The 72,089-nt window shown below is 27.2% G+C and overlaps 1 protein-coding gene across 2 annotated transcripts; it reads left to right on the forward strand.

Annotated features, from left to right (window-relative positions):
• The first annotated feature begins 7,900 nt into the window (after nt 1-7,900).
• Nucleotides 7,901-50,364, forward strand: LOC119687763 (sialin). Of its 2 annotated transcripts, none has more exons than XM_038102226.1 (8): nt 7,901-7,941; nt 28,012-28,053; nt 30,293-30,793; nt 43,324-43,410; nt 45,231-45,514; nt 45,587-45,719; nt 48,502-48,743; nt 50,018-50,364. In XM_038102226.1, the coding sequence occupies exons 2-8, from the start codon at nt 28,014-28,016 to the stop codon at nt 50,231-50,233; spliced, it is 1,503 nt and encodes a 500-aa protein (XP_037958154.1). In that variant the 5' UTR covers nt 7,901-7,941; nt 28,012-28,013; the 3' UTR covers nt 50,234-50,364. The 2 variants fall into 2 exon arrangements, with proteins under 2 accessions (XP_037958154.1, XP_037958155.1); XM_038102227.1 differs by lacking the exon at nt 7,901-7,941 and adding an exon at nt 21,187-21,312.
• Nucleotides 50,365-72,089: the final 21,725 nt, after the last annotated feature.

Raw genomic sequence — 72,089 nt, forward strand, 5'->3', positions numbered from 1 at the left:
GTGTTATATTTATTTAATTAAATTATAAATAAGTGTAAATTTCATAAATGTACCTTCATAAATTTGTAAAGGAATTTTTTGTTTTATACGGTCTCTACTTTATTTTCTTCTCTTTTTAACTTTAATTTTATATCACAATTTTAATGGGTTCTGTGAAGTGAGTGTTTGTAACTAAACATAAATAAATTGTAATATGTAAATAAATTTAATTAAATTAATTATAATTCCACACATCCACGGAATTGCTGGTGAGTTTGACTATCTTCAATATAAAATGCTAGTAGTGATGGTATTTTTATACAGATGAAAATTTAATGTAAATTTCCATACTTACAAACATTAACAAATGGACACGTGCACTTCTATTAATATTGCTGCGGTTGAAGACTTTTTCAAACGAAAATCTTGGTTTCGTTGAAATGCTTTCGTTTCAACATTGCGTACAACATTTTGTCAGCTGAAAACAAAAACGATAGTAGACATGGGCAACATCCAGTATATGCTCCCAACGACTTAGCAACTGGTAAGTTCGTGCTCGTGCACGTTGATCGAGTAAAGAAGAAGAAGAAGAAGAAGTATACCAGAAGAAAGTTCCTAAGCCACCAGCTGGTTCTTTAAAGGCTACACGTTCAGGTCGATCACTGCGTTTTCCTATGAAATTGTGCTATTAGCGCAAGTAGATTCATCCTGTATTCAACTTTCGTATAACACTGTCGTTCAAACCCCACCCCTATTTGAAAGGAATTCTTAAGGGGTGCACACAGTACATTTAGTTTTCATCGCGGTGCTGCAACGTTAACACGGTGGTCTCCACGGAATCAATAGTTATCAGTTGTTTAAATAAAATAATAAAGTTATAAAAGTCATTATTACTAAAACAATGCATACATATTAAATTGAAAAACTAATAAAATATTATATTTACTAAATGGCCTTCTGGTGATTCACCATCTAGGTGGGTGCGTTATGAACGAGTAAAAAAATAATTGGGGGTTTCAAATGCTTTATATTAAATTGAAAATCTAATAAAATATTATATTTACTAAATGGCCTTCTGGTGATTCACCATCTATGTGGGTGCGTTATGAACGAGTAAAAAAATAATTGGGGGTTTCAAATGCTAAAATATCAAACAACTTCAAATTTCCAAATTTCAGAAGGGTTCGAATTGAAATAAAAAGACAGCAACAAAAATTTTAGTTATATTATTGAAATTTAACTGACCATTCAATGCTTTTCAAGGATTTCCAAGAACTTATCATCAGTGGCTTTAGGAAGGAGGTCATAGGATAAAGTGTGACTTGATCTGATCCAGTAGTGACAGTTGATAGCGTATGGATAGAATTGTATAATTCCACTACAATATACGAAACGGAAACATTAGCATAATTTTTTAAATTTTTAAAAAATATTACTTTGATCATATTGATATCGATCATATATTCTTTGCATTCAAAACATGTATTAAAAATTTTAGAAAAGAAATTTATTATACCAAATCCGTAATATAAAATTCATATAGTATACAAATTTTCATAAAAAAATATTAACCTGTGGTGTAAAAGGCTTACTTACATTTGATTTATTTTGATATACATTGAAGATGGATAACATTTCACCATTTACATTTTATTTAGCCGAGTATAAAATGGAAAATTCTGATTTAAGTCCCGATGAACTCATGGAAGGAGCTATTCAATCATGGACATTTCTTTCCCAAAAAGAAAAAGATAGATATCATTTTGAAGTTGGGGATATGGAACCCCGCTGCAAGATGGATACTCAGACAGTTAATGATACATTACAGAGAGGAAGAAAGCGTAAATATGACGAAATGAATCAATAAGGTTTCAATTTGTTTTCGTTACTGAATTACATAAGTTTAATTTTCATTTACAAATATTGTCCCTTTGCTGCGTCGGTTTATAATTTAGTATTTAGAGTTTATTTCTAATGGAATTATATGCTATCTCATTTGGAAAATACTACGGATTTTATTTGAAAATACTGAAATGCCGAACCTGTTACTTTACGTTAAAATTTCCAGTTTAATCCGATATACTTCACCACGATTGAAGACAATAACAAATTAATCAAAATTGTTATTTGCCATGATGGACGCATACAACGTAAGTACCATGGAATTCTAGTATAATATTCATAATAAGGATACTCATAGTAGTCTTAAATGGTATTTTGTAAACTTTGAACTTCGTGAACTTTCCATACATGTTTGACAAGTGAGTTAATTAAATACGCTTCACGCATCGAATTTGGTGCGTATCTCAGTCGTAAATATTGTATGTACTCAAAGTATTTTTCACTTAGTTTATTTCTTCAAATGTCTTGGTTGTATAGCAAGACTCTGTACTCTAAACATAAGGGAGACTGATGCTCGATTAACCAGCGAAGATTTATAGTCTTGAGCTTCATTTGTTATTGTCACTGTTTGCGGAACTACTATTTCATTGAGAGTGATAGTCGGTGAGAAAGATATGTGAAGAGAGAATGTTATATGACGACATTTTGGACTTGATTTTTTTTCGTTCTGTATTGATTTGTACTTGACAATTAAATGGAGTATTTTTTTTTTAAAACTATAAATGGCAGATAGTATGAATAATAGCAGACAAAATGGCCAAAAAGCTTTCTTATGAGGCTGACACCTCAATATAAAGCCCAATGTGTGTACTTCTTAGCAGCGTAGTGAGTTTAAAAATTGAAGTGATAAATATCTTTTTACTTATCGCAAAACTGTGAGGTTACTAGAATCTTATGATCTAGATTAATTGGACCATTTATATCATTTGACTATGGTGTTCCTTTTTAAAATACCCTGACCGGAAAATAACCTGTTTTTCGGTGAAGAAAACTATGTGAAATAATTTTATATATTTTAATATTATATTTCATCTTATCTTCAAACCGAACAAAACTTAAACCATAAGCTTTTTTTTACATTATGTTTTTTTTTTATAATTAAGTTTTCACATCATAATTTTATTAAATTATATATAGCTGATTTTTTTTTTAACTAAATATATGTATTTATATTTAAATATAAATATAAAAATACAAATCGGACAATAAATAAACAAATAAAAAAATTTTTTATTCTAGTAATAAAAACAATCGTTTCAAACATTTTATCAGTGGGCTCACAACAGCCGCGTGAAATATTCTATAAACTATTTTAAATAGTAATAATTTTTTAAAATATTAAACATTTGTACATATATGTAATTATATGTACTCCTAAAAGTATACTGTGAAAAAGACGTATGTGAAGTCAGTGTTGAATAAAATCAGCATCAGATAATAAATTGCTGGGCTTTCGAGGACTTTCTGTTGAGGTTTGCAAAAATATTTGTTTCACTTTATCTTAAAAAAATTATACAATTTTTGAAATAATTTTGTACTTATTTATTTAGTTATAAATCTTTGGATTTTTATATTTTGCTATACATTATTAATGAATTAAAGCAATCATTAACAAATTTTGTTTATTTTATTAAATTTTATTTTATTTATATATTTTAGGTGTAAAGTGAATCCATCACGTGAATGAAACATGGTAAATAACGCAACTTTGGTGAATAATAGCAGGATATCTATCATTCATTGCTCAAAAATAAATTTATATAATGTTGCATAATTTTTCGTTAACAAAATCATAATTTAAAGTAGTATAACTATTAAGTATATTTTAAAAGAAATCAATTTTGTGAAATAAATAAATATATTTTTTTAAACAGAAGATATATCTTTAAAAATATAATTTTATAAATAATTACATATTTTAATTTATATCTTAAAATATTATATTGCACTATATACTAAAACTATTATTATCGCTTTAATACCACATCCAATTCAATGATGGCCTACAAGCTACCTCACATCTTGAGCTCGCTTGAATAACTATAACTAAAGAAGATAAAGAAAAGAAACTGAGAGTTATACTAAAGATTGGGTATAAAATTTTCTGGATTATTCAAATAATATACAAAACATTGTGTAATGAGGTGAAAATATCACATAGTACAAAAACAAAAAGCCTAATGCTACACAATGACGCATGCACATTTTCCCCACCCGGTTTTGCTATTTTGCCCACGCGGTACCTATTCACCACGATATTTGCTAAAATAAGAGCAAGTGTTTTGGTTTTTTGACATTAAAAATCCGTTTCAAGAAAATGTGTCAAAGTTGTAATTAGGTGCAAGAGGCGGAATTAAATTTTAATTACAAAAGCATCACAAGAGGTAAATATGTTACAAAAATACGCAAATTATTACTTAAATAACATTTCTTTGGAGATGAAATGGAAGTGCGTACTCTAATGTTTAAATTTCAAACGTCTCTATATTTTTCCGAAGAATTATCAAAGGGAAACCAATTAATTTTTAATTAATTCAATATTTGTGCATTTTAGTTATTAATTTCGTGCTTTGAGAATAATATAATAAGGTCATTAGAATATTTGCTGAATTTTTTTTCCCTGATATAATAATAATTATGAAGATGAATAAATCCTAAAACAGAATTAATAATTTTAATTGTACTTCGGCTGAGTGTTGTTATTATATATAGAAATATATGATTATGTTACATTTTAACAAATTTCACATTTGTAAAAAATTATTTATGTGCTTTAAGAATATATTGTAAAATTATATTAATTACAAATATATAATAATATTTATCGTTTTATATCAAAATATTAAAACAATGTCACCTAAAACTCGAATTATTTGTACATATAATAACTTCTCTATTAGATACTAACTTTTCTTATAAATATATTTTTTTAATAGCATATATATAAGTATAGTACGTATATGTGCAATATGACAAGATATAACTTTCATTTTAACAAATACTATACAATTTTTTCTCGTTGACAAAACACTTTCATGACTAATTATATATATTTACTTACATCAATAATAATTATAGCATTGTCGATTTTAGTTTACCTTGTAGTTTAACTACAAAGCTGGTAGTAGTTTAGATTATTTATTATTTAATTTTAAATAAATTTTGAATTATACTTTCTTCATGTACACCCATAAATTTTTATGTATTTATTATGTATCTATTTTTTAAATACTTATTTTCCATAATTTTCCAAATTATTAATATATTTTATTTTCACAATTATCAAATTTGCGAGATTTTAATTCTACTTGCATTTTTGCTTACAAACTTTTGACATATGACTGGAATATTCATTAAAATTTCCAATCAAGGCTTACAATACTTCACTTATTGTTTTGGTAACACTTTTTTCTTTACTTACCAAAATGTAAGTATATGCATATATATTTACATAAACATACTATTGAGGAAAAATTAATTTTTTTTGACTTTAATTGCTAATTTCAGCTTTTTTTATTATTTTGCACATTTTTTTTATATATTTTTATATGCTTTTCATTTTATGTTACATATACTTATATATTTTTATTATTTTTTTTAGTAAATTTTATAACAATGCACATTTTTTATATATATTTTTATATGCTTTTGTTTTTATGTTACATACATTTATACATTTTTATTATTTTTTTTAATAAATTTTATAACAATAGTCTCATTTAATGCAACAACAAAGCAAATAAATAATAAAATATATGTGCAAATAAAGTATGCTCAAAAATATTAATGCAAATAATAGGTCTGTTTCAAGAGTTACTCTTTGTAACTTTGAGTTACACTGTGTATACACAAATGCGTTCCACCAGCAAATTTTCGAGTAAATGAAAGCATCTGAGGGAGCATAACAACCCTGTCGAAACTTGAAAATGCTACACAGACCTTACTCGTACGTTTTATCTCAAGTACAATTTGTGTTGATGTGTGAAATCAGCTGTTTTGGTTTGAATTTAAATTCTTTTATTATTTATTTGCATGGCACTGATGTTTCTACCAGACTTTACACAAAGCTGTTCCATCAAAATCTGTGTAAAGTGGCCTTTAGACATCAACGCGCGTTGACAAACACACGAAGTCTTCTCTCTCCATTATACATTAAATTTACCAACAATTTTTTAAACACGCCTCCAGCAAACAATGCAAAATTTGTTCACTCATCAGTATTAAAGCAATCGCTGAAGTGTCGACAGCGGCTGCTATGCGTAATTTCCTTACGAAAAATGATGTTTTACATTTAATTTATAATTTTAATTTATATATTTTTATATATATTTTTATGATTTCAATTTATATATTTATTTTTATATATATTATATTTTATTTAATTTAATTTTTTTTTTTGGTATTTTTTAATAACAAATTTTCCGTAGGTGCACAATGCAATTAATATTTAAAACAAAATTTTTATTGTAATTTAATGTTTGGTTATTTTTTTTTAGCCCAAGGTTATTAATATTTTAATTCTTCTTAATAAAATGTTTTGGAAATTAAAAAATTTTACCTAGGTAGAAAATACAAATATTTAAAATTAAATTCATTCATATTTGCAAAGCATCGCATCCTAACGACAAATCATGCGTGCATTTAAACGATGTTTACGCTTCCATTTCTCAAAATAAATAAAATTTTGCATGCCGACCAAATCCGACTGTATATGCAAAAACACGAGCATGTTTGAAGAAATATCAAAATGTTTTGATTTTCGTCAACACATTTCTTAAAATTTCAAATGTTACTATTACACAAACAAATTTCGCATTTCACAAAGTAGGAGAAAAGTAGGAGAAAAAAATTCTCTTGTGAGAGCGATTTTTTAGTATATTTGTTGTTTTATCTGGGGCGTGTTTAAAAAATTTTTAAAAAATTGTTTGTGTAATGGCAAGCGCGCGTTGACAACGAACGTTGCTGTCTAATGGGCCCTTAAAGAGCTAAATTCGGCACTTTATTTGTGTTACGCTCTCAGTTTGTACTTCACTTGACTTTTACTACGAATAGCTAGTGGAATAGACCTAATGTGTATGTGCAAAACAATAAAGTACTGATATTTTGGATTGTTTTATATTAACATATTTTAGCAAATAAAGTTAAAACACGCGAGTTTTTTACTTTATCAAAACACATTTTTGGAAATTGTTCGTACATACAAATATTTATTTATTTACAATTCAGTATATTGGTTATATTATACTTTATTAATATTCGCAATTGTTGCTTATTTTAAAAATTATTTTCATATTTTATATATATAATATCAACGAAAGTATTATTACGTTAAACGCTCTTTTAATTTTCAAAGATAAACAAATTAGAGCATTAAGGATATTTCATATTCTTAATTATTAATTTCGTGCCAGCTTGTGGTGTAGTTATGTATGCATGTACACAATTCAAATATTGCGCGAATTTTTCAAAGGGGCATTTTATTGCATTTTCTGTTTTTGTAGTCTCTGGCAGCATCAGTTGTCATGACACAATTTATTTTTAACACTCAGCTTCTCCGAGTCTGTTTAATGCACTCTATCTACAATACTTCGGTATCGGTGTGAAGAGTTTTGTGTTAAGAGTAGCGAAATTACCGCGATTGGTGCTACAATATTTCTTTAGAATATTAAAAAATATCGTGATTTTGTATAAAATAACTAATTTGTAATTAAGTGTATTGATATTAGTTTATATTTGTTTTAAATTAAGAGAATCTACAAACAAATTATTGTGCTGATCGAGTAGTTATGATCAATGGTCTTTCTCATATGAACTTAGGAATATAAAACTAAAAAAAGTTAAGAAAATCATATAGTCTGCAATTTTTACCGAATTTAATAAAAATATATTATCAATAAAATACTTAGTTTAAATAACTGTAATAACTTATATGTATAGCTAATAAACTTATTCAATAAGTGTTTTTAAATATTGTTAATAATTTTTTTAGTCAAGTGCCGATTTGTTAAATTTAAGTTAACCGTTATTAACAACCGTTAAAATATAAAAGCGCATTGAAAGGTAAGTACTTATGTTAGAACTGCTTTTTTTAACCTATAAAGTTTTATAACAAACTAGTGAATTTAAGTTAAATTAAGCATATACATATATTTGCGTATATTTACATTCATACAAGTAGGTATGTTTACGATAGCTACAAACAAAAATAAAACAAGTGATCTCAATTGGCCAATTAAAATTAATAAACGTATATATGTAGCTTTATATATATTCCCGCAAAAATACTGATTTATGGATATGGTTTAATATATTAAAGGAAATTCATAAATATATTCGCGTATACATCTGTTCTAGTGTTTATTTATATTATTGTCTATGTCAATATTTAAATAAAGTTATACAACACAATATGTAAAATATTAATTTATATATATGTATATTAAAAAATTGATATATGTCAATCATATATGTTTATAAAATATGTTATACAAATATATAAAAATTATATATCATTTTAATGTATATATTAATTTTAGTTTACATATCAATATGTGTAATATATATACATTTGTGTCTTCATATATATTTATGTATTAATATATGCATTATTATGTATGTATATATATATAAAAATATATATATATATATATATATTTATATTCAAATGTGTTAGTATAAATTATGTGCCAACAGTAAAATCTATCAATCTCTTCCCAACAATCTGTAGCTTTTAGCGAATAATAAACATATTGATTAATTGGTCTGTTAGTAAGTTATGTATGGTATGGTTTTTGTTATTGTTTTGGAGACTTATGCTTGTTTTGAATATCATGCTAAATCGTAATATTTCTACATAACAAAAAAAAAAAATCCAAAAGAAAAAAATAATGATTAAAATAAAAACAATGAGTAATAAAAACAAATATTTTAAAAATGTATAAATTTGAAACAAACAACCTAACTAATAAATAAAGTACAGTTAAATTAATTAACTAATAAAACTTAAAAGAAAATTAAGCACAGCAAATTAATATTTTTTTAATTGATCTGTTTTGTTTTTAGTATTCCTTAAACAAACTAACGTCAATGATTTGCAAAAATATAAATAAAGTGGAAATATATGCACTTCTTCTGTATATTTGTATGTTTATATATACTTATTTACGTTGCAATACGTTAATGGCATAATAAACCTAATATTGTAATATTGTTGCATTTACATCATACCAGTATATCAAGCTCATTATATTATATACTAGTTATACAATTTATTTTTGTTTTCTTGAGTGTGTTTTTAAATTTATGTTTTTGTGCTAATGTTTTTACAACTAAGCTCTGACGAACATCGTCAATCATATACTCGTACATACATATAATAACGTAAATATAATTATCAAATATAAAACAGAATAAAGAATTGAAAACAATCTTTCTACTAATAAAATGATTTATAATCTTTATTTTTAATAGTCATTAAAGTGAAATTCTGCGCATGCTGCGATAACCGAAATCAATGCTCAACGTTGCTTTTACAAATTCCGGTTTGTACGTAAAAAAACCTATCTATAGGTTTTTCCAATATGTAATAAAACAAATTGTTTTATAATTAAACAATTTTCATTACATTAAATGTAATGAATATCAATATAATTTAACAATGGCTTAGCATAAGCAACCAAATGAAGAAGAGAATTAGTTTTCGCTTTGCCAAAGCTTTACTACCTACCATTACTATACTATCTACCACTTTACTATACCACCAGGATATATACAAATTATTTATACAGTACTTATTTACTTAAAAATATTTTTCACTTCTATGGAATTTCGAATACATATCTACATATATCCTATATAAAAAAACGACTTTATTCCCGGCATTTATTTTATGCAAGCGCTCCGCTAAGCTAAACTTTATTCGACTGATTCACAAAAATTGCAAGTACAAAGTTTCAATGAATTAATTCAAAGACTAATTGAGAGATCAATTGAAGATAACTGAGAGATTAATTTGCATTTTAACAATAGACAGATAGGCATATATATGTATATAGATATATATTTATATTTATATAAGTAAATAGACAAATATAGATGCGTCCGGCAGACGGCTAAAATGCAATGAGCTATATATATAACACATTATATATATTATTATAATATAATATAATTGTTATAAATTTCTGTGTAATACAAGAAATAAGAAATTCAGTAAAATAAAGCCAAATACTACTACTATAAATGCTTAACTAGAACTTTTATGCATTATCCGACATTTCTTTCACCGTGTTGTGAACATTTTGACAAAGTTATTATCCTGTTCAAAGTTCGACTAGTCTAAAACCAGTTGTTAACGCACAACAGTTCGGAGTACTGGTGAGACCTTTTTTAATGCTCATCGTTACATTGATCATCAGGTAATCTTGTTTCTTGAAAGCAAGCATAAACTGCAAAAAGGTATTTAGTTGTTTAAATTAATGATAATAACATTTTTTTCAAAACAAATTGTCCACCCAAGAAGGATATTTATTTAGCAGAGGGTGGTGTACGTTTGGTAAGTTTTCTTCGTATATTTTTTTTTATTTCAGTATTTCAATTTATTAAAAAAAAAAATTTTAAAAGTAAACTAAATTTGACATAAGTCTAGTACAGTGATAACTCTAAGGTGGGCATTTATCGTCAATCAACTTTTATCTGTTTATGAGCGGTGTCCGATTCTATAATCTGGGTTTAACAAACAACAAACAAAAATAATTAAAGGAACTTCCTAATTTTTGCTCAACTCTTCAACCTTAAATTCTAACAATTATTTAATTTTGTTTTTGTATTTTAATGGTCCAAATAACAATTAGTGGAAACAAAAGAAAGAGAACATGTTAATGGGAAATGTTAACACAAAGATTTTGCATGCAACTCTTTTATCTGATCGACTATGCTCTCGTTGAGAGAGTGTGATTAAAGCACTTCGTTAAAGATTAGCCTTTAACTAGACTCTTTTAGACAATTCTTCGTCTTCTTCTGTAACATTATTTATAGTAGACGCGTTCTTCTGCATTGGAGTAGCAAAAAAAAATCAGCTTGGCTTGACTGTCATGAAGAATTATGTTCAGAGTTATGGTTTCACATTTGTGTTTTAAAAAATTTTAAAATATTTGTTATTAAATTAAATTTTAATTTAATGAAAATAAAATAAAACTATTTTTAATTTTTCTGCCGAGAAAAGTTGGGCGGATTCGAATAGCAAAGAAAAGCAAAGACAAAAATTTTAGTTAATATTTCGAAATTTGGCTGAACATAAACGCTGTTTCAAGTATTGCAAAGTACTCATCATCAATTATCTTAGAAAATATTCGAATTTCTTTTTAATTAGTTTATAGTCCATATATAATTTGTTTGGACTGCAAGTGTCCACTTTGAATGTTAAATTAATAAACACTTTATTGAGGAACGTTATTTAATCTTCTCTTGTAATTAGAAACTAACGTTTACCCGTATATCTTACATCGCATTTAAATAATTATAAATGAATTGCAATTCTTATTCAAAGCAATTTATAGGAATACCTCTTTATAGGTTAACATATTTTCTAAAATTTTTTCAAATTTTATGTGAAAAATTACAATTGGAATTTTATACAATTAGAGAGTTGGAGAACTTAATAAAATACGAAATTTGGTCGATTGTTGACTAAACACTTCAATATCACTCCAAACTGAACACTCATATTTATGAATATTAAAACGAAACTTTTTTTTTCTTATTTTGCTGGTATATTTTTGGCATATGTTTTATAAAGTGCGTTTCCTGTGTATATCCCGTAAGGTGGCCAAAGATGACAGCTTAATTTAAAAAACGAAAAAAAAAACAAAATCAGATGCGATTATTAATATTTTCTGAAATAAAGAGTTTTAACGAAAATTTTATTCGAAAAAAAAAAATCTTTAGTCAAAAAACCCTCAATATCTCCAAAAAATGGAATTGTACAAATCTTTTACTTTATTTGATTTCCTTTAATTTGATGCCTAATCTGGTATGATTTGGTACTCAAATAGGTTTAAAAATTTGATGGCTTGATAATTTTTGACCATTTTCTCGTTGCGGAAAATTTGATTTTCCCATAATTTTTGGACATTTCTTCTGTCTATTTTTCTCTTATTATCTTCGAATATTTTTTGTTACAGCATTTTTCTTCCACATCCACCGTATTCCTACGGTTCAGTTTTCAACTTTTTATTTTTTTGTTTCAAAATTTGAAAAAGGAATGACATTTTCCACAAAAATGATCAGAAATTTTGTACAAAAAAATTTTAATGTTAAGCAGTGAAATTTCGGAGCCCATTTAATTATAATGATATATTAAGGATTAAATTAAGTAATTAAAAAAATTTAAGTTAATCAGGTATTGTGGGTTTTTTTTAACTACACCTTTTAATTTTCAGTTAGGCTTTACTTTAAGACTGTTACCCAACCCAGTAATTATTGAAAATGGTTTGGGCCCTCCATAAATTATATTCTAACCTATACGACTTCCAGAAGACACAGGGTGCGATCGTAGTGTTTGATGCACGTGTGCAGTAGATTACCTAATTATTATGTTTTGAAGTTTGTATCTATCATTCAAGCTTAGCTAAACAAATAAATAAGTAAAATTATGTATTTAGATATACGAACAGATATTAGAAATACTTCCGTACTTATGTATGTATATTTCAAATATTTCTAATTGTATAGATGTTTACTTTTTAAAATTCAAACTGTCCTTGACGACTTTCTTCATGGCATTTGCGTTATTGCAAAACATGTTATGTAAATAAATTAAAAAGAAAATAAAATTAAAAAAAAAAAAATGAAATCAATGTCAAAACGCTTCAAAAATAATTAATTTGTTTATGCTAGATTAATCATTATGTAAAAAAATTGATGGTTGGGATGATATATTATTTTTTTCTATTGCAACGTTTTTCTATGTAGGCACGTTCTATTGATTCACATTTATTATAATTGATCCAAGTGCATGGTTATTCTAAAAATAATAATCGTGTATAAATTTTTTATAAGTGAAAATTGACTATAAAATATGTCAATAGGTATGTAGATTACTTTCAATTTCATTGTGTACTCAAAGTATTAACTTCTATAAGACGAGTCTTCCAGTTTATACTAGTTTAAATAGATCATGTTATATATTTTTTGTATTTGATCATTTCTTTGTTTGATCTTTTTGAGTATTAGTTATAGAATTAATTTGAAAGGGGGTGAAGTGAATGAAATGTGAGTGGGTTTATATATCACTTTTTTTATCATTTTTTTTATTATACCATAATTTGGCCATACGTCATTTCAGATTAAAGCACTGTACCATCATATTAATTCAACATCATTCCTTTAATGTGCTGTTTTGTGTGTTATTTTTAGAAAACACTACAAAAAATTAGAAAATATTCAAAAATACTATTAAAAAATATGATTTCCTATGTAAAGTACTTGACATCAGTCGAATATATGGAAAAATTGTATTGTCGCACATTTCATATCTAAAATTCCCATTTAGTATTATCTGAATAAAATACTTTTTATTTGATTTCGGTTTTCTCTTCCATTTGGACATTTGTAAAAGTATATCAATTTTTTAAAATTTGATTGTTAAGAAATTTTTTGAACATCTTTGTCATTAAGATACGTTGCTAAAGTAAACATAGTGCAGTCACAACTTAGAATCTACTGGAAACTTTCAGTGCAGTTCTCTAAAAAATCATAATATAATAAAAAAATTTGTGATCACAGTTTTTTCAAGAATAAAAAATAAACAAATTTGAAGTAAAAAAAAAACCAATATCAGCTCCATTGGTTAAACGTTTTGTATTTTGTCAGGGTTTTTGTAAAAATTGTCTATTAAGTGAGTATTTGTTGTTGCTTTTATGTACATACATATATTTTTAGACAAATTTATGTCTTGTGTTATATATTTGTACTTATAATTTGTATATTTATAAATTCATACAAATGTATAAAAGGAGATGATGTGTTGTTAAATGTGGGTAATGGTGAAGTTAAGGTTCAATAGGAGATCACTAACAGAATAACATATTTAAAAAACATACTTATATAGACTTTACTATAATTTCTATTCTTTTAATTTCCACTACCGCTTATAATGACTAACAATTAGCACGACCAGATTAAGCCGGTTCATTCAATGTCATTATAAATGGTTTCAAATGTAATGTGATATTGTTAGCTGGTAAGACTTACTTAGACTGTTAAAATGTTATTAAAGTTTTTCAATTTTTTATTTGCAATTATTTTTTTTCAAAGATATTAAGATAATTTATTTAAAGTTAGAATGTTTAACAATACTTTTTAAGCATTAAAATTTAAATATATAAACACGCGGTTTTTTGTGTTCTATAAGGTAGCTCTAAAGCGTGATCTTTTAATTTTATCAATTTTCTCGTCATTACTAAGTCTTTGATGATGTATTGTGAAGTGTCTCTTCTAACTTCCTCGAGTACCGTCAATATATTAATATATTTATATAAGTGTCTTTGTTCCCTTAATGCCTTGGATTGATGCGATATACATATTTTTTCAGTTGTTCACTAATTAAAATCAATGAAGATTTAATAGTCTACATATTCTTTTTTTTTTTTTTTGTAAAACAAATAGTGTGATCTTTTAATTGTAAGAATTAGCAGATTTCATTTATTTATTTTTTTAATGAATGAAAAAAAATTTCATGTTCAATTTATAACTAATGTTAAGGATGAGATTCACAATTCCCGACTTTGTGATGCAACGATAACAAAATCATGACATCATTATCATATTACCAATAAAAATTGTTTTCCAATTTAGTTTTTAGTTTTATTTTTTTAAAGACTAGACATTTGTCATATAAACATATTTGTTTACAAGTTTATAATTTTGTTTACATTAAGAGAATATGATCAAATTACGTCTTTAAGTAATAAAAATTATTATTAAATTATGTGATCGGTTCAGATTTTAGTAAACAATTCTGAATTATTTAACTTTTAGTTGGAATATTCCAAAAGTTTGCAATTTTCATTCTAAAATATAGTTTATAATTCCCACAGTCTAGACAATGGCGACTCTTCAATGCAATGTATATTAAACAAAAAACAAAGTAATATTTATTTACTGCACCCATTAGTGCAGTCGATGTTCAGCATAACTTTTGTACATATGTAAGAATAAGCAAAAGTCAAAGTAATGAGATGGAAAAACCTAAATATAAGAAAAATATTAGTGGAAATTTATAAAATTAATTGTGATACCACAGGAATGGCATTAGTATGTACATAGATTTAAATCAGTATACAGCCAACACCGAAAAAGGTAACGACTCCCCTATTAACATAGGTAAAGTAAAACCAACCTGACAGTTCTATAAACTCGGCCAGGTCCTTAACATTGCAGCATGATCTTGTGCATTTTTGATCTTGTTCTAGCTAAAGAAGGGCACTGACACATGAGATCGAGCATGGTCTCCTCCTTATCCTTAGAGCCACAACCTTGACAAAAGTCATTGTAAGGTAGACCCAGTCTCATGCCTTCCTGTTGCGCAGTGGCCCGTCAGCACAGATACCGCGGTGCTGAGCAGGTGCCATCTTAGTTAAAGTAGCTGACTAGTGCGAACGTAAAAAATGTCTAACAAAATTTAGCGAAAAAGTTCTGTGATGTTAGAAAATATTGTAGAAAACTTTTGTATAAATATATACAAAAGTATATATTTACAAATTATAAATAAATTTAATTTATAATTTATTTAGCATATTAATAAAGGATTTTATATATATTTGAATATTAAATATATTTATAATGTGTAAATTATAATATATTTTAATATTTTAACCCAATTTTTAAATGTGGTAGGAGTTAGTACACACTTAATCGTTATTTTTAATTAACTACTAGAAGCTTCTTAATTCTTTTTAATTCGAACCACACTTAATAAAGTGGCTTTTTATGAGTCTTTTTTTTGAGAATGCTTCAAAGTTCCAATTAATTAATATTTATCGGCAAAACATATCCATATGGGTATAAAGAAATTTTAAATTTTAGTTCTTAAAGATCCCTAAAGTCCATACATTTCTTACTAAATTATTTATGCATCTGCCAGTTTTAATAGTTTTAGGAGTGTTTTTCATCCAAATAAGAGAGCATTACACTTAGAAAAGATTTTTTTCCTTTTGATTATTAGGGAACATATTACAAATATTACCAGTACATATATATGTATACATTCTGTTTAGAAAGTACTGGGAATCGATCATTGAAAAGTTCCTTTTCATCCAAAAAACAGAGCATTACGCTTAGAAGAGACTTTTTTTCGATTATTAGGGAACATATTACAAATATTACCAGTACATATATATGTATACATTCTGTTTAGAAAGTACTGGGAATCGATCATTGAAAAGTTCCTTTTCATCCAAAAAACAGAGCATTACGCTTAGAAGAGACTTTTTTTCGATTTTGATTATTAGGGAACATATTACAAATATTACCAGTACATATATATGTATACATTCTGTTTAGAAAGTACTGGGAATCGATCATTGAAAAGTTCCTTTGTGTTTTGCGATTTTTACAATAATTTAAAGCGCTTAAAATATTACAAAAGATTTACGGTGAATTTACTTTATTACAAACACCTGCTTATGAGTGATATAGTGCATTTGAAAGCAGGCAGTCGAGATGTGATTGAAGATTTGCTTTGCCCTGATAGGCCAGCAACGTTTTCAACGTTCAATTTCAAATCCTTGTTGAAGTCAAAGAGAGATAGCCTTTGAAATTTTTGTGTCTCAAGTATCATGCAGTTCGTGTCATTTTTTATGATTGTTTGGACATGGAACGTTGTAAAACTGAATCATGTGCTAGAATGAATCACATTTTAAAAAAAGTTCTGATAACGATTTGCAAGAACTTACTTTACATCATTTAATAAATGATGCAATAAATTTTGATAAATAATACATATTTAATTTTTCATTAACTTATTCCTGGTACTTTCTTGATACAGTAGTATATTCTTTTGAATATAATATACAGTCAAACTTCCATAATTCGAAGTACCATTTTGCAAAGAAAAGGTTCGTCTTTCTGATAGTTCAATTTAAAGATTTTTTTTTGTAATTGTATGTAATTTGTTCTTGAAACCTTGTTCTACTCTATTTAGTTCGAGTTATAAAAATGTCGAGTTATATATAGAAGTTCGAGTTATGGAAGTTTGATTGTAACATATAAAATTCTTTATTCCAAATACACACTTTGGTCATTAGCAGATTGCCTGCCTTACGACGTTTTATATTTGATTTATTTTACTTTATTTTTTAGTGTCTTCGATTTTATGTTGCATCATAAAATCCCTACCAGGTTTTTGTAACACGTTTTATTTCAGATAAGTTGTTTAAAATGCATTCTTAAAAGTCTTAGGCCTCTTTTAGAACCTGGCTTATATTGTTATTTTTTTTTGTATCAATCTTAAATGTTTGCATATTCCGAAGTGTTTTATTTTTGCCTTAAAGTTCCTTTGTATCCATGAAGTAACGACATCTGACATAAATTTTTGTGATGTAAAATAAGAGACACTCGTGCTTTTTCACGCATTGCTTCCCCATTCCCCATTCCCCGTTTGTGTTAAAAAATTTAAATTGAAGTTTTTTTTAGTACGCAAATATCTCTGTTTGAGTATGTATACTGCATGCTGAGGCATTTGCATGAAATTCATAAATTAAAGATTTTTGCTTACGAGTATCCCTGATTATTTTTATAAAAAATTTCTTGTACAGCTAAGTTCAGGCAGTTCATACCACATACCACTTGGTGTTTTTTGTTTTGTTTGGGTATTAATTTATGAATTTGATATAACGCCAGCGTAATACGATCATTTAGGTAGGTGAGTGAGTCAGAGTGCTCATGGTTGATCGTATAAATGATCAACTATTTTTTATGCTCATACTCGTAGTAATTAGAAATGTGATTCACTTAATTATAGCCATCACATGTAGGCAGTTTGAGAATCATTTCCCCCCTATATTTAATGCAATCATGCCAATGAAATTCACGATTAAAATCGCTTCAGCATTGTTTTCTTTGCCATCACACCTCTAATTTGCATAAAACGGGAGTATAATTCGCTCTTCAATACTGTTCTGCTTATTGCAATGCACTTGTGTGCTGTAATATGTTATCAACAATGAACAATGACATGTCTCGTTTATATAATGTATGTATAATATTTTTTTTTACACTTGCCTTTGATTTTTTTTTTTAAATTTTATTGTTTTATATTCATTTTATTAGGAAAACTGAATTTATTTTAGCAATTAATTGTAGAATTAAATTTTGAAGCATTAATTTGTATCACTATATCTATCTACAGTACTCAGTACTTGCATAGTACAAAAAAATTCATTTTTCTCATGGTCGACAATATACAATTTTAAGTAAATTTTTTACAATGAAATGTATATCGTGTTTTCCGAATATTTTTGTTATGTTACTGTTAATAATTTGTGTAGGAGCTTCAATAGTTAATCAGTTGTGCAAATACAGAAAAGTGATGACATTTGCCTTATACGTAGGGTGGGTAAAAAGTTTTGCTTTTAAACATGAAGGTTCAGTTAGTCGGTACGTACCGTAAGAACTAAAGCGAACTTAAGCTAAAGCAAAATGCACAACCAACCATAACTGTGTATTTAATAGAAACAAAATAAATAAAGTTCGCCGCCTTTGTTGCAAGCGGTGTGTGATGGATTGTGGATTTCGCTTTGACTTGAATTCTTACTGTACGTACCGACTAACTGTGCCATAAAGCAAAAGCTTCATAGCGAAAATATTGCTTTAATTTTATGAGCAATGCTTTCTTTCATTAGTCGTCTTGAATATGTGCGGGAAACGAGTATCCCTCCATTTTTGATTTTTCATGTTTAAAAAAAATGCCTTGTCGTACTGATCTGTACTATATTAAACTTTGCATGAGTACCTGACTAAGTTAATAGAGTCGTATCAGCTTAGTTAATAGAAATCTTAAAAATATTCAGTTTGTAAAGACTGTAGGCGTTTCACTTAACGAAAATTTTTGCCAAAAATTTAAGAATTCCATTCGTGCATAAGGTGCCGTGTTTGTTAATATACGAAACGCAAGACTGTCTGTCTGTTTATCGATCTGAAATAAGAAAGTGCAGAGCAAGTAAATTATGTTGCTAATGAGTTATATTTAATGAAAACACATGTTTTTAGAAATTTTCACTACTTCTGAAATGTACTTTCTCACATGCATCACTACTAGATATTTATAAAATTATTGTAATATTTGCAAACTTCTTTATAAAAATTGAGAAAAAATTTTTTTTAAAGACATTATTACATTAATACCTTCAGTATTACTTACCAATGTAATTAAGTTATACATTAAAAACGACACACTGCAAATGAATTTCCCTACCAAAATAAATTCATATCATTTACGATGTAAATGCCTTAACTTCATTCACGCAAGCAGTCAATGCTCAATTTAGCTCATACATATGAAAGTTGAAGTGTTAAGCAATAACACCAAAAAGGAGCACATGATGGAAACGAGCATTTCAAGAAAGAAAATCAATATATTTGGTAAACAAAAGTTCCGTGATGTCTAAATAAATAAATAATTTCTAAAGAAAACCTCTGTATAAACATTTTCAACCACATTTTCAAGATTTTTACCACCACTGATCCACTGTGCGCAGTGTTGATAAATGATAAAAACACCTCATCTACCAACTATTTTCCTTTTTTTTTGTATCTGATTGTTCCGATGTGTTACTTCTATATCGTTACTTAATTTTGAAATGAACTCTCTACTGCTTGTAAATTATTATGAGTCTAATTATTTATAAAGAAATTCGCATAGTTTTACTTAAAATAATAAATGTTCAAAGATTTTGTTAAATTCAACAATATTTAAATCAATTTAATTAATCTCGTAAAAAATATATTATACTTACATATATTAATGTAAAGGTATCAATGATTTTTGTGTATTTGAATTTTTTTTTTTAATTAATGATTCTGCTTATCGTATGACTAAGCTCGTGTCATACAAAAATTATGAGAATAATTAAATCTGTTGTTTAAAAATGTTCAAAATTAATAAAATAATTTATAATTATGTACTTAATTTCTGACGATTGGAGCTCATCGGGCCATAGTTCACGAACGCAACCGGACAAAACCGCATGCACGTTTTTGAAATATTTTATTTTCTCGACGTTTAGAATAAATTGGAATTTTTAGAAAAAAAAAGAAGGAATTATCATGTTATTTAATAAAAAAAATATTTTCAAATCCATAGTTTATTTTGAGAATAATTTTTCCATTTTTTTTATTGTAGTCTTATATGTATGATCAGAGGAGATGACTAGCGCATTGGTTTTTAATGTTTTGTAATCCGTAATTAAATTTCATAAATATTTTTTTATTGAAATCGAAAAATTTCTGTGTAAAGAAGTATTCGAAGTAATATTTCCGATTATGTCAAAGAAAATGATTAAGAATACAGTTTGTTTGATTTTAAGAAAGTATAACAATAAGTTTGGAAGAATGAAATATAAAATTTTTACGTTTATTTTAATGGATAATATTCTTTATATATACATATATCTCAATTATCTATCAAATCACTGTTTAAAGGTTCATATCTGAAGTTATATCTGTTATTGAATTTTCATATTCTCTTTTATTAGTAAAGGACGCAATCGTTTTTTTAATTTCTGAACTTTTTTATTATTTAAAATTTTATCTCTTTTAAGATATTTTGTCAATTTAATCAAATTGCTGTTTGTATGTGAGTTAAATTTGAGATGAATTTTTATTTACGATCACTGGATGTCTATAAGAGGAGAGCAGAAAATTGTAAACTTTACCGTTTAAGCTTGTATTCGCTTGTATTCGCTTGCTCTCTTGCCCCTGCGCTTGCGTAAACGATTTAATTCTCGAATATCCGAATTCAAAATCGTATTTCCAATCGTATGCCGCGTCTCGTATCTTTTTGCGCTCGTATCTTTCTACGCTCTAACAAATTAGGTTTAAATTAAAAAATTCAATCTAAGCAGTATCATTTATACGTCCACAACAAACGGTTTCGGAAGCTTTTTGTTTTACGCTGAACGTGAATAATAAAAGTATATTTAAAGTGTGATAATAAAAGTATTTTAATTAAAAGTAATTATTTATTAAACATTCGATTAATAAAAAAAAAAATAAGAAGTACAAAGTACAATATATACAAGTATTTTGCAAGTCATTAGCTAATCAATTTATAATCAATCTATATACCGCAATAGAAACAGTTAACAAGGAGATTTAAGGAAGCAATTTCATTTTAAATTAGTGAACAAATAAATTGAAATAAATTCTAAAAAGGTATGTGAATATAGAGATACTTCTACGTACGGTCATATATAAATTCATTTAAACAGAATTTTAAATGAATTAGAAAAAATATATATTGTAAAGAATTTGATATATATCAAATTAATAATATCTTCTTAAATATAACTGATTTTATTATTCAAAAAATGTTTCAAAATAAATTTAAAGTTTTAAAATACATAAACTTGATTTGTTATATATATATATATAAATAAATTAAATCTTTTATAGATATTTGTACATAATTTTTTTTATTTGTGCGCCTCAAATTTTCCCGCTTTTTTTGTACTTATAAAGTATCTTAACATATATTTTTATTTACTATAATTAACTGCGCAACCAAGATGGATACAACTAAATAATTAAAAAAATTAAGCTCTATCGATCATAAAAAAGTGATTTTTTGCACTGCTTTGCTATTTTGAAGTTCGTTAAGTACTCTTAAATATACTCTAAAATTTTTAAACTGGGTTAAGTGAAATATTTTTCATCTACGATTTCGTATGTTTACAAATCTTTTATGTATACATTTTCGATGAGCTTGAGATAACGTCTTCTTTATCTTATATTAATAATTCAGTTTTTTAACTATTTAAAACTCAACCGATTTTTATTTGTCTTATTTAAAATAAACTTCACTTATAATTATTTTTCAGAATTTTCAAAATTAGAACTTAAAATGGCAGGGTAAATACAGAAAGTAACCAGTGAAACTATAAAATATCATCGGATTTAATTCATAAATCTATTAAGATTTTTAAAACTCTCTTAAGTGGATACTCAATGTAGGCGAACTTTTAGGCGTTCAATAAACTTTTATTATACCTAAACGGTTGTTCCAAATAAAGATATAAAAAAAAATTGTTTTAGAAAAAGTCTGCTCTCAATACGGCTGGTCTCTTAACTTTGGTGTCATGCGGAGAGTTTTCATTGTACTTTATCATTAGATTAATGTTTTTAATTTCATACGAGTATAATGTATAGTTCGTATAGTAATATATAGTTTACATTAGCACAACTTACAACTCGTACGAGGAGCTATATTAATAATTCATGTTTTCTAGTGCCAAATTTAGTTTTTATTACATAAATTAAGAGTCGGTTATATATATTATTATTTTATTTTATTATTCAGAAATATAAGATGTAAAATCAATAACTAAATAAAATAAAATAAAAGAAAAGAAAAATTATATGTTCACACTTGTGATAAGAATTAACATAAAAGATATTATTTAAAATTAACAAATAATGTGTATTATTAACAATCTAATTTAGATTTACTATATTCTTCATACAAAAAGCAATACACTAACAAATTTCATGAAATCATTTAAATCATTAGATTGATAATACAGTCAACCTAAAAGGTTCATTCTTATATGAATTGTGATAAGAGCAATTAAAAAAAAAAAATTTAACTGTGGTTTCTACAGAAGTAGGTAAATAAAACTAGTTGGATAAACTCACACATATACCAGATAGATTTAAAGCGACATCAGATTATAGTACTTAAACCGACTAGTAAGTGCACGGTTGCCACTTGAAAATTTTTTCCTGTACCAAAATTGGTTTAAAAAGGTACCATTTCTGTAAAAAAAGGTCCAACATTTTTTTGGACCTTTTTGTTTTTTCGTTCTGTGTTTTTCATAGTGTTATAAATGAACAAAATATAAAATAGTGCAAAGTTGCATTTATAAAAAAAATTAATTGGAAATATCCACAATAAAGTTGGGTCGTCAAAAATGAACCATTTTTTGAACATGAGTACCAAACGAAAAAAAAGTACCAATTTTGGTACTAAAGTACCATAAGTGGCAACAGTGAGTAAGTGCACTTCACTTGAGAGAGAGAGAGAGAGAGGGAGAGAGAGAGAGAAAGAGAAAGACAGGATTAGGGAATAAAGCTTTTTTAAAAGTGGCATAGCCGGGGTCTGGAGAAAATTGAGCAGAAACGGAGTAGATGCACTTTTCCATTATCTCAATCATTTTAGATAGCAATTATGTAACCTATAAGCGGGTATCGCAGAATTTTATATTTTTTATTGGCTTTAAAAGAAGTAATTAGGTATTTAATCTCAACTAAACAGCATTATTTTCCCCATATTAAGAATTTTTATAAATGTGGTACAAGACGATGTTGCGTTTCGGTTTGGTTGTTTTATTTTAGTAATAATCTATCGGATGTATGGGTGTTATCTGTGTTTTTTTTAACTGAACTGCACTAATGTTTGGTCCTAAAATAATTGATTTCACAATAACTTAATCTCATCATTAGTCAGATAATGATCCAAATTCACGAAAAATAATTTTTAATTAATTTTTCATATAACAAATATATTATGTCAACGGTTAAAGTGTTTTTATCTGCATTGTTGTTTTTTTTGACAACAACAACATTGTTTTTTTTTTGATAGTAGGTCGATATCAGAAGCATTCAAAATCGTTAAAAGCCGACACCAAAAAATTTTATATCTTTTTAAAAAGACATTGAAATCATTAAACTTGCTAAATTGATCAATGATCTGATCTGATGATTGATCTTGTTTATGTTTATGTTTTAACAGAATACTTATTTATAATAAAAAATATTTAAAGAATATTAATTTTAAATAAACAACAGCTGATGATTAATGGTTTTTTCATGAAACGCGATGATTTTAATGTTTATTAAAGAATTTATTAGTTGATTAATTAATCGAATTAAAGTATCGAAATTTTATAAGATCAAATTGCAGATATGTTTTATATATAAATTTTATTAGCGTTATTTCAGAAAATACTAAAAATTGTGAATCATTTCACTACTTCAACGATTATTCACAAAACAGTTAAAGGAACAATATCGAGTTAACTCTATTTCGTGCTCGGAACTCATTAGTCTTATTCTAATGAAAAAACATGAACAAAAAACTCAACTTTCATATACAATAGTGGGTACTGCGAGAAGATAGAGATTGAAAACTGTGCCGATACACGTCACTCGAGTTGTAATATATACTCGATATAATTGTTTATGAAACCATTAGTACTTTTATTGTTTAATACTTTAATCGTTTTTTTTTTAACTCTGCGTTTATAATTTTTTATTTTTAATTTAATATGGATATGTTCTGAACTTATTTTCTCTATACTTAACGGTCTTAACGGTGTGTAGAGAAGTCTATGTTTATATAATTTCGTTAAATCAGTAATAAAATGCATAGTAATTTTAAATAGTAATAATAAAAAACTTTAACTACAATAAATTTGTAGACATTTTAATGTACGTTATATATATAAGATAGTGTGTCTTAATTTACTTCGTTTAATGTGAAATATGAAAATGTTTATTGCCGGGGTATCACAATCTGTTGACACGTGTTTCATGTGTAAGTTTAAAAAGGCACAATTTTTATGTCTAGACAGATATGAAAACATTTGTTTAGTTATCAATGCTCAGTAGAAAGTCAGCACAAAGTGTTTTAAGTCTCACCTGATTATAAGATGCTTTTATCAATATATACTCCCCTATTCACCCTCTCCATACATTTTAGCTTTGCTGCTTGAAGACTCTGGTTACTAATTCTCTCATTATCTGCTAGATTAGATTAAAAATAGATGACAATGAAATAAGGACATATGTTCGCATGGGAATCCTGTAATCCACATATGTATGGTATATATCTGTAAGTTCTAAAATACTAGTAATGTGTTTGGTTAGTTTCCAGCAGCCTTAAAAAAGTATTTATTCCATAAAAATATATTTAATATATTAAAATTTTAAAATGTATGTATATGTTGTTCTCTTATCATATTAAATCTGTTGTATAGAGCAACAGGTCATCTTTATATGTCTAGAATATTCTCGTTTGTCTTGATCAGCGCACCACTTAGTGCATGTATATGTATCATGTTGTTTGTTTTAACAATTTTTTTTTGCTCTATTAAATAGTGAACGTGTGAATTGTCTAAATGTTCGGTCGTCAATATTCTTTTAATTTCCCTTTTTAAAATATTTATAGCCAATTTTATTACAAGCATTTAACAAGTATAGTCCTATGCGTTAGACTGCAGGTTTCAGTTTCACCTTCAGAGTGAAACTTCAGTTTTTTTATATCTAAGTTTTTCTTCTACCACTTTTTTCTAGGATTACAAAAAACTCATTGCTCTGTAATATTGAATTGTTTATTTCCATGATTACATATTAAATAAATAACATACATATATATATACCTTATATATGCATACTATTAAATAAATATATATATACTATATTAATGTTTCTTATTTGTGTTAGTTTTTGAACTATCCAAAGCTTCTGTTACAAAAACATTATTGATGATTGTTGAAACTGTAGTAAAAGAAATAGTTACCTTTTTTTAATTTAATATGCATATTAAAAAAAAAATAATTAATATTGAAATTTTATAAAAAATATATACATTGTAATAAAATTAAATTACGTAGCGATGAAAACAATTACCTCATACATTATGTACAAATATTTTCTAAAGTATAGAGATACCATAGAAAAGTTTGCAGCACATATCTATATATCTTTTATGCTTATCTTCTTTATTATTTAAATGAAGTCGAAAATGCTCGGGGCCCAACAATGAGAGAAGCTGGAAAACGTCTCAGAAATGGAACTTTAAGCGCTCTTTAGATTTGCCAAAAGCATTAACATAATTAATACATGTTAACTATTACTAGTGCAACTATTAGTAGAGGTTTTGTTTTATTTGGTACCGCTAGAAATTAATATAGATGTGACTTACATGATGTCAAATCAACATAACCTAACATAATAAGATAAAAAAGTAAATATTTACTTTAATAAAATAATAATTAATTTAACATGAAGTTTTGCCTACGTTTTAATATTTTTTCTACACATACTCTAAAGTTTATTTAATAATTATATATGTATTATGAACTATTAATTAATACTTAATCAACTTCATCTAAAACGATTAATTAATTTTTAGAAAATATACATATATTAAATAAAAAAGCATTTGTATTTTCATAGTTCATGAATAATGATATTTCGTATGAATATGACACATTCATTAAATGATTTAATAAAGTAATATTAACAAATTAAATGTTTATAAAGTTTTTTTAAGTAAGGACCCTATTAAAATTCTCTTTTTTATAAGTTGCGAAAATTGAAATAACAATATTCTCGTTAAATTTCTAAGACGTTGCAGGATAGTTTTTTCAAAATATTTTTATTAAAAAATTGCAACAAATATGTAACAAAAAAAAATTTTTAGTTAAAATAAAAGTATAATAAAAAAAAAGATTTAAAATATAGATATATATAAAAAAATTAAAGAACTAAAAATAAAAAAAACAAAAATGTATAAAAAAAATAATAAAAATAATATAAAAAATATAAATGCATAAATAAATATTAAAAAAATATGTATAAAATTTTTGTAGGTTTATATTTTACTTATATAAGTTAAAAATTAAAATATAAAAAACTTAAAAATAAAAAAGAATTAATTTTTTAGAAACATCAAAATTTATTAGCAAAAAATTCTATATTAAAATTATTGTGCAATTTTGTAAATTAATTAAAAAATAAAAATACAACGAATGATTTCTTTATGTATGATATCACGTTTTAGTCAACCTATTAATTTTAACGACGATGAAGTTTGTATGAGATCTTGTTATTCTCACAATAGTATTTTTTTGTCGCTAGTCTTTGTTATTTAAACCACAGCAAATACTTGTTTTCGATCGTTAACTACTTTCAGAGTTTTTCCCCAAAATCACGTGCTGAGAAATAATGCCACTGACTCTCTTAGGCCTTAGTTTCTGTAGAGTTTGATGAACTTCTTTACATTCGTGGAAAGAGTTTTTTTGAAAAAATATAATAAAACAAAAAAGAAATTAAAAATACAAACTGAGGGAAATTAATGATTTACCAAAACTCAGAAAAAAAATCATATAAAAATTGACTCCATTCAAGTTGTTGACATCTGATTTGCCAAATCATTCTTTTTCTTTTAATTTAATTATATTTTTTTATTTTTCCTCTTACGTGTTTTGAAAAAAGTGAATTTTTAAAAGAATGCTTGTCAAAAATGTTTTGAGAAATGCAAATAATTAACGTCATTTCTTATCGATAGTCAATTGCAATAATATTTTTTATTAAATCAGCCAGTTTGCAAAAAATAAAAAAAAAAATATATTGTTTGTCAAAAAATTTTTTTTGAAATGATTCAATTTATAATATAATTTTAATATTTATTTAATTGTTAGTTAACACTAAAAATAATTTTAAAATTAACTTAGAATAAACCATCCAACATTCACTCTAATAAAATTTAAACCATTGATTCAAGTGAGGTCCGTTTACTTATTTGATTTTATGTTATACATATAATATATATTTTATATTTTTATATTTTATATAAATTATTGTAATTAGTCATAAGATTCTAAAACTTATTTTTAGTCTCATTGCAAGAAAAGATAATAAATAAATGTATAAGTACTTAAAAAAAAGAAAAAAAAGAAAAAAAACTTAGAATAAGGGTCTGGATTACTAGATCTCTTTCGCCCTGTTTTATTTTAATAAAAAATGTAACAATATTATAAAAAAAATTATTACTTACATCTAAATAACAAACTCATTTCCATTTTTTATTTTAACTGAATTTCAATAATTATATTTATTTTTTTTTTTCAGAAATGTCTAACACCGAAAATGAAGGATTTAACAAAATAAGAAGTAAGTAAAATCTATATGGTTATTCTATGGTTATTTATTATTAGCTCAACTTATTCCATGTTTGGTTTTTTTTTATGGATTTTTTTTAAAATTAGCTTATATACATCAATCAATATAAGAAAAGTAAATTAAAAGAATGTATTTTCATTTTTACGATTTTTTGTTTACGGAAATCCCATGTTGGTCCAATTCATTAAGAAATACCACTGGATAATAATAAATTATATACTAAAAAGAAGCTGAAAACGGTTTTTACAACATATTTTGCGTCATTCTCCAATAAAATCCAGTACATCAGTAAATAAAAAAAAAATAATAAATTTTTATAAATCCGACATGAAGGACTGATCAAATCTTATAAGAAAATTGTTGCGAATTGGGAGCAACTGTTAAAGATTTTTTAAAAAATTATAATAATAGAATAAATAAATAGTTTGATTTCAGGACGAAGGACCTAGAAGTCTACATTCTTATTCTTAATTGACTTTAAAATTAATTATAATATTAATTCAGAATAAAATAAATAGTTTGATTTAACCTAGACGAATTTTGAATATACACTGTCCAAATTTATTGAACTTTTTAAGTGAGGCTTGGAATTTAAATTGTGTTACTAACTTATCCTATAAATGATTAATAATCAAAGTTTGTGAAATATGTCACATATCTACATAAATGTACATAAAATTTGTTGTTGCAAGTAATATCAAGATGTATGTAACAAATACTTTAATACTTTTTACCGGCACATGTCAAGTGCTTTGTTGTTTTTTCTTCTTCTTAGTATCCATTTCCGCTAGTGGAGCATAAGACCTCAACGATTCTCTTAAACCGCACTCTGTTAGGTGTTTCTCTGCATATATCGTTTCATGTGTAGTGCGCTTCTGTCATTTCTCTTTCAATTGTCCTTCTCCAAGTTGAAGCCGGTGCACCAGGGCATCTGGTGCAATGTTTACACCTGTAAAATAATGCAGAGGCAAAAGAATCTTAGCAATATAATAATTTTTTAAAGAAAGAAAACTCTTAAGTACTTTAATTTACATTGGAATCGCATTTGTTTTATGTTCAATTGTATAATAAAAATTAAAAGGATTTATTTTTTTTTTAAAACATTTCTCTATTTTATATAAATACATATATATATACTATATTCAACTGCAACAGAACATATATGTATTTACGACGTTGCAAACAAAAAATTAACAAAAATAAAAAGAAAACTTTTAAAATTTTTCACTATTATAACAAATAATAGCATTTTATATTGCGCGAACAAAACTGTACGGATGATACTTAACCCATTTTAGCCTATTGGCGATTTAAATAGACCATTTCTTGGGATACGTAAACCATTCTAGCGCGAACTAAGTGAAAGATAACACAGTAAATTTTTTTTTAAGTAAAGGGGAGAGATGAACCTATAACATAAAAATAGAACAGCATAATTTTTACCTGGTTAACTTTAATTTTTCACAGGTTCAAATCACGATTTTTTTTTGTTGGGAAATGTTTACGAAAGGTGTTACCAAAAATATTGGAATGCAAAAAAAAAAACGAAAACCTTTCACCCTGACTAGACAGTTTAATGTATCCTCGATACAATAAAGATGCAAAATATTTAAAATTGATAAAAAAAATTATCACACTGACGACTGTCGGATATTTAAATATCCATGCTATATCTCAGGAAAATTTCAAGATATTAAGAAAGCATTATGTATATCCTTTCTATGTATACATTCTGTATGTTATACTATAATAATGGCTGAGTTGTCCATTTTTTAAAAAAGATAATCTTTGGTAATGTATCTCTGATCGTTTAGCTTATATGTTTCCAATGGAATAACCGATATGGTCGATAGATATTAATTATTTAGATAAATGTTTAATGTTCTATATAAAAAAGAAAAATATATGTGCATAACTGAATCAAAATTTAATTAAAATTGTATATTCAAACGCATTTTTGATATATAAAATTCTCTATTATTTAAGCTTTTAGAATGCCTCGACTCTTCTCTTCTTGTATGCACAACGTTGCACACTTCATATTTAATATTATTAAAATTAAATATGAAAAAAAAAAAAAATTTTATTTATTTCCGCTAGAAAGGGCAGTTCTTAAAGCAATCTTATGTATTACACAAAAACAAGTTATACCGAATATCGAGTTCCCAAATTAACGAATTCGATCGAAATGTGTTGCTTAACTAATGTAACTTTACTTTTTTGATTCTAGATCTTTTATCATGTCGTCAAGTGCTAAATATACTTACCATGTTAGGATTTATGCTCAACTATGCTTTGCGAGTAAATTTAACAATTGCTATTGTTCAAATGGTTCAACCAGAAACACAGTTAGATAGCAACAGTACTAATACCACAGATTTTTCATCAGAACAAAATGTAGAAGACACAAAGGATGATCGCTTTGCATGGGACTCATATCATAAAAATTTCGTATTAGGCTGCTTCTTCGGCGGGTACATATTAACAGAATTACCGGGAGGACGTTTAGCGGAGCTTATAGGTGGACGTCGAGTTTTCGGTCACTCTATGTTTTGGGCTAGTTTACTTACTTTAATCACACCATTGGCAGCACATATTAGTTATGTAGCATTAATTATAGTACGTGTAGTTTTAGGATTTATGTTAGGTGCTTCTTGGCCCGCAATACATCCAGTAGCAGCAGTTTGGATACCACCTATGGAGCGATCAAGATTTATGTCCAATATGATGGGTAAGTGATAAATACATAACAAAATATTTTAATATTAATAATAATATACATAATAATATAAACAATTCTATTAGTTGAGTGCAATTATAAATATTTATAGACATTTTAAGCTTTTAAACAATATCTAGTTTCAGGTGATCTACGACTAAAACTTTGAATGTTTTTATTCTATGTAACTATTAGTAAATAGATACTAGCATTTTAATCCGTTTATGTATAATATTTCATGTTTTTTTTTTGTATAATAAGAATATAATTTTTAAGTTGTCGTTTCCTGAAGAAACCTGAAGTAATCAATTTACAATATTAAACTTTCAAATGATTATTGATTACCTTAGTTAATATATAAGGTTTTTAAAAAACAGTAAGTATAACGTTATATTTCTGCTGTTATTATATCATGGATTCCTGAATTTTGCTTCTTTGTAATTTAATTAAATTATGTTTTTTTTTGAAATATTGAATTATGAAGAAATTTTTTTTTTTTGAATCTAAACATTTTAGACAACACTTCCTTAAAATTTTAATTTTGCAATTTAACATCTTAATTTATATATCTGTTATTATTTTATTTAATTCTTTATTATTACATATAAAAAGTTATTTTCAAGTGGATACCAGCTGAACCAACAATTGTGTTTGATTAAAAAAACAGTCCGTTTTAAATAAAGTATTTTATGTGAAGAATTAAAACTGAGGTCTAGCAATTTTGCACGTTTAAGAGAAATGTCTGCTCAAGACAGCGTTCATTTAAAAGAGCTTTCACTGTAGCATGTATTTAAATCGAATAGATAACAATTAAAACATTATTTATATTGAAATTTTAATGCTTTTGTTTAACTTATCATATCTAGTCCTTAAACTTTCGCGGTTCCAAATTTTTTTTAGATAACTAAAATGAATTCTTATTAAAATATATTACTTTCTTTTTATTTAAACTATATAAGATATAATATAAGTTATTGGAATTCATTTCGAAACCAAAACCATTAATATTTGTTAGTCAATTTTAAAGTTTTAATTTAGATTTAATTAATTTTTTAATGCAAATTGTATTTAGTGTAAGTTTAAAAAGAAATTTGGAATTTTTTTTATAATTCTTTCCATTTTGTTATTTATTGAAATTAATAAAGCATTATTCTCTCCACTCGAATGGATGCCATTGAAAACTTCGTTTTTAAAAAAACGGTCATGACAGAATTATATAAAATTTGTGGAACTTTTGGAGTCCTTTTGTCAGTTCTTTATAGTATTTTTTTTGTTTATTATACATATATATTTTTTGTATATTAAATATGTAAATTTGTCTAGTTTAAACCTTTTATTTACACTTTTTCACGCAGTTATTGATCACATAACTTTATATTCTTAATAGGTTGAATTTAAATTGTTTATTTCCATTGTCATTATTGTAAAATATACTTCATTTTCGGAAATTCTAATTTTATTTCCATTGTCATTATTGTAAAATATACTTCATTTTCGGAAATTCTAATTTTTCTAAAGAATGCGAATATGACATCATATGACTATGTCAAATATTGTATATATTTGACATAGTTTTCCCTGGAGCAATTTATGATCCTCAAACAGGTAGTAGTTGCTTACAATCGGTAACCTCATATGAAAGTAAATACGAAACCAAGAAAGTACACTTTTTTCTTTCAAAAGCACCAATAATGCAATATAAAATTCGATATACATTATTCTATTTTCTTGAGATACTTGAAACAGTAATGCGGACACAAAAACCTTAGAACCTGACATTCGCTTTTTGGTTTGTCATTGCTCTCCACTCAATTAATTGCTGATTTGACTTGGATCCATATTTTATCCATTGTCATATAACGCATGAATAAAGTTTTTTTTTTGTACTGAAGCTTCTACAAACAACGCTTTGAACCGGTACCATTATTAAATGATACCGATTTTGACTACATTTTTTGCGTTATTAAGTGTTTGTATAAAATAATATTTCCATTGTGTTTTGATATCTTTACGAAATCAGTTATCTCCTCGAACTTTACTTTAAGTCAATCCAAATGCATAAAGTTATAAAGACTATAGGCGTAGGCATCTAGAGATCTTAGCATTATCAGTGCCAATTTTTCTGTTTTTATGTAATTTTATGTTTCTTTATTTTAATCCGCTTTGTAAATTTTATTTTAAACTTAATCAAATTTCTTGTATTGCATTGACTATCTTTAACTATCTTGGATCATATGTTACTTTATAATTTTAAATGTTATTATTTTTAATGTTCATTTTTAAATGTTTTCTTCACAGTTTGGAAAAGAGCCCTATTTCATGTTAAAACTTGCCTCTCTATTCTAATTTACGTATTTAAATTCATTAAAGTATGTATATTTGTTAACTTGTGTTGTAAAAACATCTTTCATATTAGTGTCGATCACTCTATAAAAAATCTATAAAAAAATAAACTCGTGATGTATTTATATATATATTTATATATATATATAATGATGACCGAGTAATGGCCAAGTGTGGATCGTAATGGTTCACACATTTAAAGCACAAACCGTAAACTCGCCTTAAAATAACTCATTATCAATCCATACATCCTTTTTGCTTTAGGTAAACAATATCTATAAATCGATGCGTTTTAATTACTAAATAAGGTATCCTAAATAATCGTTTGTGATATGTAATGCATACTATTAGTTAAGTTGTTGTTACTTACTTACTGTAGTCCACTTCTCCAAAATCTTCTTACTCTATTACTTACTCTATTGGGAGCATCATGCCAAATTTCTTTCCAGGAGTAATTTGCGGTGTTAAGCTCAGCGCTAATGGTTCTGCACTAGGTATGGGCCAGAGCTGCTGGACGTTTAAACTCCCAATTTTTTTTAAAATTATATCTCTGCCTATTGCTTCAGAGGATTTCGTAATGTGGTATGAAACAAGAAATTTGTATGATTTTATAAATTTATATGTATAAAAGTGTATGTTTGTTATCATTCATGGTTTCACAACCCAATAATGACCTATACCTGTTATAGAATCGTGCAGAAGATTTGCACCAGTTTCTTCGAAATTCAGTTGTTGAGAAACATTACCCTTAAAACATTATTATTTAATTCAACATAATTTAGTTTATGCATTTGATTCTTTGAGAAAAGCTATTGTTAATTTATTCGATATACATATGTAAAAGTACATATTATTTTGTATATTTATCAAATAAATTTTTTCTTTAATATTTAATAGAACGAGAGAAAACTAATAGTTTAAATGAAGCTGGTAATAAATATTCTAATTTCGTGCATATAAGTATGCATATTGGACATTTTGATTTATATTATATTGTTATTGTTAATAGGCATTTATTCCATATATGTGTGTAATTTTTTAAAAAAAAATTTTGCATTAATTATTTTATAAATTTAACGAATGTGTGTTTAATAATTTCATGAACTTGTCCTCGTGACCACACAAAAAATATAAAATATTTTATTTTAAGTTTAATTTAAATCTGAAAAGGTTTCAATATATACTCAAGTCTATAATATTTAATGTCTTTTCTTTCGAAAAGTAATTTTCTTTCATTTATTCTAGGAATGGCTTCCTGGGCATATCCTGTGTGACTCCCTTTGTGGTAAGCTCGTAATCTAGTGAACTAGCTGTAAAAAGCAATTATTAATTAATTATTCAAGAAATTGGCATTCAGCCAGTTTATTATATTGTTTGAAAAAAATTAGTGTGTTTATTCTAAAGAATTTCAAACTGTTGCTTGTTTTGTAAAGATTACGAATATATCACATATACATACATAAATCTAAAGAATTCTTCACTTAATAATGTTTCTTACCATAACATTATTAATAGCATTAAGCACTAAAAATAATGGTGTTTTTCACTATTTTGCTATGTAATTGACTAGGTTAATATTTATATATCTAGTATGAAGATATAGACGAAAGTAACTCTGAATGAAAACTTTAAATTCAATAAACATTTTCCATTCCGACTTCATTAAGATTAAAAATATGTTGTTGACTGTATGTAGTGGAATGTGTTGTTCTTGAGTGTTATCAAAAAACTATTTATCTCCGAAAGAAGTTCATTGTCGTCATCATAACTCAATTTGTAATAGAAAATTTACACTTTACATATGTCGTGAATGTAATAGTAAAAAACAGCAATTTTTTATTAAAGATGTTTTAATTGTTTTCAATATAGTTTGTTTTTAGTCTCTAAACTTCTGCACTTATTCAAACCTTTTGCCATAACATTCATTCTATTTCCGCTTGAAACACTTCTAAAGATTGGTTATTAAATGACATATTTTACCAGGCAATTTATGTGAAATGTGCGGATGCGAAAAGAGAGCGCATCCGCACATTTCACATGAAAAGAAATCAACTATATTGCAGTTGATCCATTATTTCTCAGCTTCGAATGGTCGGAAATTCTGTTGTTGTTATTAATGAATTATTCGTCTTTATCGGTTGGTTCTTCTCTTTCTTGGAGCACTTTTGGCAAACAAATGTTACTGTATTATTAAGAGTTACAAACACAATTCAAGCTTTTCGTTATTCTAATAACTGTGTTGTCGAATGACTAGTTTTTCAAAAAAAAAATCTAACGATCATGCAAACAATGTTTGTTTGGTTCATAATAAAACAACTATACAGTCCATCTCTGTTTGGTTCCAAAAGCAGCCGGGTCTAAATTCCGGAGCTACACATCGAGTTTGATTACCAAATGCCATTCAGGACCAATAACAATAATTTAAGTTTAATTTCAGGCTAATACATATAATTACATGGTTTATCACCCTCCATAATTTTATAATGTCATTTGAGATTTTTTGAGATTTTGTCAAATTATATGTGATCTAAAGAGATCTAATTTCTTTCACGGTTAAATAATTATTTCATATTTTTGCATACTGTTGAAAATAATGATTGAATTTTAAAGTAAAGGACATGACAATGAACTTCACAAACCATGTAAATTGATGAAACGAATGTCTAAGGTTGCGTCAACATGACCTTATGTGTTTAATGAAATTCTTTCCTAATTAGTTTTTGTGCAGCATTAAAATTTACTGGCTGGCAGTACAATTTATTTTAGAGTACCATTACGAGTTTCGTATTTGAGGGACTGCCATTCGCGATCCGCAATTAAACACGTTTTCTCGTGATACCTTCGCTTGAAATAGGAATAACTTTATTGATGCATTTTTGTCAACCTATTCTTGTATTTATTTCCTTATTCCTACCTTATGCTCTTTCATTCTTCCTATTTGGTTTCATTGCGTAAAGTTTTTCCTTTCATTTGCTTGCTTTTCAGATCAGAATGAGTTACCTACAACTGCAGCTACATATACTCGTTCCAAATTTTCAATCCACATCGAAAATCGTCCCAAATTTTTACGTGTCATTGTAACAAAAATAATCGTGCTCAAATAGTAAACCATGGTCAAACAAGATCATTTCTCAGTGGAAACGCTTGCTGATATCTAACAATCCTTATAGCTCTAAGCGTCAATCCTTATAGTCCAACGTTTATAATATAAATATTGATCCTCGATTTTTTAAACTTTAGTTGGAAAAGTTAGAGTTTGAAGTTTCAAAAAATGTTATAAGTATTAGATTTCATCAATTGGCAACACTATTTTAGTATTATTAACATCGAGATTCATTTCTTAGCATTATTCTTATATATGGATTAAAAATTTATATTAGTTTATATGAGATTTTATCAATTTGCAACACTATTTTAGTATTATTAACATCGAGATTCTTTTCGTAATATTATTCTTATATATGGATTGAATATTTATATTAGTTTATATATGTTATTTTAAAGTTCCTTTAACTCTTAATAAGAGTCTCTGGAATCTTTCTGCCCGACTGCACGTAGCTGTATTCAACACGAGTAATTATTAATGAACACATAAGTGTTCATTAGCAAAAGTGAAAAAACAAATACAAATACGCAGTTAGACTGGTGTAATAAGAAATACAAATAAATATTAATTAAGACTATAATTCAAAGTTAACATATAAACATTGAAGTGAGACCGGCATTTTGACTTAAATTTAAACAAAATATTTGTATAGTTTGAGCTGATGTATTGTCAATGTTTCACTTGAGATAGCACTGTGTCATAAATGTACTTTTTAATGACAATTAAGTTATTTACTTTACATGAACTTTCATATTGTATTTTACAGTTTTTTTAATTTAATTATATACTACTTTTATTACCTTGAATCCACTAATTCTTTGTACTAAAATACAAACATTTATTTTGTTACTCTATTATCAGCGCTTTAAATTACAATTTACTGTATTATTAAATGGTTTTTTTTGTTTTTATTATGGTATAGCTTATATTTTTAGATTTTACAATTTGACTTAAACAAAGGCCTTGATTTCAATTTAGCAGTTCGCTATTAATTTTTTAATTGACTTTGCAGAGACACTCCCATTTATTGATGTTCTTTTATTTTAGCATACAAAATCAAAACAATTTTATGAACAATAAAGTAAAAAAACTGAAATTAATTAATAGAAAGTCAACAGACAATTCGAACTGCCTTAAGATTCCATACCAGCTATGCGATTTTTTTTTGCACTTCTATTCACAACATGCCTCTCCACATCACTTTTCCACATCACAAAATTTCTACATCGAAGCCAACCCACTGACTAAGTTGTTTGTCTTATCAACTTAATAATAGACATATGAATAATTATAACGAAGGCTTATTTTCTGTTTGATCAATTATTCATTTCATGTGATCTGATCTACTTGCAATTGTTCGGTTGCTCATAACATTTATGGCTTTAAGTTTTACTTCAGTTGATATTCAACAAAATACGCAAATATTTTCTCAATTGGTTTTTATAGTTAAAAACCTCTCCATAGAGCACATTTGATACAGTCGTCTACTGTAAAGCTTTTTCTGAAGCGAATTTTTATACTACATATATATCTAAAATGAACTTAACCATTTACTGCAATGTGCTTAGATAAGTCATTGTTTGACATTTTTCTTCCTAAATTTTTATTAAATCACTTTTAATTATTTTGTGTACCTTGGCTGGTAAACAAATCTGAATTTAAATATGTTAGCTTAGGTTATATAGAGGGTCAAAAGTTTAATTATCCAAGGGTCTTGGTTTGCTTGGTACATTTATACTTCTTTTTTTTTTTACTATTCTTTTTGACATGCATTTTTTTTCTGGTCGAAAGTGTATGATTGGAATAGCACTTCAGAGAGATAAAAAATTTCATGAGATTCTAACATAATCGTAGTAATTTAATCAAAACTATTTGTTTTAAAATAAGTACAGTCAAATCTGTTTTTGTGTGGTGGATAGGGACTGCATAAAAAAACGTGCATTAAAAAATCCTTTAAAACTTCGGCTGTAGCTATAAAAAGTACTTATCGAAACACAATTAAAAAGTATTTTTTTATGTGCTTGATAGGAATCGTATCAAAAAAAGTTACACAAACAGAATAGTATTGAAATTTAACAATTAAAAATAAAAATATAATAAATTAATTCAAATATTCTACAGCTGGTTTATGATTTCATTCTAACATTAACACAGTAAGTGAATTTGTTCATAAAACTTTCACAGCCAATTAACAAAATGTGCGAACATAAAAGTCAAGTACGGCTTGGGGTCAGTTGGTTAAGAAGCGCTGACTCTGAGCTTCAAATTTTACAGGACACAAGTTTGATTCCTGGTACGAATAATTACGATTAATTTAATACAAGAATTATTTTCAAGACCACTGTTAATGGTTATTTGGCAATACTCAAAACAGCTGTATGGTCAGCCAAAAATTCAATTATTATATTAATATAAAAATACAATTTGTTGTTGTAGTTTACTACTTTTCGAAAACCTCTACAAAAAAATTTACTTACATTCTAACTTACTAAGATTATATTGTTTATATTTTATGCCTACTTTTAAGATAAAAATGTGTCATTTATTTAATGGACTGTTACAAATTGTTAATGATCTGTTACAAGAAAAATGTTATTTGAATACCTGCGCACAATTGTAAATGTTTAATTTTTCACAAAATATATATCACATAACACTCACATATGTAGTTGATAACTTTGTCAATTATGTTGCAATTTTATAAACCACACAAAAAAAAATCGCACAACAAAAATCGCACAAAAAAAAAACGCATAAAAAAATCGCACAAATAAAGTCGCAAAACTCAATTATTTTATTAGTTTACGAATTTTTCAATTAGTGAATTTTTCTTATTAGGTTGTACAATCGCAACAAGTCCTTCGTTCTATCAAATATAGTTTTTTCTGGATCATCAAAAAAATGATACCCTTTTTGAAGCTTTGAGGCTGTTTTTTGAGCTCATTTGTCTATATTCGTTGCTTGGTTGTTTTATATTTGATAAAAGCATAGTTTATTTTTTTTGAGAAATTGTATTCGAGGGTTCTGGCAATATCCATTTGTGGTTGTGCTCAAATATAGTGTTAACATAATACTGATCTTTCGAAAAAAATTAAGATTTCTAAATATTATGATAGTTAAACTATCATAATGCGAAATATGGGCCAAGTAATGTCAATAATTTGACAGTTGCAGCAATTTGAAGTTGATTGCAGTTTAATTGGGCTACCCTGTATAATTTGATAAACAACTGAGACCATATATATTCATCAGGACCTTAATATTACTTGGGGTACCTCTGTGTTGCTGTAAAATTTTTAACATATGTGAGAATTTTTATATTGTATATTTTTTACTAGCTTTTTCTACTAATTTCTCAGGAAATGATTAACTATTGTAGCAAGCTACTGTTTACTTTATAACTTCAAATAGTACATCTTGATTTAGATAGTAAAACAATTTGTTACTTGATCACATAAAAATTTAATGTTTAAATAATATGTAACTGATTTTAATCTTGCCTACTGATGTTAGCATAAATAGAGAGATTAAATTCTCTTATCATTTCCAACTGATTTTTTAAACGAACTGATAAATATTTAGATCTTATGGTTTCAACAGTTTTTTATTTCATTTTCTGATACGCTTAATCTGTGAATTCTAATTTATATAGCATTATTCCGGTTAAGATAAATTCTCGTCAAATAACATGTTTTATGATTGATGCAGGGTTAAGTGTCAATGGTATTGGGGAGTTTTGCTTAGGCTAAGTCCCCTATGCACTGTGAATAGCTTGATCTATTGTGCACCCCTTTATATTTAGATATTCGGTATCGCGAGGAATCGAACCAGCTCCTTCGGAGGAAGTTTCCTCTAGGTGGTACGCACTTAAAATTTTGTTTCTTCTGTGGCCTAATGGATCACAGTTGGTGATCAGATTTTTCATAGACACTTCGTTATCACAGCAGAATCTGTTAAGGGTAAAGCTTTTCACTATTGAAAATAAGTGGTACATTGATTAAGTCTGCAACAATAATTGTAACGTAGTGGAGAAAATTTTGCAGATGTGGATCCGGTTATTTCTGAAATTAAATAAACAAAAAACAATTTTAAAATGTATATAAAAAAAAAAATAGGTAGCAACTAATTAATTTTTATTTATTTGATAATATTATAAAAATTATGTTCTTTAAATATGTATTATAAAGTCTATTTACATTTTCTAAATTCAGAAAATAGTCGATTGATAAACTGCAATAGAAATCACATCACTCCAATTAGCAGTGTTTCTCGACATAAAAATTATTTGCAAAAATGTTTAAATAGATTTTAAATAGATTCAAAAATATTAGAATTAATATAGATGAAAAATGATTTGTTGAATCATAAACTAAAGATATAAAAATAATGATATATTTTGATCGTAATAATTTAGAGATCACTTTATTTTATGAACTACCTTTTTATAAATGTTTAGATCAGGGCTGTCCAGACCAGATAATATCGCGGGCCAATACAAATCACTGAATAGGTTAGAGGGTCGCAAAATTTAAAACATATGTTCACATGATATTTGTGGAGAAAATTAAAAATACGCTGATAATGATAAATTTAGTTTTACTAATTCTTTATTAATTTATCTTTTACAATTCTATCACTATCAGCATTATTAATACAAATTGTTGCTATACAAAAAATATTTTATTTGCAATGCAATGATTGAATACTAATTTTTTGAACCAATTGTACAAAGAAATAGGAACTAAGGTCTTTGTTAATTAACGTAATCAATTATTTAAAACATTTTAATTTATTTATTTGGGATACCATAAAAGTAAAATAATGTTACGTTACTAAAATATAACAAAGAATAATTCATCTAAACAGTCAATAACATGGATTTTGAAAACGTCACAGTACCACCTTCGCCCTTTGCGAGATTACATTTCTAATTATTTGATATTTTTGATCCTTATATCCTTATGATATTATTTTGGTCCTTATAAATATTTGTTTCCCTGAAGATGACTAGCGAAAATAGTCGAAATATCGGAAAAATACATTAATAAAATATAAATTGTTTTTAAATATTAATAATTAATTATAGTTTTTTTTCTGCTTAAATGACCAATTTGCTCGCTAATAAATTATTATTTGTAATATGAACAAAGCCAAAAATCTCTGTGTCAATATTTAAAATTAATTTACTTTTTAGTTCATTTCGATATTTACTTTTGGAAATATGATCAACCAAACATTGCAGGAATATATTAGAGACTACTGCCAGCTATTCGTGGTGGAAGCAATCAGTTATTAATTTAATTAAAAAAACAGTAGACATTATTTTTATCCGTTTGCTAAAAAAAATTTACATTAATTGCATAGTATTCAACTTAACTCAAATATATGTATATAAATAAACAAAATTCAAAGTCCAGCTAACTGCACTAAACTGAAAATAAGAATAAGAAATTTAAATATAGCCAAACTTTTAAAACTCTTCTTAAATAATGTAAAAAAAATTATAAAATATACTGTCGTTGTGTAACCCGGTGGGACCTGCTTGTGAAGTCCTTTTGGGAAGTGTCGAACGGTACTGGGTCGTCGCTGCCAACGAGTGGCTCCAAAACGTAGACTCGGCCGTTTGTGGCACCAAATATACTGTAGAAAACCTCTGCTCAATTATTGTCAATGTTAAAATATCCTTAATGTAAGAATGTATAAATAATTGGGATGTTAAAATATCATCAAAATTTTAGACTGGAAAAAGATTCTAACTAGGGATCAAAATTTATGTATATATTGATATATCCTCCTCACATGCTTTGTATTATAATCTAGTCAAGTAGTGTAAGTTCTATAGTCTTGTGTACACGTTAATTGTGCGCACTGGTTTTGACAGCATTTTGTGAGAATTAGTAAATCATATTAATGCAAATATTTAGCAGTTGGGTTCTAATTGTTTTAAATGCGCGATTTTAGCATTTAAATGGTTATTGTTATAATTAAGCACGCAAAGATATGTTATTTATAGAAAACAACTTAGACTATCTTAAGCTACCGTTAAAAAAAGTGTTAAAAATTTTTAGCAGACGTTGCTGATTAATCGCTGAATGTAGTTTGACCTTTGAAATGTTTCAAATTTTCGACTGGTTTTGTGTCTAATAATTGTGATTGAACTGGTTTAACAATTATAAAATTTGCTAATAGTCATTAAGATTTTATGTTCAATTAACAAAACTTTGAAATTAAAAATTTCACCGAATTTATTGGAAAGACATGTGTCACCTTTTTTTTTTCTTAAGTCATTTTTATTGTACTCTTTGCTGATCTCTGCATACTATTCTGCAACGTATGAGTAGCTTTTATGACTGATTTATTATCTTGTCTACAAATCCTAAATTACAAAAATACGTTAAACAAATTTGCATACGTCAAAGATATTTAACTAAGACAAGTTCTTGGAAGTGTTATTTGTCAGATATAATACAAAAAAAAACTTTTAATCTTAAGTGGTAGACAAATTAATAGAATAGTGTTAGCAGCAAAGTTTCCACAAGTCATGTATTATTATAATTTCACGTCATACAATAACACATAGTGTCCTATTAGTAAGTACAATTTCATTATATCGATTCAACAATCTAAAAAGAATAATTGAAAATGTTAATTTGACGAGAAGAAACTAATTAAAATTTAAAAGGGTTCGAATAGAAATGAGAAGATAACAACAAAAATTTTAATTAATTTATTGAAATTTGTCTTAAGTATTGCCAAATACTCATCATCAGTGGTCTTTGGAAATATTTCCTAATATTTGGAATGTTGAAATATGGTAGCTAAATTTTAATTAAATTAACTAAAATTTTTGTTGTTGTCTTATCATTTTTATTCTAACCCTTCTAACTTTTATAGAATAATTGACATTTGATTTTTCACTATCCTCTTCCATGTCGCTTATTTTTAATAAATATTTACAACTTAAAAAAAAACGTACATACTTGAAGATATATACATATATATAAATATATATAAAATTTTTTTTTGTATTAATGTATACAGACCATATTATATGCTAGTTGTCGATATTTGAATTATTTTCTTTATATTTTAGCTTCATCGTTGGGAGCTGCCATTACCATGCCGATATGTGGATTTCTTATGGATGTCGCTGGATGGTCAAGCGTTTTCTATTTAACAGGTATATATTATAGATATGTAATATGTAATTTCAGTTTATTATAACGAAGTACATATATTCATTACGTTGCAATCTTACTTGCTCATTTTATATATAATTTTTTTTAGTACTTAATTTTTTCTTCGTTATTGTATAAGTTCTTTTTAGTTTCACTTTAATATTATAATTCTTGCTTACTGCTATAGTTTTTTGTTTTTTTTTTCCATCGTCATCAAGTCAAACGTGTATATTTTTTGAATAAATCATATAATTTAAATTGTCTTATTAAATTATTATTGTATTTAAAATGTTTAAATAATATTTTTATCAATGATCAAATGTTGTTGTAACCCGCGGGGTATGCTTGTATCATCCCTTTGGGAGGTATTGAACAGCAGTCATCTAGATCAACGAGTAGCTTCGGGATATAGTTCCGGCCGTTCTTAGAACCACATGTAGCACATAGGTTTAGTCTATTTTAAACGGTTTGTTAATGGTAAATGTTTCTTCTCTTTGAAAGACGTGAATACACGTTTAACGAAAAATAAAGATTTAACAGTCAAAATTTTGAACGTCAGATATATTTGAAAATCCTCGTTTTCAAAGACTGTTTCGCATGTGTTAAAAGTTATAAGATTATTACGATATGCGTTAAAAGTTTTTGATGTGTTTTTTGAATGGATAATATTAATATTATTTATTTTCTTCGATTTATATTGATTTAATATTTCAAAGATGTTATGTACATTTATAATATAAACAATAATATTTTCATATTTCGATTAGTGTAAAAGTAGAAATAAATTCAAATCTTTTTACATGATACATGCCACTCTTTTAGAGGAATTGAATTAATTTATTTTTATTTCCACTCGCGGGAAAAATAAAAAGGACCTTCTTTATCTCCAGAGAACAATTATCCACTAAAATACCAGAATATCAGAGGAAAACATTTGCGCACTAAGGTTTGTAACTAGTAAAATTTAGAAATGCATGTAAAGTGAAAATTATTGAAATAAGATTTTGTTGATTTTAGTGTAAATGGTCTATTTTTTTGTAGTTAAGGATTCGAAAATAGTGGATATTTAAAATATTTTTATATAAACAACTTTTTGTCCTGTGCTTTTTCTTGACGTATTCATCTCCAAGATATATTATTTGCAATTATGTTCACAGTTTTTAAGTGAATTCCTTATATATTTTTTGTATTTTTATTTTATTATTTATCAAATAAAAGCATTTCAATTAATAAATTATTTATAGACCCTCCTGTTATAGATCCTCCAGTGGATTTCTGGCTATACCAATGGATCATTATCTTTTTGTTCTATTATTAAAATAGTGTGGTTACAATTTTCTATTATAATAGAACATATTAGATTATGTATAATGTGATCTTATAACCAGTTGTACATATTATTATCTTGTAATTTTTAATAAGCATTGCTGTTTAGTGTGAATTTATTGTTAATGTATTATATTATATTTTTCGTTTCTCAAGTTATTATTTCCTTGTTTCCTTTTGAATGGGCTGTTACTTCTCTTTTTTGTTGCACTCTACACTCCAAATTGGATTATTCAGTAAATATTTTTGACTTCTTAAATGGTTGCCACAATAATATTTCTTCACAAAAGCTTAAGAATGAGCACTGATTGTAAATTACGTTCCAATAATAAAATGTTGCACACATTCTTTGAAAAAATCGTGACAACTTCTGTATATAAATTCTTTATTAATTATAAAGAAGGTCAAATAAAATAAAATATGTATGACATATTTTTTTATGTACTAATTTGTCAATTTTTTAATCTATTAAATTTTATTTTAATTTTTTTTAAAGGTGCTGTTGGTTTGCTATGGTCTTTTGCTTGGTTTACTTTTGTATATGAAACTCCAGCTACACATCCACGTATTTCGCCAGAAGAACGCCGGGAGATTGAAGAAGCTATTGGTACTACAACATCTAAAATCCATGCAAGTCGAGTTCCCTGGGGTCAACTTTTAAGCTCCTCTGCTGTTTGGGCAATTATCGTCACGCATGCGCTATCTGTGTACGGCTTCTTTACTCTCGTGCATCAACTGCCCACCTATATGGAAACCGTTCTTAAATTTGATATTAAAGAGGTAATATTGTTATATGTTACATATTATAGAATTTTAATATACATATATTATTTCATTTATTTGGTTATGTAGAATGGTCTATTTTCATCCTTGCCATATCTTGGAAAATATGTTATGGCGTTCAGTTCATCATGTTATGCAGATTATTTACGCAAGAAAAGAATTCTATCAACAACGGCGACAAGAAAAATATTCACTTCTTTTGGTTTGTTTAAATTTATTTTATTTTATATAAATATTTTTTTTTGTTTAAAAGCTGATGTAAAGTGGATTTTACTGGTTTTTTAATTGCTTGTACCATTAAAGTTTCAACAGCGATAAAACTACACTTGTCTAAACTATTGAAATGGTTGACTATCTTTAATTATTAATTATTATTATACGTAACTATTTCCTAATGACAGAGAATTAGTTTGACAATGAATTACTTTAGGAACACTTGACATTCATTTTGCAATCAATTTACGTTACATATAAAAATGGACATAGATTTATTGCATTGATGAAGCTAATGCAAGTAAATCAATTTTTATGTAGTTTTTGCTAAAAGCTTCAATATTTTATTTTCAAGTTTCACTACATCAATTTAAGTTCAAATTAATTTTAAATTTCTCAAATAGTAGATTCCTGGTTAAATTTTCTCATAAGAATATATGCTCTGCTAGCCAGTAATCTAGGTTCTACATTTGTATAATTTTTCTTTAGGCGATTGCAGATTGAAAAATCTTCTAACATTTGCATGGGTATCCAATATGTAGTGATATTGTGAATTGTCAAGTTTATATTCAGTTGCTTATGAACCAATTTTATTAGTGAACTACTGTAAGTAAGGACTATGGTAATGGTTTGCACTGTGTGTCTGCTTTAGTACAGTGGTTTATTTAATAATTTCTGTTCCTATTAAATTGGATAACTCCATCAATGATGTTTACCTTTTTGTTTTTAGATGAGATCAGAATTTATAAGAAGTATTTATTAGGTTGTTATTTCTATGTATGCGATATAAAGCTACAAACTAACTACATCTCAATATAAGTATGTTAGATCAATTGTTTTGTCTATACATCCACATATTTAACGTTTATATTTAACTTTTTCACCACGATTAATTGATGAATATTGCAAAACCCACGTATTTCACATTGAAGTGGCAATTTCTTAAATGCAAATTTACCGCTTATCAATATTTGGAAAATAGTGCAAGTATTATTGTTGTTGTTGTTTTCAAATCAGATTGGGGAATGGTGTTTGGTTGTTAGAACAACTGTTACCGTGATGTAGATCCGACCTTTCATGGAATCATAGAGCTCATGTAAATTTACTCAGTGAATCGACTTTATTTTCTATTAAATAGTTAATTATTCATCAGTCTGTGTGAAGCCACAGAGGATGTAAAAATATAATCAGCAAAACAAATTATTTGAATATTTTAGTGTCTATAATTCATACACATTGAGTAATTATTTTCAATTAGTTTGTATTTTAGAATGATAAATATATTTATTATTTATTGGGTTTTTCATTTCCTTTTTCGGTTTTTTATAGTATATTTTAAATGGTAAATTGCAGATGAATTTCTGAAAAAAATGCTATATTAAGTTAATGACTTGTGTCTGAAACTATCTGCAGAGTGTTATTACGAATCGTCTGCGTATCTTTCATGAAAGAGATTGCTTTTTGGATTAAATTGTACTTGATAACAATTGTGCCAATATATATAAAAGGGTCTGTTAATAATATCAAATAAATAGGTCAGCAACGGTATTTATTGCTTTACATTTAGTGCCTTCATTCAAGAACATTTTAAGAATTGTTTTGTTCCCAAAGCTTGAATATAAATCTTTTTGATTTTCTTATAATTTATATTTGCTTATCATCATCTAGACTGAAAAATTTGTAAAAATCCCTTGTCTTCAGATTTTTCATAAAGTTACTCAAATTTATTTCATTTATAGTTCATCTGAGTCTTAACGCCAAATGTATTATCTGCCATTTTTCCCTTCTAAACCTCCAGTTTTAATGAGAACGAATTTTACAACGTTGTTGAGAACGCAGAGATGTTTTTTTTTTTTATAATAAAAAGTGTTGATTTATTTATTAAAATGAACTAGTTAAAATGCGTAATATTTATAGGATTTAAAAAAAATAATTGTGATTTAAAAATCTAACGCGTGCTTTTTCAATTATACGAAAACCAATAGTTAAGAAATATTGAATTCTACAAAAAAATATTGTTATGAAATTTTAGAAAAGGCCCAAACTTTTATTTTATAATATATAAAGAAGAGAATTAATTAAGCTTTCATTGTCAATAAGGAACATAATAAATGAGTAATACTATTTTGATAATATCGTAGTTAAGATCAAACTTTTAAATTCGTGAAATTTCAAGTCTTCAAAAATATTTCAAATGTTAATATATAAAAAATATGCTTAAAAAATAAAAAATTATATATAGATCATTTTTATATTTCTAATTTCTATACAAAAATAGAAAAATTTTTATTTTAGCAAATAAATAATTTTTATTACAATTTTTTGCATATAACAACCCTGAGCTTTTCAGCAATGTAGTTAACTGTGCGCCCATTAATTTTCAAAAGCGTCTTCACAGGGGTAGGGATTTATGGGGGTAACTTAGTGGAAGATATATTACAAATGCATATAACTTACATTTATTTATCGCCAGAAAATAAATTTTAATTCCATGGTTAATATATAAATTCGCTGTAATTAACTATATGTGTATTATGCAAAACTTAAATAGCAAATTACAAATATGTATGTACATATGTTATTTGTATATAAAACCTCTATACTTTTTTTATTGGCACTAATCAACATTATTGAAACTTTTAAATATACATTAATGATACCAAACAAGCATCGTAATTTGCCTTATTAATTATTTTTTATACATATATTATGTTATGTAGTGAACTCGTATAATTAGTATATTAATTAAATTTTTATTTAAAATCTTACAGCACTTTTAACGCCAGGATTTCTAATGGTTGCCCAAGTATTTCTCGGGCGGGATGCTGCATGGTCTGTCATTATATTTACATTTGCTCTTTTTACTCATGGCGCTGTTACAGCTGGCTACTTAGGTAATGGCTTGGATATTGCTCCCAATTTTAGTGGAACTATTTTTGGATTAGCAAATACATTTTCTTCACTTGGTGGCTTTCTATCATCAGGAATGGTGGCAATGTTAATGCAAGGAGATGTAAGTAATATGTATTATATATAATTATAAAGTTAATTTCAAATCTTCATGCTTAAATTTTTTTATATTTTTTATTCCAATTTATTTAATATTTCATAATAATAAGTATGTATTTTTATTTTAGTTTAAACTTAATCATTTAAGATCTCATATCAAATTAGCTTACATCATTTATTTGCTGTAAATTTCATTTTTTGGGTTTATAGTAGAAAGACCCCAAAAAGAATTACTAGTACTTTACTGAAATATAATATAATTACTAATGTAAATTATAAATTGGATTCTATAATTTAAATTTCAAATAAATAATAAAATAATAAATAAAATAATAAATAAAATAATAAATAAAATAATAAATAAAATAATAATTTTTCAAGAAATGAAAAAAAATTTCCAATATCTAAAAAACAGTATATTCAAATAGTTTAGTTTGTACATTAGTCCACCAAATATACTTTTATCTGATGCCTCTCAATACTTAAATGGGCTCGAAAGCTATGATGCTTCAAATATTTCAAAAGTTGAATAAATCTATATTATTAATAATATTAATTATTAATAATAAAACAATTATTAATAAAAAATTTTCTATTATTTTGTTATTTACCATTTTTTTGCAATCAGTCTCCGTCGCTCCGAAAAAGACAGCTCTTTGTTTTCTTTGTTCTTTTACAAAATAGATGATATATATGATACTCTTTTGGAAACGTTTGGTTTCGTATGCAATTGTGTATATTATTCATAGAAAAACTTTTATAATACAGTGTTAGAATGCAAAAAAAAATTCTTTCTATTTTAATAAAAAATATTTTATTATTTCAAAATAATATTAGTGTATACCTAAAAGTATACGAGCTTTTATTCAGACAGCAGAAAATTATACTTAGATGCTTTTAAATAAATATAATACCTATTAACTTTATATATAAATTGAAAGTATTGTTAGTGCAACTTTTTAAAAAATAAAAATTGTACATTCTTATTTAATTATGAAAAATCAGTTAATTCTATGATTATTTTTATATAGTTTAATAATAATTAAATTTTCGTAATGTAGAAGCAGTTAGTATGCTTCTATATAGTATATTATTAATTTACGGTTGGTATAGTATACTATAATAATGTGTAGTATATATATAACTATACGTATTATAGTGAATTAATTTTATATATTGGTGATAGGATATATATAATATATATAAGTTGTAGTATTTGTAATTATGATTTTTTCTTTACATAAGCTTATTAAAAATATTTTTTAATCTACTTTAAAGGAATCTAATTATCGTCAGTGGCAAAAAGTGTTTTGGGTATTAGCAGTTACTTACATCTCAGGTGCTCTTGTTTATGTGGTACTTGGATCTGGAGAATTACAGTCATGGAATAATGAATCTAAAATAACGACATTAGATAGCATTAATATTGAAGAAGAAGTGCCACTTAAAAGTACTAAAATAAGAACGAAAATAAATGCCAAAGCTGAAAAATAAATTTAATGGATCAATACTTAAACATTGATTTCGAGCATCTATTAAATTATATTATTTTTTAATAGTACAATAATAAACTTTAATTTTATTGATCCCACCTTAGAATACATTTGCTTATGTTTAGAAATATTTTGTAGAATGTAATAAAACTGCAAACTAAATTTAAAAAAATTGTATTATTTACTTTATGACTTAAAAATATTCATTCTAACGTAAGAATAAAGTTTGTGAAAGTTTGTAAGAATGTGTAAACTGATAACATGCCAAGAAAGATCAAAATTGAATAGAGGGTATTAAGTGATCGTAACATATGTAGTATATATATGTAGTAACATATGAAAAGAAAACATTTATTTATATTATTTATGAGTACGAAAATGATAAATGATATGTTTGTTGCTGTTACTTATAATCAATATGTATATATATATTTAAAATTTTTTTCACTTCAATATCATGATGTGTAGTTATAATATATAGGTAGATGTCAAAGATGTCCCTACTTACACGTTAAGAAGTGGACTGTTTCTGATGCTATGGAAAATATTTAAGGCACTATTTGATTAAAGGAATTTTAAATATGGAGGTCCCTATTAAAAGTTGAGAAAACTTTGTGTCACTTTAATGATGCAGGCAATTAATGCATACATTGTTAGATAGATAATTCAAGAACTGAGAACTTTTATTACCCACATTTTCCAGCGAATATCAGAGGAGATAAGTAGCATTTTTGTTTTTTTTTAAACGAAGCTTGGACTCAAAATTTAAAAAATAATCATTTAAAGACGCTCCGTTCTATTAGTTCAACAACTTTATTGAATGGCGAGATGAGATCTAGACCAATCAATTGCTTTGCTTCTATTTGATTATAGGCAAACTATATCATGTATATCATGTATGTGAGATGAGTGTTAATTCTATACATTTAAACTTAGTATACATTAACACTAAATCTAACGAAAAAAAACAAAAGTAAAATTTAAGAAATCTCGATTAATTAAGCCTGTCCTCAAACAGAAGCTAAGCGTAAGCTCTATATCTTTTAGCGCGTATTTAATTCTGAGAAACCAGACTCCACTATAATTACAAAACCAAAAATTGTTTTGTATACAAATAAAAACATCCTTGGTAGACCGAAAACGCAATGTATTAGAAATAGTTATACTTAACAATGGTTGACAAGTAGCTCGTTCCAAGAACGGCCGGGTCTACGTCCCGGAGCCACTCGTCAAAGACAACCAAGTGCCGTTCGACCACCCCCAAAGGGACTTCACAAGCAGGTCCCGGCGGGTTACAACAACAACAACAGTAGCTCGTTCAGTTAGTTGAAACATATTTACATGTTAACTCGGATTTTACCATTTATCCCACAATTACTGCGGAACATTTTAAATAAGCTCAATATTATTAATCTTATCTAAATATAAGAAGCAACAAACACCACCTCTTATCTTTTCGCAGTAGGTCAAATACCAGGTACTTATATGCGACACTAAATTAAATTGGAAAGTACACATAACTTATATAAATTGATAAGCCTTTAGTTATCTCTACAACTTTAAGAGCTTGAGAGGTTTTAAATAGCCATACACATGATTCTAATACTATTGTAATTTATAAACCAGTTGTTGCCAACAATATCAATTGTGGTATTATATCTCCACAACTTCATCATAATTGTTCTATTTATAAAGGAAGACTGTGAAGTCTACAAAGGAAGACTATATTAATAGTAATGTATTTCAATATTAGTACCTTGATACTTACAAAAGGGGTACAAAACTTGTAAACATGATGGGGCGGTTGTGCATTCTCTGCACACGTCTGCCAAAAATTATTTTTCCAACTAGTAGGTCATTGTAGTATTTTTAGAAACTCATTTCGCGATTAAAAGAGCTAAACCCTATGAAATATTCGGTAAAAATAAACACTTTTATTAACGGTTTAAATGTGTAAAAAAAATTTTGAGGTTCATTTAAAACCATTTTGAATCGTTTATAGGTTGGAAGGAAAAGGTTTTATCATCTGTAAAAGTTATTATTTTGCCATCGCCTTCAACAAATATATCACTTATTGTAGGCCCTAAAATAATGGATTAACAGTGTTTTTGTATGGTACATCTGACTTTATTTCTAGTAATAATGAATAAGCATTGTGATATTTAACACGGAAACGCATTCTTTTAAGATATGATATTAGAGGTCATAATCGAATGCTCCATCTATAGCCTCAGCATTTTTTCAAACTGTTATGAGCTGAAACCATATATAGGTATATCTATAACAATAGACAAAAGTTTAAAATAGCTTTTCATGCAACTTTAATATAAACACTGCAACGAAATGAGTCTATCCAATGCGACATCATTGCTTGGTTTGCCACGATTGAGTATCATAACTATTTGAGACAATTTCCAAAGTATTGGCATATATTTATTGCTTCAAATAATGAAATGCTATATTAAAGTTCAATTCATTCACCATTAGGAGTACGCGTATTTTTAAGGTGATTCCTTTTGATTTTTATTTATTTTATGTTTTTAATTTATTTTATCTAAAAGTTCTTATATTTATACTGTCAGACAGTTAAACTGTTTCAAAATATTTGTGCTTTTTTATCTTTGCTAATGACTTTTTTCCAAAAGGATCTTAGTCAGTAGTAGTCTCTGCACTTAAGACGCATCTAAATGTTTAAAATGGTTTTAAATCCTTTGTGTTTAATACTACAACGCAATGAGCTTAAAAAGCGTATGTGGATTCTTAAGATGTAGAGAATTAACTTACCAGACCTAGCTGGTGTTTGTAGCAAATTTTAGTTTGTATCAAAATATCACACATATTTGAATGAAATTTCTTGATATTTACTGATTCACCTAAAATGACTTATAAGTTACAAGGAGGTCACTAACAACTACAAGACTGATTACTAAGTGTCACACAAGCCTTTATAATATTAATTATACTAGAGGTGGATATTTTTTTAGACTCGGTCACAAGTTGGATAGGAAGAACACTCATCACATAAATAGTTATTTATGTAATTATAAAATATGTAATGATTACAAATTACTGCCTGGACATTATACATTAAGACCGAAAAGTTTTCGGAAATTCTCATTTAAAATTCGCGCGCTGTATATTTTTCGATATTTTAAGTTTATGTAGTTTGGCAGCAATTAAGGACAATTAATATGACAAAAATGAGCGCGATCTGTCAGACAGTTCGTTTACGGCAGCTGTTGAAACCAGTTCACCTCAGTAGTGCGTTGCGAAAAAAACAATGGAAAAAAATATTGGACAAAGAGTTTGCATCAAATTTTGTGTTTCGAACGAAATTTCGTGTGCAGAATCGTTGCGAATGCTACAAAAGGCTTATGGGGAATCAGTTTTATCGAAAACTCAAGTTTATGAGTGGTACAAAGCCTTTCAGGACGGTCGTACGACCGTCGAAGACATTTCGCAACGCACTACTGAGGGGAACTGGTTTCAACAGCTGCCGTAAACGAACTGTCTGACAGATCGCGCTCATTTTTGGCATAGTAATTAAGGACAGTGCTGCCAAACTACATAAACTTAAAATATCGAAAAATATACAGCGCGCGAATTTTAAATGAGAATTTCCGAAAACTTTTCAGTCTTAATGTATATTTAGTACCAGATCCAAGAACAAGAATCTAGCATTTCTCCTAGCCTTTGCATTCTTTGGTTACACAATACTATATTACTCAGTTCAAAGTTTTGGCAATAAAATGGAGATTAAGAATATTGTCATAAAAAATAAGGCTGACAGCCTTATTGCTTGCGAGGGTCAAATTCAGCGTTTCGTCATCATGATTCTTGGTACCAGTACATAGAAGAACGTATTAGCCTGTCGTACAGTTTTATTTTCATAGACCTTTGGCTTCAGGTTTCTGGTTATATACTCTAAATTTTTCTCTATCTGCTCTTACATTGATAAGTCTGTTCTTTTGCGGCTTGTATATTGAGTTTATAATACGATACTTGTATGTCGTGAAATCTTTTTAATCTTCAAGGCATATTTCTATAAATTGGAATGATTGATCCCAGTAAGTAGTTGAGAAAGAGTAATCAAGAGTAATCACAAATCAAATACTTTGGTCGCAACTTAATATAGATATACGAGTATTAAGGAGGGTGTTCTCTCGACATAATATTTTCATTTAAACCTCTATGCAGACTTATGGCCGAATAGCGTTTATAAATTATTAATGTGTGTATCCAAAAAATATTTAGTAAAAATGTTTACAAACTGCACTTCAATCTCAGTAGCTTTGTTAATAAATAATTATCACAATTGGAATAAAGACAATCCTAATGTGATTTATTAGTAACCAACGCAATCTGAAAAATTGGCTGTTCTTCTGAGGTGCTGTGCATGACTATTAGTATGATTAGGACGTATTTATTCAAAAATAAAAAAACTTGGAATGTTACCGTTAACGTTGCCAAGAGCTATGAGTAAAGATTGATTTTTCTATGTGCAATTGAAAATGCCTTGAACGGATTTTATTTTAAGAATACTGTGCTATATAATATACTATAATGTTAGAAAAGTAAATGAGTTATTAGAGGAAGGATTTGATGATTTGATGATCTCTAGAAATAGATCATATAAATAAATAAAACATTATGCCTTTCCAGATCGAATAGCTGTTGTTTTTAATGTAATTAAAGGTATTAATTTATACGGATTAACGTCAATAAATTTAGTGATATAAAGCTCTAACTTTTTGAAAACGTAGTGGAAACGGGAGCTGTGAGATTTGGTTTCAAACATATTTCTCTAGCGGCAAACTGACAGAAACCACATATATTCAAAATATTTGAAAAAAAATAATATTTAAATATTTTTTACCAATGGTGTTTGCTTTGCTTCAACAGTTAGGTCCATTATCCATTGATGCAGCCAGCAACCTGAATTGTGAGAAACCGGTCAGTTTTTTATTTCAATTTTGTTTATTTGAGGATTAAAAAAAAGTCTTTAAACGTAGACTGTTACACAAAAGTGGTTTTTTTTCTTTGATATTTAGAGAAGCCATTATCTCGTGGATCTCGCTTTTAAATTACAATAATGACTCCATTACACAATCAGGGCGTGGAATTATTTCATGATGAACTTCTTAATCACATCTATGAATGTGCCTAGTCTTTTCTTATAGGAAATAAACATATTGTATTTTATATTTACACTCTATAGGATAATATAGTAGTGTTTTTGTCAATGAAATTCTTCACTTATTGATATATCGACATCTTTGTAATATGCCTATCTTTGCTAGATGTTGAAGTGCCTTTTAAAGGGAATGAGTAAATTTATACAAACAACATACAACACCTTTGATGTCTATGACATAATATTTTTTAATTTTTTTTTTACTATTTGTTACATATATAGTACTTTTCAATAGTATGGCCACGATTTCATTAAAAAAGGATGAAATACAGATTTTGAACTATTTTTAAGTTGATTTTAAATGAACATGAAATTTGGTCTAAATTTTGATTTTTTTAAATCACTGTTACCTGAGATACAGAGGGTTGTAAAAGCCTATAGCTGAAAATAATCTTATAAAAGTATCGATGTTTTAAAAATGATTTATTCATTTATTTTGAATACTTTACCAATTCTTTAACCCATAAATACCTGAATTCCATTAGAATTGGAAATTTTTACAACAATATTTATTGGATATATGTATTATGGGACGTTGGGAAAACGCACTGTCCATGAAGTGACTACACTAAAGTAAAGGATTAGCTGTAGAAGACCACGAAATGACTTGGGTCCTTTTTCGTCCTTCGATTCTGGGATGTCATTAAATGGTTTCCGTTCACTAAAATGGCTTCCGTTCGCATAACTACATTTCTTGTTATTGCAAGGAGCTCATTTAGCTTGAGGTTGGCTACAAGTCATTATCAATCTAATGGTGTCCAAAGACAGTCATCCTCGTGCACCGCTATCTTCTTTTTTTCTAGACAGAGTCTGCAAGTGTCTATTTAAAGTTTCAATGTCTAGTAATTAATGAGATCAGCCAACTTAGGGTGGTCCGCGGATAGCTAAGCACTTTTATCGCTTCACTGAGCATCGGCCTTGGCAATATTTATTGAATTATCAGTGCCTTATTATTATAAGAACGCATTATTTGAAGGAATTTTGTTGAATCACATGAGTATTTTTTTACTATAATTCTTTTAAAACATTTATTAAGAATTTATAGAATGCTGTATCAATAATGTGAGCGATAAACAAAATTTGAACGAAGGACTTAAATAGTCCTGGAATAAAATATTTCAAAAATAATAAAATATGATTTTCGTGCCAGGGCACAAGTTCAATTTCTGGCACTTGCAGTCTTAAAAAACTATTTACAAATAATTAAATATAAGAATTATTTCCAAGACCACAGATGATGGGTATTTAGCAATACTAGAAACAGCTGCATGGTCAGCCAAAAATTCAATTACTTAAAATAATATATAAAAGCATTTTTGTTGTTCTAGTTCACTTTTGGACAAAATCTTTTCTATTCTATTCTGATACCTGGTTATAAGTTATTAAAAATACTTTAACTTGTTAAAGTATTAGATTTTCTCCAAACATTTCAAATATTTTTTGCGAAAAACCTTAATGTTCTCAAAATTTTTGCATAACGTTTTCGTTAATTTTTCATATTTTTTTCAAGAAAATTTTTCACCTATCAGGACACGTTTTCCTGCAATTGACCTCTGAATTTAATTTCTTTTTTTATCAAGTAATTAGAATGCATTATCTAATTATATTTAATATATATTATTATTATTATTGCACTTACACTGGCAACTTTAAGATATAATTGTAATAAATAATGCTGACTATATCTTACTTTACCAAATTTGTACAGATATTATCTTAATCGAATATTCCAAATCCTTTAATATGCTAAACACAAAAAAATTCAAAGGTGTGTTATTGATCTCACTGGGTGCTGGATTAGTCTATTTCTTCCTATTGGACGGCGAGGTAAATGATAGTTTATCCATTTTTTTACATCCATACCATACCATAATGACTAGGTTCACCATTGTGTTGATATTGCGAACACTGAAAGTTCACCCACTATGACTCGATTTTTTTCGTTTCTTGAACCAAGGAATCATTTTCCACACTTTTGCCGTTAAGTCGAAACCATTTTGTGAATATTCAGTAGAAACTCTCTTCAGTTAACTTTAGTTTAGAAAGTTTGCCCGGTCAAATGAAGTCAAATTTCTATAAATGACGTTAAAAAGTTTTGTTTTAGAAAAAATGATCATTATGGACGTAGTCAGAAAGAGGGAGAAGAAAATATTTCAAATAATAAACGCTTGTATTTTAATATTTGGAAACAGAAAACAAAATAAATTTTATTCTACAATATTTCATAATATTATTGAGTATAATAAACAAAAAATTATCCGTAGAAAAATGTGATAAATATTCGCAATTTTTATATAACCTTCTTAAGTAACGGTCATTACATTAATATCACCTAAAACTCAGTTCAAAGCATTTCACTTCACACGCGAAATCTCGCATCGGGGAGCTACTTTGCTTTCTTTAAATATTTAGGAAAGGCCTTTTGGACCCAATTTTTCTATTACAATAATATTTTTTTTGTGTATATTTAGGAGAGAGAACATTGTGTCATAGACTCTCTGTCTACGCTCATGTTGTGCACTTATGTTGTGTAGTGTTTTCATACTTTATATATATGCCGAGTGTTTTCACTATATAATAAGTTCGTTGACTCTTATTGAATAGATGTTTTTCTGTTTATTTGACGACACATTAATACAATGAGTTGTAAGTAAGTAAGTTGCTAACCGATTTAACATAGTTTAGTTTTAGGCTTGTTATTTAAACTGTTTTGGTTCCAAAGAGATATTTCGGTTTGCAATTATGCTATATAAAAGGCTCACGACACTTTTGTAGCCAGAAGAAAATATATTTGTTACAACCTTTTTGGAAGCAAAAAGAAAACTGTAATGGGATAATTTACCGGGCTTGTTACATTATAATTCACTTATGAGAACCTATAACCTAATTTGGTATGATGATTTCTTGAATTCAGATTTTTTAAATAAATTTGAACAGGACGTAGTTAGTTACACTATTATTTTTGTAAACTGAAAATCATTTCTAAATCGTGAGACACGTATTTGGAGAATGCCGTAGACTTATGTATAAACGGTAAAAATAATTGATTGAATACTAAACACTCGAAATTCAATTAATACTTAGTAAGATAAGATATATTATTATTTATTTATTGGAATTGACTGTGTCACTCGAGTGACATAGAAAGAACCACAATAGGTCTTAAGGTGCAATAGGTCTCAAGGTACTTTATATCCCTCCTGCATTATTGTAATTATTTTATTATGTAATTCCTTAATTGGAAACGAATGCAGTGGAAGACAAAATATTATGTAGAATGAAATTCATTGAAATTAATTTCAAAACATAGTGCCTAAGACTGTGAATAAAATAATACTGAATCAACTTACGATAAAAGTATGCTAGTTAAATAGTTTTTAATCTGAAGAGTAAAGTTTTCGATTAAATCTACTAGAGTTCGTGCTTCTTGTTTTGATGTGATCAAAACTTGATAAAATAGTCTGTGATACAATAACAAACCTATCACCTCACACACACCCCCCAAAAAACAGTATTTTTGAAAGCTCCACTACAAAAAGTATATTAAAAGTAATGACTTTAAAAACATTCGTCCAGGCATAAGTCTATAAAATATACACACATTGTTATGTTATTAGTACAGACAAAGTAGTTTTATATTTCTAAGTAAATAGTGAATGCTCCGAAATACGATATCTTTTATTTGTTATTTCCACACAAAGAACTTTTGTAGATATTAATTTAAATAAGAAGAACTTTTTATATGAAAAGAATGTATATAGTAAAATATGTAAATATATACTAAAAATTTGTAAAATGCTCTCTAAAAAATTTAAAATTTTTTTTTCATACACAAAAGAACATAATAGAATAGGCTTTCACGTGTTTACACACACGCCTACCGATTAAGTTTGTGACCAATACAAACTAGTACGCAAAATTCCCTCCATTGGTTTTTTTTACTATGAAATAAGTGAGCCCAGGCTGATATGTATATATAAAATTGATATGAATGGACTAGTAATCAAAACCGCCCACTAACGCTCTGAAGGTGAACTTCTTGCATAAAATATGTTTTACGACAGGCGAGTGTAATTTAAAAAACCAACAAAGGAAAAAATATTATTCGCTCCCACACAAACGTTGCAACGCTTGCGCTTAAAATTTTAAGTTCTATAATGTACACATATTAAACCAACCAGTTGACCTGGCAGTGCAAAAAGGAGCGGACTATGAGAGAAAGAATAGACATACACATTAAAAAATCTAAACAAATAAAAAATTGAAATTTTACATTATAAAATGGAGAAAATTATTATTTTATTCATTCATCGAGTTTCTCTTGTTATATGCAAAGCAAATAATACTAAAAAATTAAAAGAGAGAAAAATTATTTTATTCTGAAAACAGTTTGTCCTTTGTGCCCATTCATGTTCGCGTAGCAGTTCAGTCCTGGAACTTTAAAGCTACCTATTTCATGGAATACACTTGAATAACTTGCATATTTAAAGCCACTTTACCAGCACGTCCTTATATGCACAAGCAGTGGGAAAAACATAAAATCACAACAAGCTGCAGGATAGAGTAGTGGTCTAGCAACCCCTAAGCCCTAATAACTATTATAGCAGCAGTGAAAAGTATTAATGTATCACACGAATCAAAATTATGAAATTTGCATAAGAGATATATTGGGGTTGGTTTCCATGTGGCCATAAAAACAATATATAAAAGCACTAAGGTAGGAAGATTTACATAACGTTAACGTATGCATATCTACTTTCGTGTACATTGGCTTTCGTATATAGAAATGCATAGAACCCTCTCAAAAACTGATTAAAATCAACACAACTATGAGTGTTCAAACTGTTCGCATTTTGTAAAGTATATAAGTAAAAGTGGGGAAGAAAATAAGATGCTTATGGTGCACGGAAAGTATGTACAATATACGTATATTAGTCGTTTACTTCAATTTTTATTTCATTTTCACTTCCCACTTTAAGTGACAAAGCTCAAACGCAGCAGAGTATCTAAATATTTCAGACTTTCTTCTTTTGGAATTTGGTGCTGTTAAATGGAAATACACAGTTTTCTCAGGCTTCGGTTCATATTACTATTATGTTTTCCCTACATTTTTATCCATAAATGAAATCTTTTAAATGTAAGACACACATCTATCTATCCAAATACATCTATCTGTTCTTATCTTCATCTAATTCAACATTCATTATCCATTCCATTTTTTATTAACAATACAATTTATATAGAAAAAGCTTAAAGGTGTATCTTTTGTTTACTGTTTTTAAACGCTTTGCTCCCAAAATAAAAAAATACTCTATTTTATAGAGTATATAAATATATATTTTATACCATTGCATGATTTTTAGATTTGTACATTTAAGTTAATTGCATCAGACTCTTTCTATATATCTGTATAATACGATGTTCACACTTACAATTACGAAACCTCATTAGCACATTTTCGTATGAATTTTATACAAATAATAGCACTTATTACTGCATAGCCGGTAAGACATTTTCATGCCATTTTAGTGTCTTAAATTTTTGCCAAACTGAGGCAACTTAAAACTTTAAACATGTTTTTCTTGCTACTATTTTTTTAAGCGGTAAAAATGATACCGCAAGTTCCATTGAACCAATTCTCATAAAAGTGGATTCAAATCATTTGAAATTGATGCCGCCATAGTCCTAACCACTATTATACGTAAAAATAAACTTTTACTATTTTTTCAGAAAAATTTTTTAGTTTCAGACAGTCATCGTTTCGTCAAATAATAATTGTTTTTTTTAACCAATATATATTTTTAGTGCTGTTAGATACAACTTTTGATTGTTTATTAGTGCTGTTTTTATAAAATTGCACTTCTTTGCCGATTGATTTGTTTGTTTCTGATAATGTTAGTGTCATAACATTAAATATTTGTGTGAGTAGAGTAAGGATTTTTAGGCTTTAGCTTTCGAGTGACAACGATTCTAACATATTTATATTTCTTTACAAAAATATAAGAATTAAAGTTTTGAAACCTTATTATTATTACCTTTGTCAAACTAAGGCAGCTTACAACCATTTTTTTTTTAAACTGCTGAAAATGATATCTTAAGTTTTACTGAACAAATTTTCATATAAGTTCTTTAAAATCACTTGAAATCTATGCTGCTATAGTTCTAACCACTATCATTCTTAAAAAAGAATTTTTAAAATATTTGTTTAATAAAATTTTAAAATTTTACAAAACAGTCAGTTTATTATATTCTAATATTTTGCCAAGATTGAGTTCTGATACTTATACTCCCCAATATTTCATTTTTATTTATTACTCTTCTTGATGAACTCGTGTCCATATCCAAGTCGACAACGGTCTTAACTTCCCAAAAAAAAATTGAATATTTTAAGAATGATTTGAAGAATGAAATTCGAATAACTTGAAATATTTTTAAAAGCTATAAACTTTTAAAGAATACCACGAAAAAAAAACGATATCTACACAGGGATACCCTTTCAACTGTTAATCATTCATTTGGCATTGCACCACAACTACTTTTTCGAAGAATGTGTATTTGTAGATGAAAGCATTTAGTGAATTTAGAAGCCAGAACTATCACTTCAGCGAAATAAATGCAGTTACATTTGTCAAAATGTCATGCAACTTAAATGTCATATTTGTAAAAAATTTACCTTATCGATATTTATAATTCTCACTACGTATATACACGCACGCCTATATTATGATGTAAGACATTTAACAGAAATGTTTATGTTTAATATTTAGTTAATATGTAATATTTGGATGCAATCACGAAAAAGAAAGTTAGAATAGGTTTTATAAAATAAAATTACTTTTATTTGGCTTCTATAAAACTGAATTAGTTTTGGGATTTTGAATCAAAAAGCATATATTGCACTATTAAATCTATTTTTGGTACTGTTAAATGCAAATTTTGATTATTTTTGATCCTGTTTTTGTAAAATTGTTATTTGCCGATTGATTTGTTCGTTTCTGATAAATTCGTTTCTATAAATCCGAATTTGTACTGGAAATTTAAATCAAAAAACATATATTGCATTATTAAGTCTATTTTTTGATGCTGTTATGTTAGATGTAATTTTTGATTATTTTTGGTCCTGTTTTTGTAAAATTATTATTTTCCAATTGATTTGTTCGTTTCTGATAATATTAGCATCATAACATTAAACATTGGTAGAATACAGACGATTTATATATATATATATATATATATATATATATATATATACTTTAGCTTTCGAGTAACAACGATTTTAATACATTTGTATTTCCTTACAAAAATGTAATCTTGTTATGTAAAAAATATTTTTCAAGAATGATTTCATTTACTTAACTTACATTATATTAATAAAGTGTTTCAAATAATATAGGTATATGAAAAACAAGGCTTTATAGATCAGTGCTGTCCAAAACACGGCCCACGACTAATATCTGTGTGGCTTGCGACAAGTTTCTTACCTACACAATTAGGTATATTTGTCTTTGGTATATTTTGATAAAATTACACTATTCTATGTTTTCTTATAACTTCTTCGTATCTCTGTGAAAGTGCGTTATTACCATGAACTTTATAAAATCAAAATATAGGTCTTTGATGATTAATAATTCACTTGCAAACACATTGCTCTTAGCAACAATTAATATTAATAATGTTGATATTGATAGAATTCTAAAAGATGAATTAGTTCAAAATTAATAAAACTAAATCAACTCAAACTCTATCAAAACGAAATCATGAGATCTTCCAATCTATGCAGTGATTTGTATTGACCCGTCGTCGTATCTGGTCTAGACAACCGTGTTATAGATAAAATAATTCATATACATATGTATATAAATAACTAAAATAAGAAAAATGGAAAGCAAAAAAAAAAAATATTAGTTGTGTCTTTGCAGAAGGATATATTTATATTATATGACTTGAAAGTAACTTGTACGGTCGATTCATGACTTGAAGAACCAATCTTTTCTAAACAAAATTGAAATGTGGTATAGACAATCTACTATATATGTCGTTACTATAGTTTAATCTATAGTTACTTAGAAAAATACTGATAAATAAATAAATAGAGAGACAAATCATAACATATAATATATATCTTTCCGATATGTTTTCAGTGTGCCTCAGTCATTTTAAAATAGTTGAATTTGTAGAACAAGCTGAAGTGTGTAATAATTACAAGAGTTTTTTTTATAAAAAACAGTTTTAGTTAAATTTTTTTTAACTTCTACTCTATTGCAAATACAATATATATAAACCCAATGACAACATATCAAGTTTTTGGGACGTACAAAAAGATCATTTAGAGAAGAAAGAAACAAGAATTTGAAGTGGATTGAAGACGCTTTAAATAGTTGACTATAAAGTCCTTAATGTTATTCATACAAAATAAATATAAAGTCCTGAAATCCGTATATACATATGGAGATGTGTCTATCGATCTGTTTTTAATAAAAATAATCAGGATAGTGTATAGGTATGTTTAATACGCCCTGGTATGCTTATGCTCCAATTCAGTTTTACAAAACTGTTTAAAATTTTCAACGACATAATCGAATCTATCGCACCAGAATTCAAACAGAAATCTATACTCTCAATTGTAGAGTAGAGAGCAAAATCTGTAAAGCACAACTCAAGCAAGTAGTCTGTTGTATTTAATGATGTGTATAATATAATCCTTATAGATTGTTTTAAGAAAGAAAGAAAATTACTGATGTGTTTAAAATCATAAAAAATGTAAATTGCCAGAATTGACTTCCAGCGATTACTACTAGAATACCTTATGATAATTTTTATTATTAGAAATCAAAATATACATACTGCGATAGATATGCAGAGCATTATCTTGACTCAGTTTAGTTATTTTATTGATTTTAATAACACCACTTAAGTGGTGAAGTTTTAGTATGCCAATAGCAGAGCCTCCACAAAGAATGTGCTTCAAACTTTTGATATCCCTTTCACAAAATTAAAAGTTATGAGTATTGGTAAAATTCCAAGATGATATTATCAGATAACATCGTTAAGTCTACTCTGCTTATCAAGAATAGATTATTTGAAATGTCCTTTGCTGAGTTATTAAAGTGTTTTGACCTGCACTATTTAATTTGTTGTCCGCATATTTTTTCCCTCTTAATTCTTAATAAATTTATTCGAGTGGTTAAATTTTATGGCAAATTATTTACCATTATGAGAGAAACATTAGTGACTGCATACCACTTTATGGCACTTGTCTGTCTGATAGCATGTATGAAGGCTTTCTGGCATACATGTCATGTGTTTCATGTATTTCTAAATCAAAATTTGTTGAGTGAAAATCACAAGAAATCCTAAAAGAATTCTTCAGAGAAGGACATTTTAATTTCAACAATAAAAAGAAGTTCCGAAGCAAACACTTATTGTCTTCGACTCTAACAATAATCTATAGTCTATAGTTTTTACCACGATTAATTCTGCTTGTTCTAACCAAATGATGTACTAAATTTTTTTTTCATCAAGTCTAACTGAACTGGACCACAATAATGATTACAAATATTCAAATTAAAATGCGTTAGAATATGTGGTCTTTTAAACCAAATATTAGGTAAAAGGTCTTTTGAGTCCTTAAACTCGTATAAGTTATAAATAAACCTCGAAAATATGCTAAACAATAATATGTAAAGTTTTATTTTATCTTCGACTCTAACAATAATCTATAGTCTATAGTTTTTACCACGATTAATTCTACTTGTTCTAACCAAATTATATACTAAATTTTTTTTTCATCAAGTGTAACTGAACTGGACCACAATAATGATTACAAATCTTCAAATAAAAATGTGTTGGAATATGTGGTCTTTTAAACCAAATATTAGTTAAAAGGTCTTTTGAGTTCTTAAACTCGTATACGTTATAAATAAACCTCGGAAAGATGCTGAACAATAATATGTAAAGTTTGATTTTATCTCTCTTCGACTCTAACAATAATCTAATTTAGCTTTAACTTTTATAACGCTATAAATAGTGTATATAGGTCATTCTTCTACAAATCGAACGAATTTTGGCAAAAAATTATCATATCACCACCGATTCGGCTAACATTTTTTTTATGAGCTCATTTCATAAAATAAGAAGACCCGTGTCTCGGATAATAGTTTTGTAATTTTTTTCCTAGGAGATATGGACTTATGGACTTTTGAGAATTGACATTGTAGACATATATTCAAATGGTCATATCTCAAGCTGAATATATAATAGAAACTTGAAATATATTGCCGTTCACCATCACCCTATCTCCCTAATTTACGCTTCTGCTTTCCAGTTTAGATGAACCTAGCTCTCTAGATAGTAAGCCTATATGTTCACATCTCGCTTTTCTGATTACTGGAATGAAGTTTCTTTAATGCTGTGGAAATCTTCTCTATTCATTCCTAAGAGGTGGTTTTTAGTGGGTTCAAGTCTCACACTGTGATTTTCGATGCTTTCCACCTATGGCAAAAAAAAAATATGTGTTGCATTTTAAAGATAATAGATTGAATTTTCAGTAAATTGTTCAAACAATTAAGATTGTTTATATTTAAGTAATAAGTACATATATGTACTTGTATTTGAAAGAGCAATCCTTGTATCATCCACTAACTCGCTCATTCGTATGAAAATAGTGAAATTTAAATATAATTAAATGCCTTTCAGCAATCATTACTTAAGTTCGCAATCAGTTCGCAGTTACTGTTTGCCAAATACGAATAAACGAAGGTAAAATAAGTGAAGTACAGACATAGGAAAGGAAAAATTGAAAACTTGTATGCTGCTAGTAACAGAACAGATGAATTATAGAAAAGAGTGTGAGCACAACCAAACCAAACTATGGAATGAAGACGGAAACAATAGCAACAATAATGGATTGCAGCAACGGCAATGACCGCTGTTAAAAAAAATCGATTTTGTGTCATACACAGTGGAGGAATAAAATCATTTCGACTATAAAGAAGCAAAAATGGGGAAAATAATAAAACTTTGCATGCTTGTGCAGTGCAAGTATGAATGCAAAAGATTATTTGAAACGTTCTAAGCCAAATGAAATGGAAGGAATGGTGTGATCAATACATGAATATTTAAGCAGACATTTGTGCTTGTATGTGTGCAACTATTTGTATTTTATATGGAAAGCATAAAGCATGAAAATGTATTGATAGGAAAATACTTTAAGAAACCTAGAATTTAATTAAAAAGAAATTTATCTAATAACTGCATTGAAATTTTCTCAGCATTGAAAGTACTCGTATGAAAGTATGAAAATAAACAAAAAAAAAATAAAAAGAAAAAGAAAAAGAAGACGAGCAAAGAAAAATCTACAAATACAAATCATTTAGAAATGCTATCAGGTGCATGGAAAAGGGAAGTGATATTTAATTTGTTTCTGGAATGAATGAATGAATGAATGAATGAAAGAAAAACGTTTTATTTTACAAAGCCTATTATTGAAAGCTGATGTTTTTTTCAACTTTTTCAATTTTTTCAATTTTTTCAATTTTTTTATATTTTTCAATACAATGGCAAAGAAAAATTGTGGTTGTAATTTTTGGGTATTTAAGATTTTATTATCTGCTTTAATATCAATTAAAAAGATTATTTGTAAGCATGTAACACATTCTTGGTGAAGAACGAATGGTGAATCGTGAATGGAAACGAATATTATTTGCATCTACAATGTTGTAAAATTAATTGGGATTGGATGAGAAATTGGATTGGAAGAGTGGAATAATTGTGCTCTGATGCGTAGTAATTATTTATTATTATAATTACTTACATTAATGTGTACACATATTATAAAATGATATTATATATTAGTCGATGTATACGAGGCGATGGCGTATGCGAGTGAATTGGTTACTTTGAGAAAGGTGATTATGCATCAGAATTGTTTAATTTGGTTGCGTGAGTAATGAAAAAGCGAGGTGTTTAAACAAACTTTAAGAAGTTATTGCCACAAATTTGCATTATGATGTGCATGGCGAGTATACTCCTATACATATGTAAGTATGTACACTCGTCTGATGCCATAAATATGAATGCAATTTTGAATTGCGTGTTGTTACAATTAAAAAAAATTAAATTTAAAAACTGTTCGCTATTTCTGAAAATGCTGATTGAAAAATTATGTTTTTAGATAAAGTTGCGGGTAGGTAGTTGTGTGAACAATACTTCCATAAAAATTAATTATTCAAATGTATATTTGCATAGGGAACTGCTTATCTCACCATAACTTTTGGTATTCGTGTTTATCATTTATTCTGTTTAAAAACCTCACGCTTTTTATGCACCTTAGCAGTAATGATTTATTTACTCTTTCCGATGCTTTACTACAGAAAAAACATAAACTGATATTAATTTTTTTTCTACAGTGGAACTAAAGAAAAATGGATTTCGGGAATTTCCTTCAAAATGAAAACAAGTTAATGTTAAGTTTTTTCTAAGACAATCCAGTTAGGAAAGAAGCAGTCACATCGATGATGGGACCCGAACCTTTCTGTTGATTACAATATAGTACACACCTTTTTCTAATAAAATAAAGGAAAACCAGAATAAAATGGATTACTGGAATAATATACCAGGATAACACAATCCAAATCACTTATTGGTACCTATAACAATAAGAGATACCAGAATTGTATCAACCTATCAAAAGAAAAACTTAGAATCGTCAAAGGAATCATAACAGACACCACCTCACGAAAATGGGTATGTATACAGATGCAAACAGTAGATTCTGCGAAGAGACACATGTGTGCTGCTAAAATGCACTGCTCTAATGCACAAACGGAAATAATATCTAGGAATACTCTTACTTTACGAAAGAAGCAAGAAAATCTGTAATGTAGGTTCCATACTACTATTCATTGACGCAACAGCGCTCATAACCTTCTCTAAAACCAGAAGATGGCACAATAGACCCGACGGTCGCAGTGCCACATCCCTTAACAACGATAATAATAAGTTTTTTCTACGGTAGTTTCGTAGTAAAAATAGATTTCGGAGATTCCCTCTGAAGTTAAGAATAAATTTGGCATTATCAAAACTAAAAAAAGGAAAGATAATTTTCCAAATTCTTAACTATAATTATAAATTCTAAATATACAAGATACACTCCAAAGTGAATAAGGCTTTTTAAAAACATATATTTGTAGAAAACTCACTTATTGGCTATAAAGAGAGCTAACTCTTTGCTAACCCTGACAAATTTTGACTATTGATAAACTTTATTTAGTTTGTTCGGTTGCTCCGAAATTCGGCAAATAACAACAAGTCTCTTGCTAAAGTCTCTTGTTGACTGTTGTCTTATGTATATGTGTAAAATTCAAGTCAAACTAAATTTTGTATAAATTTGAATATTTATTAAAAAATTAAAGAAAAAAGCGAATTAAAGCCAATGTTAACAATGTAGGAAATATTAAATTTCCATTTACAACAAAATCAATTATAGTTAAAAACACTTAAGCCTTAATAAGCAAAACTTGTTAGCAACTAACAAGTTAAAAAAATCACTGTTAAAAGATACATTTTCACTTCACTTGACTTTCTTCATATTTACCTTTAAATTTTTATATATTTTAAATATACTTATTTTCCACAATTTTTATATTTTTTAAAAATATTTATTTTAATACTTCTGGTATATTTTTAAAATATTTCTTTTTGTCGCAATTTTAAAATTTGTGAAACTTTTTATAATAGTTTGTTTCAATTTCACAAATGAAGATTCACAAGGATCGCTTATCGGTTTGTTAAGTTTTTTTCCTTTGCAAAGTACTTCTTGTTTTTTGTGTAGTTCCTGAAGTCATACAACATTAAGTTTAATAAAAACACTACTTTAATTCTTTCAAATCAAATTTATTTTTCAAAATTCATACATATAATCATGTACCTATATGTATTGTATTGAATCAAACAGTTCAATTTAAAATACAAACTACATTGTGGACTCCGAAGTCCACATTAATTTTCACAAAAATAGTATTTGCAGAAAGATCATCTGTGTATTGGTTATAATATACATACATACGTCAGTCATGGCTAATGGATGAATGCACTTTATCTGTCTTAAGTGACCCTTCAGGATAATAGAATTTTACATGTCTTCTTGAAAACGCCTTTCTTTCATCGCTAAATGTATACTTTTGGCAAGGAATGCGCTACTTAATAATAAACCAATTAAAAAGTGGGAAATGATTAATAGTAAAAATATCAATCTGTTAATAATATAATAACAATATGTTATACCTATACTATACTATCAATCGATTGGTAGCTCTTTGTCATAGACGTTTGTTCTTCATTAAGATTTGAATTTTTTTATTTATTTATTTAAGTTATAAATTTACACCATTGTAGAAATCGGAATATACAAGAATAAATATACAAATCCATACTCGTACATACCTAAATGCATACGGTGACTTTGGTCTCAAAGTTTCAATGGTCTGTCAATAGTTACTTGCAGATTTTTACTGCCCAACTATTCTCACTATCCACACTAAGTTCTGGCCCTGAAGAATGTTTCTATGTGAAAGACGAGATCAGTTTTCGAGTAAGTTTACATACTTTTAATATGTTTGACGTCTATTTAGCGATTCATTTTACAAAATGATGAACTTCAAATTAAACATTTAACATAATACCTGGATGACAGTACTTTCATATTGTTTCTGTCGCTCTATATAGTCCTGGATTATGGATTATATAATGGCTAATCCTACAATCTAACAAGACAGAAAAAGAGACTTTTTTAATAAAAGCCAGCTTTTTTAAATTGATATTAGACATGGTTACAAGTACTACACAAGTTTATGCACAGTTCTGGGCTACCAAAATACAAAATTTGTAACGAGTAATCTTTTACCCGAACTCACTGGTATTTTTATCGACTCTGCAGGTTGCAGACCCTTAAACATTTTATAATAATAAATCTTATTAAATTAAAAGAAAAAAAGAATGGAAAACAATTACATTTTTTTAAATCATTTCGAGTTTTTGATATGATCACAGTTTGCTTGACATTAGAGTTGAGCCGGTTGGCAGTCTACGACTGATTCCCAAGCTGCGCAACTATTAAAACCTTAAAATTTTCGTCCAAAGAACATATTTATTGCATAAGTTATAGTAGAGTAATAACGCTTTTATTTGCAACCTAATGAAAACTACTATTGAATGGCTCGTGCTTTTGTGAGACAGCTTATAGAATTGTTAAAAGGTTTTTTCTATTTCTATGTAGGATCATTTTTTTGCGATAGGCATTTACATTAATAAACTATTCCGAAAAACTAACAATAACAACCGATGACCATTCAAATCATCATAAAATGAACCATTAAGTTTTTCTCTGATCTCTTTGTGAAGTCAACTTGATCTATTTGTATGTTCACGAGTTACTTACATCGAAAACTCGACTCTTTAAGAAAATTTGATGATTAGCCAAAATTGTTTCCACTAAGTTGATCAGAAATATATGTCCTTGATAATATGTGTCTGATATCTTATTCGCACAAATTCCTTTCTTATTAAGCGCAAATACGAAAACAATTTTTTTTTTTTCTTAGATCTGATGATATATGGATTAATATTGAAGTTTCTTCACCAATATCGCATTTTAAGATGACATGAAAATAAATTTTCAGAGTTAGGTAGAAACTCATTTTTTTGATAGAGTTTATGTAAGTGGGCTCACCTCCGTGTTTAACTTTTACAAAAACGTCTCAACTTCTGTTAGTGCAGGAGATATTTTCTTATCGTCTCGTGAATATCAGAGAACACTATTGTAATAAAAATAAATTTTAGCGTTCAAAATTCAAAAACGCTGTCGCTTATTTGAGTGTATATATAATTGCTTAGGTTCTATTTTCGCTTATTGATGTCATATGTCAGTTTAAAATTTTTGACAGCTAAAATTACAATAAAAACTTTCGTGTGTATCTATACTCTTTTTATTAATTAGATTGTGGTTTTCGTACATCGTATCCAGATCAAAGCCGGACATTCACTGAGACATTCACTCATATACGTCAATGTCGTCATTAAATTTCAAGGTGTCAGCAAAGTTTGGATCGAAGGCTGTAGTTAACTCTAGAACCCGACTCAGAATCGTTATTCTGGTTTCTCTTGACCTCTCTTTCAGTAGAAAAAATCGGCCTTTTTATTATGTGTATAATACTAAATAGAATAAAATAGTTAAATTGTAATTTTCGAGTGTGAAATTGTGATCACGTCGACTTCGCATACATTTTCCCTTTTCAGATACAGTTGTCGATATCCTCACTCCTGTAGAGTCTTTGCAAACTATGGTATCTACCACAGCTGCTACTTAAATAGGCATAAATAAAGATGCGATTTTGTGGTTAGCAAGAGATTCTCGAACTAATCCTAACGGTTCACATAAGTGAACGAAAGGGATGTTACTAAACGCATTAAGAAAAAATCCTTCACATCACTCTATTTTGTGCGGAAATTTTGGGTCCGGCAGTCAAAGTCCCCTCAATAGCGTCTGTAGGTTGATTAACATCAGTGTTGAAAAATGCTGTTATAATTTGTTGGTCTTTTGAAACTATAAATTCACACTATAATGATTTGTTTTATTATAAGTTAAGTCACTCACACGTTTTGACGG

Source organism: Teleopsis dalmanni, chromosome X (genome assembly GCF_002237135.1).
Source record: "Teleopsis dalmanni isolate 2A chromosome X, ASM223713v2, whole genome shotgun sequence".
NCBI lineage: Eukaryota > Metazoa > Arthropoda > Insecta > Diptera > Diopsidae > Teleopsis > Teleopsis dalmanni.

What these genes read in the sequence shown, in the direction of transcription:
- LOC119687763 (XM_038102226.1), top strand. Translation starts at nt 28,014, where the DNA reads ATGTCTAACACCGAAAATGAAGGATTTAACAAAATAAGAA. An exon ending in AAGCGTTTTCTATTTAACAG is followed by an intron (nt 43,411 to 45,230) that starts GTATATATTATA and finishes TTTTTTTTAAAG; the next exon opens with GTGCTGTTGGTTTGCTATGG. An exon ending in TTAAATTTGATATTAAAGAG is followed by an intron (nt 45,515 to 45,586) that starts GTAATATTGTTA and finishes TTGGTTATGTAG; the next exon opens with AATGGTCTATTTTCATCCTT.